Raw genomic sequence first — 72089 nt, 5'->3', positions numbered from 1 at the left:
TACCCAGTCTGGGTTGGAATCCCCTGGGACCCATTTTTCCTTGGGAGGAGTTCCCCCATCTCTGAAGGAGAAGATCCTTTTCCCAGGATCCTCTGAGGATCCCTCTCCCTCAAATTGGAAGACCTGTACCTCCTCCACAAAATGGGTCTGTTTTGGTCCTTTGTTTCTCCTACCTCCTCTCTGTTCCTTGGGTGGCAGACGTCCAGGGGTAGGAGATTTTGTTTCCGGTTCCTGGGTTTCCAGGGGCTGTTTACAAGTGGGGAAGGAAGCTTCCTCCAAGGCTTTACACCTCCCTTCCCTTTTGCCTCCTCCCTGGGAACCGGTGGGTTGTCGGGGTGCTGCCCCCGTCATTGTTCTGGAGCACCAGGCCCAGAGTTTGGGGCATTCTGCGGTGGCATGCTCATCTGAGGGTTCTGTTGAGCCCTCAGTATGTGACCCAGATCCCGTGCCATATTTTGAACCTGGCGCTCTAACTGTGAAACCCGCTCAGGCTGATACGGGGTTCTATTTTCTCCCCTAGGCTGATCCCGGGAAGGGTAGCTATCCCTTCTCTGGTAGTGCCCTGGGTTGGGAAGATTTGTGTACCCCTCCACCCTTGGCCTCCCCTCTCCCGGATTCGGTTGTCTGGGCTCAGGGAATTGGGGAAAGAAGGATGGTGTCACGACTTACTGGAACCGGCGTTCCCTGTGGCAACGCTGGAGATTGCGAGCACTCTCTGTTTCCCCCTCTTCCAAGATGGCTCCTCATCCTTTTGGTTACGGTGCAGTGTTTCCACGTTCGCATGGCAGACGTCCTCTGACGTCATCTCGTTCTCTCATGGATTCCAGATATGGCCCAGCAGAGCCGAAGCTCAGTGCGTCGCTACTCTCTACAGACGCTATGTGAGTTCGCATCTAGGGAATTTATTATTCTATACCTTATTCCTATGCTTATCATTCCTTCCTGCTCTTTCCTACAGCCTTGCCTTTCTGCCCAGCCTTCCCGTTCCGCTGCTCACGGGTCTACAGGAAACTCCGGTAGCCTCCCCTTCCAGACACGTTTGGTACATCACCAACCATTACATGATTCCTCTCGTACCTAGTTCCTTCACTCATCTCTTGTTTACTTATCTAGAATCCGGACTTCGCCGAGATTCTGTGACCAGATCCAGTGAATCCTGTAAACTGCCAGCGGATAAAGCAACCGATTCACCTCCACATCCGTTCTAGCAGGGTTTTTTCCCCCAGGAGGGTTTCCCTGGGATCCCTCGCACAACCCTTCGTTTCCCTCTCAGGGAGGAGGGAGGTGTTAGGGGCCTCAGGGGACTCTCCATTTGCCTCGTTGATTGCTGCACGAGTCAGGTTAGTGTTGAATCATTACAGCTAGCAACGCCATAAAAGAAAAAGGCTTAGATACACATCATGGCTACTTTACAGGCAGCCTTAGACCAAGTGCAGCAGTTAACGACGGCAGTACAAGGATTGTCCCATGAGATACAAGCCTTAAAGCATGAAAATGCAATCCTCAAACAGCAAATGTTAATTAAGGCCCCCACTAGTTCAGAGATTCCTCCTGGCCCTCTACCAGGCGGGAAATATGACGGAAACCCGCATTCTTTAAGGGAATTTTTGGATGCATGTACGGTGCAATTTGCTTTTAAGACATCCTTTTTTCCCTCGGACAGAGATAGAGTGGGATATATGATTACTCATCTCACAGGTCCCGCGCTAGCTTGGGCCACGCCGATTGTCACTTCCAACAATGCCATATTGGATTCTGTGCCCGCTTTTACGGCGAGCCTAAAAGCTATGTTTTCTTGGAGGGAATACAATGTCTCCTCTCAAGAGAAACTTCTAGATTTCAAGCAAGGGTCTTTAGGAATTTTAGTATTCATTTCCCGTTTTAAACAAATGGCCCTAGGCACATCATGGGCCGATGATGCGCTTATTACGTTGTTTAGGAGAGGGGTTAATGAGGAGTTGAAAGATGAACTAGCTCGAGTTCCGAGACCAAACACATTAGCTGAACTAATTTCGTTAACCATGCAGCTGGACTATCGGCTGCAAGAAAGGCAAACGGAGAGAAGAAAAGGGAGAAGTCATCGCTCTGCGCCAGAATTAGCATCCTTCCCTAAAACAGCTACTCCGGAAGAACCTATGCAGTTGGGCACTACACGGGGTCCTCTGACTCAAGAGGAACACGCCCGCAGAAGAAACCAGGGACTATGCATGTATTGCTGCTCTTCTGGCCATGCCTGCACGAGTGCCCAGTCGCTCCTCTCAGAAAAACATTTCGTTCGGGAAACGCCAGACCTCAACCGTAAGGGGACATACGGTCGGGGTAACAGATACAGGTTCCCAATCTCCTACAAGGTTGTCTCCCTCGCTGGACATGGTAGTCCTGCGTGTCACTTTTTCTCTGTCAGATGAAAACATTGTTACTGTCCCATCCTTGGTTCACTGTGGGGCAGCTGGTTTGTTCATGGACAATTTTTGGGCAAGAAAACTGAATATTCCCCGATCAACTAAAGCAATCGGTATACCTGTAGAAGGCGTAGATGGAACCCCACTAATATCGGGACCCATACGAGAACAGACTCACACTTTGAAGATGTTCATTGGATCACACAGGGAGGACGCCGTATTTGATATTATAAAAGCAGCTCACTACCCTGTCATTTTGGGCTTGCCATGGTTAAGACTACATAACCCTTACATAAATTGGACAGCCGGTTCCATTTTTTTAGGATCGGAATACTGTACCCAACACTGTCTTGCTGAAGGATCGGTCGGATTTTGTCCTCCTTCTTCGAATCCTGTTGCCCCTCAAAGGATAGTAGACTTGATTAGTCTTGTTCCTCCTCAGTAGGAAGAGTTTCAGGACATTTTCTCCTCTTCCAAATTTTCTGAACTTCCGCCTCATCGTAGAGACGATTGTTGCATTCGTCTAGACTCCTCTCAGCCACTCCCTTTTGGAAAGATGTACATCCTTTCCGAGAAGGAAAAATCAGTCCTACGACAGTATTTGGATACCCACCTTAGAAATGGTTTGATTGCGGAATTGACTTCCCCTGCAGGCGCATCGTTATCCTTCATAGCAAAGAAGGACACGGACGAGTTACGTCCCTGCATTGATTATAGGGGTCTTAACAAGATCACAAATGCCCTTAATACCAGACATCCTAGAAGCAGTAAAAAGGGGCAACAATTTACACAAAGTTGGACCTCAGAGGGGCTTATCACCTCATCAGAATCAAAGAAGGGGATGAGTGGAAGACCGCGTTTCGTACCCCCTTTGGTCATTTCGAATACCGGGTGATGCCCTTCGGACTCGCGAATGCACCTGCAGTTTTTCAAAGATTCATTGACCATATATTCTCAGACCTCCTTCTTCATACGGTAGTGGTGTATCTTGATGACATATTGGGGTTTTCCAGCAATCCTACAGAACATCACCAACATGTGTGTCAGGTATTACACCGATTACGAAGTAACCACCTCTATTGCAAGCCAGAAAAGTGCAGATTCCATCAGACTAATGTCACGTACCTGGGGTTCGTTCTGTCCCCTACTGGAATTTCCATGGATCCCCGCAAGGTGACCGCTATTCTGGAATGGTCCTCTCCTAGTTCTATCAAGGAACTACAGAGATTTCTGGGATTTTCGAATTTCTATAGGAAATTTATAGCGGGATTTTCCTCAATCGTTCTGCCCCTTACAAGTTTACTCAAGAAGGGAAAGCCTTTTAACTGGACAGAAGACGCCCAGTCAGCCTTTGATACTTTGAAGACTCTTTTTACTTCCGCTCCACTCTTGCGAACCCCAGATCAGAGCTTACCGTTTATTGTTGAAACTGATGCCTCCCATTTTGCTTAGGGTGCGGTACTTAAACAAGCTTTTGCCCAAGGAACAGAATACCCTGTGGCTTTTCTGTCCAAGACTTTTTCTCCCTCTGAGATCAATTACACGGTGTTAGAGAAAGAGTTGCTGGCTATAAAACGGGCCTTTCAAGAATGGAGACATCTCCTTTTGGGCTCCCAACATCCCATTGAGGTCCGCACCGACCATCAGAATCTCAAGAGTTTACAATACGCTGAAACTCGCAACAGCCGGCAAGCAAGATGGGCCCATTTTTTCTCTCCCTACAATATCACTTTCACTATCATTCCAGGTAAAATCAATCTTCAAGCAGACGCTCTATCTCGAAGAGATCCCGATTGCAAATCTGGTTTTCAGACCGAAAGACTGCTTCCTCATGCTACATTTATATCTAAAGTACAGGACTTCCTTCACTCTGTAGCAGCCCAAACTCATGTCTTAATGGACTCCATTAGATTTCAGGCGGATAAATGGGGACTAAGTCTCGAAGACGGATGTTTCTACCGGGGTCATCAGGTGTACATTCCCTCACTCCAGCTTCGAACTGAAGTAATGCACATGTGTCACGATTCTAGTGTAGCTGGTCATCGTGGAATAGCCAGCACCCAGGAGCTCATACTGAGACATTTCTGGTGGGAAACATTAAGAAGGGACGTGACTGATTACGTCTCTTCCTGTGTGATCTGTCTGCAAGTCAAAGCACCTCGCAGTAAACCATTGGGAAAGCTGTCTGTAGTCCAGATACCTACTCGTCCTTGGCAATTGATTTCTACAGATTTTATTGTTGACTTACCTAAGTCTAAAGATCATACCACCATTATGGTAACAGTGGATTATTTCACCAATTTGGCTCATTTCCAGGCTCTGCCCTCAGTACCGACAGCTCCACAGATGGCCAGACATTTCATAGACTCCATCTTTTCCCGGCATGGTCTCCCTGACAGCATAGTGTCGGATCGGGGTTCTCAATATATTTCCCGATATTGGCAACAAGTGTGCTCTGCCTTAGGCATAAAGAGAGCCTTGAGTTCGGGTTACCATCCTCAAACGAATGGGCAGACTGAACGTTTAAATCAGACTCTGGAAACGTATTTGCGCTGTTTTGTATCAGTGGCACAGGACAACTGGAAGGATTTGTTACCTTTGGCAGAATTTGCCTACAATAACGCTCCTCATGCTTCTATCAAAACTAGTCCCTTTCATTGTACCTATGGGTACGATCCTTCCTGCTATTCATCTTCTCTTCTCAGATCTTCGGCCTTTCCAGATATGGACGCCCTAATGGGCGACATTCAACAAGGACATCTTTTGGCCAGAACCGCATTACTGGAAGCTCAAGAGCATGCTAAACGTTATGCTGACTTGCATCGTTCACCATCTCCAGTGATTGTTCCGGGGGATTTGGTCTGGCTCTCAGCAAAGTTTCTGCCCAGACATCTGGTTCCTTCTAAATTGTCTCCGAAATATTTTGGACCTTTCACGGTATTGAGAGCAAAAGGTTCCTTGGCTTTTGAGTTACGGCTTCCACCTTCTTGGTCCAGAATCTACCCAGTTTTTCACGTTTCACAACTCAAGCTTCACGTATCGGATCGTTTTGGTTGATCTACTAAGGCCTACCCGCCTCCAGTAGCTACTACTGAGGGTCCGGAGTTCGAAGTCTCGGGCATTTGTGATTCCCGTTATCATCGCGGTAGACTGCAGTATTTGATCCATTGGAAGGGTTACTCTGTGGCCGACCGTACATGGGAACCAGCTTCAGCAGTCCACGCCCCCGTACTTGTTCGCCATTTTCACAGGTGTCATCCGGGAAAGCCAGCGGGTGTTACCCTCGGAAGGAGGCATACTGTCACGACTTACTGGCACCGGCGTTCCCTGTGGCAATTCTGGAGATTGCGAGCACTCTCCGTTTCCCCCTCTTCCAAGATGGCTCCTCATCCTTTGGGTTACAGTGCAGTGTTTCCACGTTCGCATGGCAGACGTCCTCTGACGTCATCTCGTTCTCTCATGGATTCCGGATATGGCCCAGCAGAGCCGAAGCTCAGTGCGTCGCTACTCTCTACAGACGCTACGTGAGTTCGCATCTAGGGAATTTATTATTCTATGCCTTATTCCTATGCTTATCTTTCCTTCCTGCTCTTTCCTACAGCCTTGCCTTTCTGCCCAGCCTTCCCGTTCCGCTGCTCACGGGTCTACAGGAAACTCCGGTAGCCTCCCCTTCCAGACACGTTTGGTACATCACCAACCATTACATGATTCCTCTCGTACCTAGTTCCTTCACTCATCTCTTGTTTACTTATCTAGAATCCGGACTTCGCCGAGATTCTGTGACCAGATCCAGTGAATCCTGTAAACTGCCAGCGGATAAAGCAACCGATTCACCTCCACATCCGTTCCAGCAGGGTTTTTTCCCCCAGGAGGGTTTCCCTGGGGTCCCTCGCACAACCCTTCGTTTCCCTCTCAGGGAGGAGGGAGGTGTTAGGGGCCTCAGGGGACTCTCCATTTGCCTCGTTGATTGCTGCACGAGTCAGGTTAGTGTTGAATCATTACAGATGGACGATTTTGGGGCTGGCTGTTGGGTGGATACCTGGGGAACAAGTTCTGCCCAGGATTTAGTGTGGAGGGAAGTTCCCTGGGTTGGGCGCTTGGTTGGATCCCCCCCTTTGGCCGGAGGAGTCCACACATAACCAAGGATTGGACTGTTTCCCTTATAGCGGGGACCTACATAGTCAGGGGTGCGAGGGACCCCATTTGTGGGACTACCTCCTTGACTCCATGCCTATGACTGGCCCGAGGGCCTTCTGGGCTTAGAATTATTCGGTGCAGGCAGGTTTTTAGGCCCCCCCATCTCCAAATCTAAAACGGGGGCAACCTTTACCTCTGCCACCTTGGCAGCAGCAGGGGTGCTGTTGGTTTTGGGGTTTTTGGGCTGATTCTTATTTTCCACTGGTTTCTGCACCTCATAGATGCGGGTGGCTTGCTCAATGACCCAGTCTAAAGACCTTTTCTCGTGAAAGTCTCTCACAAGATGGGTCATTATATATTTGGGTAAGGCATGGAAAAACGTATTAACAAATTCTTTACTGTCCGTGCGTACCCTTTTTGTAGTCTGCGCAAAAGCACGCTTTAACTCCTGCACAAATTCTTGTGGGGCCTGATCCTCCCCACATTGCAAATTGTAGGCTGCCTTGCGAGCCTCTTGGGGATTTGTTTCAAGATGGCCGCCCTGTAGGTGGACCATCTTGAATGATTTTGGTCCTCCAGCCCCGCAAAGAATCTGGAGTATTCTGGAGAGAATGTCCATTTTACATACTGAATGCAGCTACTGCTGTCTTTCAAATGGAAAGTCTCTATAATTTGCTCATAAAGCTCCAAGTGTTCCCAAACAGAATACTTGGCGTTCTTGTGATAAGGGGTGATGACACTGCTTATTGCCTTGATCTGCTTTAAGGGGTCCTTAAGCAAGGCCCTTTTTGCCTTATTGGCCTTTTTGGTTCGGGTAACCCTGGTCCACTCATCCTCTGACTCAGAGGCACTGCTTCCAGAGGTGCCCGTCTGATCTTCCAGGTTTTCCCAGAATCTGCGAGCCTGGGAATGGCTGGCAGAATGTGGGGACCTAGTCTCCTGTGTCCTGGGCCGCTTAGAGGAGTCTTCAGATCCCTCCTTGCTGCCAGGATTTGATGGGTACCCCCCCCCCACTGACCTAACTGGGCAGAGGTTTTTAGGATGCCCTTAGTGGGCCTACTTTCCTGGGGTTCCCCACTAAATTGCACTGTGCTTGGGTGCCCATACCCAGAAGCCCGCCCATCCATTCCTGGGAGGCACTGGCCTATGAACCCCATACTTTTGGCTGGATAGTAATTTGCCATCCCTGTGCTCATGTGCGCCGGGGGACATGGGGGTAGCAGAGTCCAAGGACTGGGAGAGATGAAGGCCTCTGGCACTAGGGCTCCTGAGGTTATGCTCAGGTGTTTCCCTTTCCCAGCGAACTTCATCTCTGTCAGCCCCTGCTCCCTGCTGCAATGCAAGAGCCTGCGCTTTCAGTTCCTCAGTTAAGGCCTTACTAGACTCTATCAGTCTCTCCTGCATGGCTACCTGTTGCTGGAGCCTATCACTGTGCTGACAGAGAGCCTCATTTTCTCTCAGCGCTTCCTGGTTGGTCCTGGAATACTGGGCCAGTCTTTGCTGCAGGAGGGTTACCTCCTGAGTCCCATCCCTACTGGCCTGTTCCTTTCTTGCCAGAGCATCTTCCACCCTCCTGGAGTGCTTTAACAAGTTCTGGTGCTCTTTGTGGAGGTCACCCAGTCCCTGGAGGGCCAAGTGATTTTCTTCAATTTTTTCTTTTAATTGGCAGACTTCCTGGCCTAAGGTGTCTCTTTCCTGACTAAGAGCCTGCATCTGTGCCACCAGGTCGTCCCTCTGCCTTTGAAAGGCACCAGCTTTCTGGCGTTCTTGATCAAACTCTGCCTGGGTATCCAGGTCTTTCAAAATCAGTTTATTGCTCTCTGTCTTCTCCCTATCTAGGTGGCTTTGCAGGGTGAGTACCTGCTCTGTGCATGCCCTATTGAAGACCAGTTGTTGCCCAGCTTTTTCTGGCTCTGCCGTAGGGCGTCCAAACCTTCTTGGTACTCCTTCTGCAAGGCCAGAAATCTGTTACCCTGGTCAGACTTTTCCTGTTGCAGGATATCCATAGCCTCCTTTATTTTAATAATATACTGCCTATTATCATTTTCTGACTCCTGGCTCCACTGCAGCCTCTGCTCAGAAGAGACCAGGTCAGATTGGGCCTTCTCTAATGTCATCAGTTGCCTATTTACCAGATCTTGGCCTTCAGCACATTTGTCCTGTATGGCTCCCATACATATATATAAATATGCTGCTACCCTGGCAATCTTGTTGTGCTCATCCTTGGTCTTAGGGGCCATATATAGTTCACTCAGGGCCAAATGTAAGGGACCCTGATCTCTCCATATATCTGACCCTGTTTCAGTGATCTGGGGTGCGATTGCCTGCAACCAGACCGCCTGGTCCTGATGAGCCCACTCACCTCTCACAAATAGCTTATGTAAGAGGTGTTGTCTGGCTATTTTGATATCCACCAAGGTCGTCATTATGGAATTTGATTTCCTTCCTGACTTACAGAAGTTTGTATTTTATTTTGCAAAACAGACCGTTTCCTTAGATCGTTCCTTTGAGGGGTGTTTTTACAGTGTAAAACGGCGTGGTGATCCAACAGAATGTATATATCCTGTCAGTTAGCACACTGAATTAATCTGCACAAGTGATAGATCTAATCCAGAATCCCCGGCTTGAGCCCCCAATCTGTTAAGTGACTTCAATTCAGCAATCCCACTAAGTCAGTGCCTCGTCTGGGACGACCAAGGGAAGCCCTTATTTATATATTTTTATGACAAGTTATACTCTGGATTATAACCCTTATATAACGCCCCTCTCTTTGAATCCCCCTGACCTCACTGAGCTAAGAAGTAGGTTTGTTTTGCAATTTAAAAGATTTATTGGAAAAATTAATATATCACACTTTTATAATAAATTAATATTTGATATCACATTTAAGAATATGACGGTGATCAACAATAGATAATCTGACACTAGCACACTGATTTAATTACTGAAAAGTTAGTAGAGGAAGGATAAGGTAGCAGAAAATACTTTTATGGTTTCAAGGAAAAGCAATGAGGGAAAAATGCAGCACAGAAATAAACTTGATATGATTTCAACAAAAGATAATATGATCACTTTTTCTTTGACAATTCCCTCCCCTCCTATGCAAGATAAGGAGATGGAAGGAGAGCACACAATTCTCAGGAATACAAAATGCAATACAAATTTCCAGTTCCCCCCAGCGAGTTTAGAGGAAAACAGGTATGATTTTAAAGCAGGCAAGATCCTTTTAAATGTGGTGGCAATGACGTGAAAAATATGCTGAAAATGCTTTTAATTCCCTCTTGAGGTTCAGGGTGAGTGAGAGATACTTTAAATCAGTTCAGGTCAGCCCTACCAATGATTCAGGGATGGTTATCAGGTTGAAAACGGGATTCAGTAATGGAAGCAAAAGACAGAAATTTTTACACTTGGTTGAAATGAAGCAAACTGTCAATTCGCTGCACTTTTTTCCAAGTGCGTCGATCGCGATTACGGAGGAACTATAAGGAGTAGCTATGCTAGTTGGAAAGCTTAGAATCTTAGCTTTAAGATGAAAGTTAAACCACTTTCCTAGCACACGCGGTTCAAAAGATACGGACGATTTAATGGAGGTAGATTCTCAAAATAAAAGTAAAGCTCAGAATGACAGATGACAGTTTTGCAGAATGGACACACGATTTCTTATGATGCAGTTCTAAATAGGTTAAAATAGTTTGAATTAGATTATTTTAAACTAAGAGATTGGTTTTGCACAGTTCTGGCTGAGTACTCACACTATGAATTTGAAATAGGCCGTCAAGGTCTGGTCAGCAGGTTTGGACTGGACTCCTGGGGGTGGTTCTGAAGTCACAGCTCTCTGGGTCAGCTCTGCTCTGCACTTCACAGCGGTCTGGTCTGGGTCTCTCTGGTTCTGGTCTCTCTGGATACAGCACTGCTTTCTGGGTCTGCTATCAGTTCTGGCAAAAGTTATTGGCAAACAATCCAACAGCTTGCCCGGCTGTAGAATAGTTTGGTTGGATTGCTGGATTCTGAAGGCCTGCTGAGAAGAGTTCTCAGCTTGTGGGTTAGGCCTTTGCTTTAAGTTCTGTAGTCTATCTGGAGTCTAAGTTCTGGCTGTTCCTTCTAGATGTTGTGTGGTCCGGCAAAATGCTCTGCAAGAAAATGGAAAATGAATGTCTTGCCTGTCCAAGCAGTCTCTTTTTATGTGTTTTGAAAATGGGTCTGTGCGTGGGCATAACTAAGCCTGCCCCTCACAACTTATCATTGGCCAAGCTCTCCTATCTCCCTTAATTGGGGGAAGGAATGGAGTGTCATCAGGCATTAATTTTATGGCATACAGAAAGAACAATCCCCTTGTCAATTTGCCCACAAATCTATTTTTGGTCCAAATACATATTTATCTATGTACCATTTTCCTAATATTATATGTCCAGTTAACATATTTTCTGTTGCACCAAACCATCCGATCCCTGTCTTTGTAAGATGTCGTGTCCACCTATGACAGAATTCTGCCCTTTTCATCAAGAACACAACCTCTAAACTTTTCCAGAATTTACACAAACATGCACAAGGAATATGGGCATCAGATGATAAAGTGTCAGATTTTTAACATACAGACATTCGGAGTAACACCTTATTTTCTGCTACTACCCCCTAGAACATACCACAGAGTCCTAACACCTCTTAAAATGTGCACAGAAAAATCACAAGAACAATGATATTAATTGTATAATTTTGACAGGTCCGTACTATGAATTATCCATCTTTTTAAAATTATGCTCTGGCCCAGAGGGGTGTGGTTTCCAAAAGCACATGGTGGAATTTCTGGTGTGTCCACTTCCTCCAACTCCAGTTGCTCACAGAGGCTCTGCCCCCTCCCAGTTTCTGTCAAGAGGAAGCCATTTTCGACCCCCCCTAATTTAATATTTGCCTGAGCCAAGGAAAACTCATTGTTCTGTTTCCCTGCTCCCAGGTGCTCCTCCCCTGATTCAATCAGAGAGGTGTAACCTCCTTTTGGTGGGAACAGCAGAAGGTAGCCAGGCCTGAGAATGCAGTGGCTGGGCAAGTTTCAACTCCTGTCGGGGCTAGTTGCCGGTCAGAATTCAATCTCTTCAAGCCAGGCTTCAGCCAAATGTCACTTTTGTTCCCAGTTTTTCTTCATTCAAACAAACTCACCATTTTTACACATGCAGCTAGAACGCTGATTCTAAGTTCAAAACTATGACATTTAAACAGTTGCAACCTATGTGACACTCAAAGTAGGTCACTCATTTATATTAAACATTTCAATTTTAGTGGTTTTAAATCCAATTTCAGTTAAGCTGCTGACATCCACAAAGCCAGTTTGGGAATAGTTTCTTACCTGTAACTCCATTTCTCCAGCATTGGTATCTTTCATGGATTCACATGCTTAGAATATTCCCCGTCGTCAGACTGGGACCCCTCGGTACACATATATAGCCTTTTCCTATAGGAAAACATCCGACACTTTTGTGTCCTATCTATGTCCTTTTAGGGCCCGTCTACGCATGCTCTGTAGGCCGTCACGGTATAAGAGGCCCGCCCCCGCGACTCCCCTTCAGATTTCGGCCCCTCCAAAGTAGGAAGGGTCAAACATATCAAGCATATACATTGCATTCCGGGGAGGTTGGCGGGCACATGTGAATCCATGAAAGATACCAATGCTGGAGAAATGGAGTTACAGGTAAGAAACTATTCCCTTCTCCAGCATTGGATCTTTCATGGTTCACATGCTTAGAATAGATTGTATAGCAGTAAGCCTGAAGACGGCGGTGAGAATGTAATGCAATATACCCTCACCACAATACACAATGCATAGGTACACCAGAAATAAGTTTACCCATATAACTGTACCTCCATAAAGCATATGGTCACCAACAGGTAGAAAAACTCTCCACAGTGTAGAGCTTACCTTATTGAAACAGATGGCGCAGGACTGCTCTTCCCATCTGCACCTCGTCTGCATGCTGCCTGGCAAGGCAGTAGTGGCGGGTAAACGTATGGGGCACTGACCATGCCGCAGACTGGCATATGTCCGTTAGCAGAACTCCTGCCCATAATGCTGCTGAGGAGGACGTTGATCTTGTAGAATGGGCTCTAGGATGCCCTTGCAGCGGCCTTCCGGCCTTGGAGTGGCAAAACGCAATCGTCGACGAGACCCATCGAGCCAATCCTTGCTTAGAAATTGCCTTTCCTCTCGCCGACGGACCATACGCGATGAACAGTTGTCGAGTAGACCTGACTTCTTGTGTACGATGTAGGTAAAATTTTAGGGCCCTCTTAACATCCAAGGTATGAAGAGCTTTTTCTGGTGCCGATGATGGGGTCGCGAAGAAAGTAGGGAGAACAATGGACGAGTGTTTGTGATACACTGTAGGAACTTTCGGAACGAAAGTAGGATTAGTTGCCAGAACCACCTTGTCTTTAAAGAATCTTAGGTATGGAAGGTCTACGACCAATGCTTGCAGTTCCGAGATTCTCCTAGCTGACGTGATAGCAATTAAGAATGCCAACTTCCACAATATGAATTTCATGTCCGACGTGACCATAGGCTCAAAGGGTGGTTTCATTAAGCCTGCCAACACTATGTTGAGACTCCATGTTGGTGGGAAACGTTTTACTGGGGGAAAAGTATGAAATAAGCCCCTCATGAAGTGTTTCACAAGTCTGTCGCTGAATAGAGGAGACGACTGTCTCTTCCTCGTGAACCTTGAGATGGCGGCCAGGTGCACCTTTATCGATGTGAAAGATAAACCCCCCTCTGCCAAGTGAAGCAGGTAAGGTAGAACTTGCTCTGGAGTCACCTTCAACGGATGTAGACCTTGTTGTCCTCGACACCACTCACAGAACCTTCGCCACTTATAGGTGTAAGATTTGTTGGTAGAAGGGGCCTGAGCCGCTTGTAGAATTTTCTGACAATCCTCCGAAACGTCTAAGGTACCAAATTCCGAAAAGTCCGGAGCCAGGCTGTGAGGTTGAGACTGTCCGGGTCGTGATGCCACACCGTACCTTTGTCCCGGGACAGTAGGTTCGGGACTCTCGGAAACGCTATTGGATGTTCCAGGGACAAGTGAAGCGGGTCGGAAAACCACGGTTGCCGCGGCCAGTACGGTGCCACTAGAATTACCCGGCAACTGTACCTGCGTATCCACTGCACTGTCCTCTGTATGAGGGGAAATGGAGGAAAAGCATAAAGGAACTTGTCCATCCATGGGAAGGAGAACGCCTCCCCCATGGAACCCTCCTGAGGCCATCTGCTTGCGAATTGTTCGCATTTCTTGTTTTCCTTCGTTGCGAAAACGTCCAGTGGGGGGGTGACCCCATTTCTCGAAAACTTTCATCAGCTGAACTGTGTCCATTTCCCATTCGTGTATCCTTCTGCTGAGGGAATCTGCTTGCGAATTCCTCACTCCCGGGAGATGGTGAGCCACGATGGAAATCTCGTGCTTTAATGCCCAATACCATACTTTCTGGGCCTCCATGGAAAGAGTCCTGGATCGCGTCCCTCCTTGTTTTCTCAAATAAAACATTGCCGTCGTATTGTTCGTCAGCACTCGTACTCTCGATCCTTTGATGTGTGGTAGGAACGCCTTCAAGGCCGTTGATGTGCAGGAGGGACTCCGTTTGAGACCAACGACCTTGCGTTTGAAGAGTGCCCATGTGAGCTCCCCATCCAGTTAGAGACGCATCCGTGACTACGGTTCGCTGGAACTCCGGTTCCTGTAGGGGTACACCGTTGTTCACCGTTGTTCAGATTGTGGAAACTCTGCCACCACTGAAGGGTCCGAAGCAGTTTGTCGCTGTCGATGATTATCTTGTCTGACCACGATCCTTGGGCCTGTGTCCACCGGTCCGCGAGGAACTCCTGAACTGGCCTCATGAATAGGCGACAGTTTGCCACCAGATGGATGCAGGATGCCATGGCCCCTTGGACCGAAACGTATTTCCTCACTGAGAGCTTGGTGTTTCGCCGTAGTCGGCTCGCCAGTTGCTTGAGTTTTGAGGTTCTGTCGAGGGAAGGCTTCACTAGCCCCGACTGGGTCTCGAACTGTGCCCCCATGAACACCAACGTTCTCGATGGCCGCAGAGAGGATTTTTCGAAGTTTATGGCAAATCCCAGCTGTTGTAGAAGTTGCATGGTGGCTTGCAAACTTGTGTTGGTCGACGCTGAGGAGGATCCCCTTACCAGCCAGTCGTCGAGGTATGGGTATACATGGTGGCCTTGCCTCCTTAGCCAGGCCGCTACTGGGGCCAGGCATTTCGTGAACGTTCTGGGGGAGGTTTTGAGCCCAAAGGGAAGAACCGTGAACTGGTAGTGAGTCCGCCCTATCACAAACCTCAGAAACTTCCTGTGTTTCCGACACATTCGAATATGGAAGTACGCGACCTGCAAATCCAGGGACGCTAGAAAATCCCCTTCTTGAACGGCTCTGATCACTTCTTGCAGCCTGAGCATTTTGAATTTTAGGCTCTTTAAGGACTTGTTGAGATTGCGTAAGTCTAGAATGGGACGCCATTTTTCGTTCGGCTTTTTTACGACGAAGTATCTTGAGTAGACTCCTTGACCTTTCTGTGATGTTGGAACTAAGTCTATCACGCCCTTTGCTAACATGAGTGTTACCTCTTGTTGCAGTACCCTCAGATGGGAATTAGCGGTGAACGCAGGTGGAATGTGCGGAGGGCTGTGCTTGAATTGTAGAGAATGCCCATTCCTTATTGTGTCCAGCACCCATTGATCTGTCGTTATTTGTTCCCATTCGTCGACATAGGCTGATACTCTTCCCCCCAGAAAGGTGTGTTGCTCGTCATTGCTGATCTTTATTTTGCTTTTCTCTCGAAGACGACGGATAGGATGGTCTCTTCCTGGAAGTCTGGAAGTTCTGGCGTCGGTTTGCAGTTTGGGAAGCACGCCTGTATCCCTGGGAGTGGTAAGCCGACCTACCAAAGGATCTGTCTCCTGACACAGAGAATCTGGAATTACCTGAAGCCCCTCTAAAGGGACGAAAAGACTTGTAGCTTCGGCCACTCTGGAGGGCACCCAATGAACGTGCCTTGTCCGAGTCCTCTTTCATTCCCTTTAGGGCCTCATCTACTTTCTCTCCGAATAGAAGGTCTCCCTCAAAGGGCATACCTAATACTTTGTATTGTACCTCCGGCCTGAAGTAGGTACACTTAAGCCATGACTGTCGTCGTAACACGACCCCATTATTGACTTGCTTGAAGCCCGATTCAGCGAGGTCAACCGCAATGCTTATTGCGTGATTGGAGGCTTCCTCACCCTCTCGGACAAGTAACATCGCTGCCTTCATATGTTCTTCCGGAAGATGATCCAGCAAAGGAGCCAGCCTGTGCCACATTTCTCTGTCGTATCTGGCTACAATAGCCAGAGAGTTAGCAGCCTTTACTGTAGTTGCTCCCACGGATAGCACTTTTTTGCCGAAGGCATCCTGACGTCTTGCCTCGTTTTTAGGCGGAGTCGTGCACTTTTGCTGGGCCTTCGCTTTCCTCGCCGCCGCCGCCGACACCACCGATTCAGGCGTTGGTTGGGAGGATAAGCACTTGGGGGTAGACTCTGGAGCCTTACATTTTTTCTCAAGGCGTCCTTTTTACCGCCGGCTCCGAAAAGGGGTGACGCATTGTCTGTAAACCCTCCTTCCACACGTGATCTAGTATGGGTATTGAGAACACTGACCTCCTTCTCTTACCCATGTGGTCGAACAAAAAACAGTCCCTTTTTCTGTTCTTCCTGGGACAAACCAAATTCCTTACACGCCTTCTCCATCATAGAATGGAATGATGCAATATCGTCTGGGGGGGACGAGTGAGCCGGGCTTCTTGGGGTTTCTAACTCCACCTCTGACTCCCAGGTTGGATCCCTGGAGGGGGATGATGAGATATCCGACATGGCTCCTCTGTCAGACTCCGAATCTGGCAGCTCACCTTCCTCTTGGGGTGCCTGTGGTGCTGAGACTGGCGTGCGTAAGTGAGTCGGTGGACAGGACGGGCCCGGCTCGTCGACGGGTGACTGTGGCAGGTTTACCTGAGGTAGCCTCTGGTCCAACGACTGTACTAAAGACTGAAGCGTGGACAGAATCTCCAATGACAAAACAGATTGAGGATTGAGAAGAGGGGCAGACACCGGAATTCCGGATCCCCTCGTCGACGACTTGTCAACCACTCGTAGCCCGAGGACGGCCGGGCCAGCTATTCTCCCGCTCTCGTCCTCCCCCGAGGACAGCAACACTGCCTGTTCCTGCAGTAAAGTATCCGGAGGGATCGGATCAAAAACTTCAGGCCTCCAGGCTTCCTGAAGAACCTCCATTGACGAGGCCACCGTCGCAGTCGTTGTCGGTGGGACGGTGGATACCACATGCGTCAGTGGTAGGGTGGAGGCCGATGCCTGGACCGCCGTCGACGACGGTGGCTTAGCAGGTGGTTTTGGCGGTCCCGCCTTTTCCACACTTGGCCTGCTTTTACTCGACTCTCGACTCGTGGTCGATCTATGGTGATCGCCCGAGGAGGATTTCGGCCTTTCCTTGTCATGCTTTTTTGACGAAGATGACGATTTTCTCGATGAAGATTCTCTAGCTGAATGACTCCGAGATGACTCTTTTTCCGTCGGTCGAGATTTCTTCGCCGGTGGTTCCGATGACACAGCGCGGTGTGATGTTTTCGCCGATTGTGTGGAGCCTACCTCCGAAAGGGGGTATGCTCCCTCTCCATCATTCAACCATGCCACCAGCCTTCGATTTCGGTCTTTGAGGGTCTTTTGAGAAAACCCTTTGCATATGTCACAGTTATCAGCCAAATGATGAGGGTGGAGACAGTATATACAATCCATAGGTCCGTCCCCCTCGTAAACTTTTTTCAAGCCGCACGTCGCGCAGGGACGGAACAGCGCCTTTCCTGACATGAAGGAAAAATTCACCAAACTCCAACTCCAAGTACACATGCTTGTACAAAATAGTAAGACGACGCGAGGAGATCCCACTACTTTGGAGACGGTTGAAATCTGAAGGGGAGGCGCGGGGGCGGGCCTCTTATACTGTGACGGCCTACGGAGCATGCGTAGGCGGGCCCTAAAAGGACGTAGATAGGACACAAAACTGTCGGAAGTTTTCCTATAGGGAAAGGCTATATATGTGTACCGAGGGGTCCCAGTCTGACGACGGGGAATATTCTAAGCATGTGAATCCATGAAAGATCCAATGCTGGAGAATGTTATAAACATTGTTTTGGTCTCTTCATCTTTCCAGATTTTGTATGCACACAAGACTACATTCTGCCAAATGTCTGCTGGTGTTCAGTGAGATTTTTGAATATCTTGCAATGTTTAATATAGGCATTTTTGAGAAACAAAGGTGATTTCAAAGCGCCTTTTGAGCTAACCGGCACTGTTTTACCTTTTGCACCACGTTTCACTAATAGCGCTTCTGGCCCACCCCGCTCGCACTGGTGGGTGGCAGGTTAGGCGACCATTTTGGTGTGCGCAAACTACGCGGTTTTCCTGGATTCTGGCGCAAATGTGGGCTTTTCGGCCATCTTGGATTTTCTGAGCCCACAGCACCAAATGTTGCAGCATAATAACTTGAACATGGGTCAAAACCCCTGACAAGGTCTCATTGGTTCTACTAACTATAGGACCCTAGATTACACAGTCCACTATGGTTGGGTTGGCATCAACCGCACTCATACTTTCCCACTTGCGCTTAGAAGTGTGCAGAATAGCCAGCCAGGTACAGGGAGTTTGCCTGCACCCCTAGCTTCCCTCCAATTATTGCAACAATCAATCATCGCTTCAGTGGTCGTGTGTCAATTATTTCTTTGTGGTTGGCCTCAAGTCTGCTTCTTGCCCTGAGAAAGTCAAGGCGTCTGTGCAGGACGAAGGTCCATGCATAGGTGTGAAAGTTTCATCCCTTCATGCTCGTCTGGTCACGTGATCCCGACACTGTGAAATCGTCTTTTTTTCCTGCAATTTCATGCATTTCATTCCATTCTGCCAGTTGTCTACCATCTGTGGCTTATCTTGACCTTTCTGAATAGGATACTCTGTTCTTCTTTCTCTTAATTGTATCCACTGTCGGCCTATTCCAGCTGGTACGACCTTGGCTTCTTGGCATGGTTATCTTCGTCTGAGTTTCTCTCCGTCTTATTACTAAGCATAAGCAAGACTCACGATTTCTGTGCTTCTTGTGGTTCCTTGCATATGTACACGTTTAAACTAACTGAATATCTTCATCATGCATATGGCATACATTTCTGACATCTTGACATCAATGGTTTCACTTTAGGCTCCGGATGTCACTTATCCATGGTATTTTGTCTCTTTTTGTCATAATTCTCAGGTCATCATATCTTCGATATGTGAGTCAGTCTGGGTTCTTATGATGTCACCATTCGTCTTCCTTCAGTATCTTCTTAGCTTCTTCAGGTATTCCATTCTGACAATCGTCATTCTGTCTCACTTGTCAACATGGTTTTCTCAGTGGGTAACTTACTGTCTAGGTTTTCTTTGGTGTCTGTACTTCAACAGGTGCTGTGATCCTGATAGGTACTGGACAGAGCCCAACTGCAGCTCTCTGCTGGTTTATTTGCTCATCATACGTCTCATATTTCAGCGTGAACGTTCCTGGTACTTCAAAATGGGCGGTTGGAGTGCGAATCGTGCTTGACACCTCCTCCACAAAACTGAAACTGTTTTTTTTTTTCTTTACAGAGGATTCCCAGCCTGACAACGGGGAATATTCATGAGCATGTGAATCCATGCCAGACCCCATGCTGGAGAAAGATACTCATTTGTGAATATCAGAAATACTAAACAGAGTTGTTTTCTTATAGCGACAGGCACCTAAGCAAGTAGGATCCATGAACATTTACCAATTTGATTTTTCTGTTGACCTACCTAAATCACAGATTAAATCCTTTGCATGAAAACTTGAAAATCTTTGTGTACCTTATCAGTGCAAGAATAATGGGGTCCACCACTTCCATGTTAATACAAGAGGTGTTGGCAACAACTTAAACAAACCATATACCTAATGACCCAGTGCTGCGCAATTTGATTCTGCCTCTAGTGCCCGCTTTCGTCTTGACTTTTTTGCCGTAAGGCAATTTCAAAAACATTTGTTTGGGCCGATTTTGCCGATTTTTTTTTTTACCACAATTGGAAGGGGGTGACCTCATCCTCCCACTCAACCCCTTTCCATCCCCCATGCCCTCTCTACATACTGTATCCCAACTTACTATCTGCATGTTTGTGGTTCAAAAAATAGCAAAAGAAAACCGTCAAAAATAAATTTGGTGAACTTGCTACTTCCCAAAAGTGGCTAATACCAGAAACCAACAGATCAATAATAAGAACTATTTAATTACTTCTCAGTAACATTCTTTTTGAAGGATTAGTCCTTCCTCCCAGAGTCCTCATCTTAGATATTCCATTTCCAGCAAAAGTGGTCCTCTGAAACTTTTTCAACCACCAGGGTTTTTTTTGTGGGGGGGACACAGCACAGCTCTGCCTACGTTCTGTCTGGTGCTGTTGCATGCCCATATGACTAACATCATGCCTGACTTGATGTTGGGCCAGTATACATCGAGTCACTAAATGATCGCTGTTACGCCTTTTCTATAGCACTCAGCAGCTGAGGTACAGCAAAGAAGATCAGATATATGAGCCATCTGCCAAAGGGAGAAGGTTTGGAGGGCGATGAGGAATCTGTGGGCCTTTCTCGCACCAATTCCTCAGCTTACATAGACTACCATAGTGATACAGAAATCTAATGGGGAGGAAAGCAAAAACCCCTCACACATCGGAAAACTGGTGGACCGCCAAGCCAAAGCATAATGTTTGGCAAACGTATCCAGTGAAGCCCACATAGCCGCAAGACAGATGTCCAAGACTGGGACCTCCCCCACCCCCATCTGCAAGGCAGAGTTGGTAGCTATACCTATAGTGGAATGAGTCCTACGGCCATCGGGCACATTTTTCCTAGCCTGATTGTAACATTCAGAGATGCAGAGAATTATCCACATGGACAGGTCTGTTTAGTAAGAATCTAGATGATTTTGTCGTAATTTTATTTGCTGAATCAGGTTTGATTGAATCGTTTTAATATGTTCTTTTCATTGCATATATATATATACACGGGGAGACCCCCCCTGCACACCCTCCTCATACCTGCTCGCTATTACCCTAACCCACCCCCAAACCCCACTTATATACACGGATGAAATTTGATGGAAACAATTTGATCAAATTGAATTCAGCAAAAAAGGCTACTGAGTAAACTACCTATACCTTTGGTAACAGCCTTGCCCGCACAAGCACCAGCAAAACCTACTAACATGTTTTCTGATGGCCTCGTCCGAGAGACATACTAGCTGATTGCCCGCACAGAGTACATCTGATGAAACCTCATTCTTAAATGCTGGAAGATGGATCTTGGGAGCATGGTGAAATTATGAAAAAACCTTGGGCAGGAAGGTTGGTCTCACTTTCAAAGTCACCTTCTCCATGCAGAACACAAAGTATGGAGGTTTAACTGACAGAGCCTGGTGTTCACCCATCCATCTTGTGAAAGTTATGGCCACCAGAAAAATCACCTTAAGGGTGTGCAGTCTTCAAAAACATGAATGGAGGGGTTCAAATGGAGCTCCCATAAGCAAAGTCAAAACTAAATTCAAATCTCACGCAGAAACAACAAACTGCCGTGGGAGAACCTGGTTATTTGATAGGCTATTTATAACGTGCTTAATACCCAGAGGTTTCTAAGCACAGACCCAGGGATCAAACCTGTGTTGCTCCATGTCATCTTGCTTCCAAGGCGAGCATGTTGCCGCTGAGCTATCCTCCCATGCAGGCATGGATAGACTTGGTGTCAAGGAGAACATTAACAATTATTTTTGACACGCCCTACTCCTTATACCTCAGCTTCTCAGCAGCCAAGCATGTATGTTCAGGTGGCTCAGGCTGGGATTGAGGACCCAGCCTCACTACATGGGCGCGCAGGTCCACGCTCATTGATGGATTCCAAGGAGGGCAGACATGTTCAGAAGTTCAACACGTTCTCTGGGCTTACTTATTATATTGGGGGCCGTTTATTAAAATGTTCCACGCCTAGCTGGGTGCCTGCAGCCAGTGGAACCATGTGTCATCCAAGTATAAGGGGGTTCTAATGTAGAATCCCCTTGTACAATGTTTATGGTCAAGATCAGGAGAGTGTTCCAGACAGAGACAGCTAATGATATGAAGGGGCTATGTCTGGAGGTGAAGGTGGTTGGGGGACCATTTACCCATGAACTTTGGTGTAGCTGTGTAGCTGTACTTGTAATAAAGGAACTTACTTTGGCATTGTCGGGTGCTAAAATATAGGACTTGTCTGTAGGGACCAGATTGAACACTGGCCTGAATTTCTGTAGTCTGCTGAGAACTGCAGAATTAGGAACTGGTTGTGGGTGTCGTCAAGCACATGCATCAAGTTCTTCCTGAGCATGAAATGAATCAGCAAATAAAAGTAGGCATCCTGGAGATTCAGGGCCACTAATCATGTTGTATCTCGAGGACTTGAGGAATCTGGGCCATGGTAAGCATCTTCAACTTCTCCTTGAACATGTACCAGTCAAGAGCCTCAAATTCATGATGGGATGTTGGACTGCGTCCTTCCTCTGGATTAGAAGGTAAAGGGAGAAGCAGTCCTTTCTGTGTTCCGAATAGGGTACCAATTGAATTACCCCCTTCTGCAGAATCTGATATACTCCCCCATAGGCAATGCGTCTGAAACCAGTGAAGGGCCAGAAGGAGGGTAGTTAGCTGGGCATTGAAAAAAAGAGAGACAGTAAGTCAGAGTCTGGAAGGCCCAAAAATAGGCAATGGTGCAATGCCACTTTGGCAGCGACAGCCTCTCTCCCACCAGAGTCAAACGGACGAAGTCCTGTGCATAGTGGATTAGTGGGTTCCTGTGTGGTCAGCAGAGGTAGCAGAGCCTCCTAACTAGGTCACTCTGTCCCTGCCTTGGCATGGAGGACAGCACTGTAGCTGCTTTGCCTGAGTGCACCTAGTTCCTGTCATGGTGGGAAAAGGAGCTAAAGGGTTAAAAAATAAAAATCAGAACTGAGGTAGAGAGATGCTGCGCAGAATATTACCTGGAAGGTTTGTAATTTACATAGAGATGTCAGCCTTAGCACAAAACAGGTTATTCCCATCAAAGGACATATCCAAACGCTTCCACTGGACATCAGGTGTGGGCCCGACGTCCTCATCCATGATTCACAGGCAACACAATCACCCTTGTACAGGCCCGACTGCAACATCTGGCACACAGCCTTCTTCCCATCGCTTGCCAGATCATTCACGAGCTGATCGAGCCAGCAGGCATGTCGCTAAGATCCAAAAAGGAACTGCTGCCGGCTACATCAAGTGTGGTGGATTCTATGTCACTTCCCACGCCAGAGCTGAAGGCACCAGGGCCTTGGCAAAAATGTCAAGCATATGGTGCATTAAATTCTCCTACTTGCCTAGCAGAGAGGGTTGTGCAGGGTACCTGCAACGTAGGGACTGGGCCCTCTGAAGTGGGAGTGATGATTCTGCTTCTTGGAGGAAGTAGAATAGTGTCTAGAGGAGTTGATGGGGGGACAAACCTCTTCCAATACTTTTTCTTGTCCTCTCAGACTGCAGAAGGTTCCTCCGGAGGCTCACCAACCACAGCTTTCTTCGACTCCTCACTAGGGTATTTGTAGGGCATCCTCTTACCACTCTTGTGGTAGTAGGCGAAGAGCTTTGTGACATGCTCTCCAAGGACCTTTGATTGCATAGGTTGGCAGAAACCATAATCATACATATTGATGCCCTCTCGGAGGCAGCAGACATACTCTCTGAAGGTCTGACAGACATTTGCCTCCTACAGCATGAGCAGGGCTTGGAGACTGAGGTCTTCTGAGGTTTATGCATGATGCAGGTAAAGAGCAACGTTAATGGTGTTCCAGGAGCATACAGAACGTGCAGAAAAAGGGCAATTATTTAATATACTAGACTTAAGCATCACGTCTGGCATCTGAGCTGCACAAAATACAGTCACAATACGCCATCCGTTCTGAAGGAAAATTTAAGATGCGGAAAGAATCCATGATCAATATACAAGTGATAATGCTGCACACCACGTATGTGCATGGCCAACATCATTGCAATTAATCCCTTTGATTTCCACCTGTTTATTAGAGTTCTAAGCAGGTGTGAATCCATAAGTTTCTCCTTCAGCATGCAAATTAGATGTGGGCAGTGACAGTGTTGAAATTTCTTCATAGTGCAGGGAAACATGCAGATTGCATTTTAAAATTGCATTGTTTTTATGATCTGTGTTATTCGCTGCCTGTTTTAAAATGATACCCCAAGTTGTTAAATAGGTGCCATTAGGTGTGCCCTTAAAACAAAGAATTGTAATGTAAGAAACTTCCTTAGTATCTCATAACCGTTCTGTTGATCTTTTTTAGATAACATCCTGGGCCTGCCTGCTCAGCTGCCATTACTTGGACAGCCAAGTCCTTCAACTTTAAAAGTGGCTGTGGCACTGCACGAACATTTCCTGTGGCAGTTACGTGGTTAAACGCCATTGTGTTTATTTGATATAGAAGTCGGGGCCTGCGCGCATAATAAAAAATGCACGTCCAGCGTATTCATGGAATTTACTGTGTAAAGTAACTGTACACACAAGTCGCGCCTGTGACGCCCCTAACATGCCCCCAAGCAAAGCAGGAACAGCCACCTTTGCGTCCACCCCCGAGCGTGAATAGATGCACATTTCAAATAGTGTGTGGTCCCCCGCAAGTGGGTCTGCATCTCAGGGTCCCTGCCCGGTGTCCCTCGTAACTGTTGACAGCACCCCAACTACATGCATACGATGTATCGCAACTCAGGTAAAACTCTGCAAATCTATGTGCGAACCCCCATAAACCATTCCTGCTCCACACTAGACTGCGTACACGCACCGCTAAGTCTGATCGGATACCAGTTGCATACACGGCCCATAAATCTGACATGCAACCCCACCTCTGTGCTGTGATTCCTATGCTCAAGTGTGCGTACGCTAGCCTTCGGGTGGCACAGAGAAGGAGGGATTTGAGTGGGCATTTCGCAGGCAAGAGATTGCAGTGGCATCCATGAATACGCTTTGTCGTGCACATTTGTGGGCGTGCCATGGACTGCCTGCGGCCCCATCCCTCGTAATGCCCATCTTTTCTGTTGTTCTGCCCCATTTTCCGATTTCCGAAACTGTACTTTCAAAAAGAAAATATTTTGTCCTGTTTATTGAATGAAAATAACATTATCAGTGTGCTATATGTACGTATGTTGACTATTGGGCAGGGTGCAAGAATCCATGGAACACTGACATGAACCTCTCCCTTCCCAAGTAATGTACGTGGGACATGCCTGCAGAGTTGTTTTCTGTATTACAGCCACACACAAATTAAGGTTGCACCAGTGCAATTGAAACACTGATGCATAATTTCTCTCTATAAAAGAACAGGCCATTTTCTGAAAAAGCAACAGTTGGTGAACGTGATACATACACACATGTCGATTCCAGAATGCATAATCTTGGTCTCAGATCTTTCAAAAGTAATTATCAAGGTAAATTAAGCAAATCTGTCACCTACTGATTCTTTTATAATAATAAATCACTCTAAGTGTTTCTCTAAAGGATATTGGAATAACAGTTGGATTATACAAAATGTAATGATTGGTAAGCGGCGTATACTAAAGATAATTACATTTTAAGAATTTCTGATTGATGTGTCACTGCAGGAAAGACAAATCTAGAGGTAATTTGCTAACGTTTTCTACAAATCATCTTCAGGGGAGTTTATCATCAATGCTTCCATATTTACACTGTGTGCTCAGTTGTATTTCAGCAATTTTGCCTTGGCTGTGTTATACACTTTCTGAACTTTTGTCATAACACATACATCTTTAAAAACAGCTCAGATTGTTTGGGCACTTTGACCGGTTAAGGATTCATAGTAATACAGCCGAGTTTCTGGATTATTTCGAAAGCTGCTGAAATTGTTTATGCCGGTTATTCAAATGTGTAAAATGTTTAAAAAAAGGGTTTGTATTTAAGCGGATTGTTGTTACATATTTGTTTTTTCTATGAAAGTTACTTATCTTTGTGCCTTCAGGATATTTTTAAACCCATTAAGGTCAGAGAAAAATGACATGGAAACGGTGTGAAAGGTTCTTGTTTTTTGAAACACATGGAACCAAAAAGGGAAAATGTAATTCTGTTTGTATGAATATCTTAAGATAGTAAAAACTTCAAAAGCTTTCCATGCATCCAAAGGTTTTTTTAGAGAAATGCTAAACTAAGCTTAGGAAATAGGAAGCTGCTAATTCATACATTTTTGCCTAGAAAACAAACATTTACAAAATGCTATAGAACCTTACAAAATACAGAAGAGACAGCAGATTGGGGATACTTGAATAACGAGTAATAACATGCATAACCGAGTGAAATCTTTGAGGTTCCTGCCAAAGAATAGTCCAGTGTCAAAGTGATTGTCATTAAATGATCACACACCAGAATATCAAGAAAATATGTTTTAATTCTTCAAGACAGACAGGTATGGAGTCATGGAAATTGTGTACATACACAGGCCCCCATGATGGAAGCTACACACAGCCGCTACAAATTATTGAACTGGATGCGACTGAACCTGTAACAATAGTGAACCATAATACCAACAAGCTGATAGCGGTTATTGAAATTTCTGTAGTCACGAAGAATACTTGTCAACAGGTGTGCCCAACGGTTCTTTCCATAAAGATTAACCATTCTGAAATCCCTGTATCACTTTTTCAAAACTGGGTTTAGAGGTGAATGCATGAAGGTGTTCTTTTAGGTGGGTTAGTAGTAAACATGTTTTTCTCCCAGTCAAAAATATATGTTGAAACTTTTTCTGTATTCATATTTGGACAATCCAATATAACAGTGGCATTGGAAAGCAGAAAACAAGATTGTAGGTTTCAAAAGCAAATTTTCAAGGCCAATCAAGGTTTGGTGTATCTGCACCAGTAAAATGATTAAGTCGAAGGGGCCTGATTTACAAAGTGTTTTTCAATGGGATTGTGTCATTGTAAAACACTTTTGTAAATAAGGCCAATAATGTGGCAACATTGGAACAAGTAGGCTAGCTCATGAGGCATGCTTCCATGTCTAAGCATGTGTGCCTGCAGTCAAATTTCTACAGTTAGAAATGTAGGAATGTTGCCCCTTGGATCCCCCAACACATTAAAAGTTATATATATGCTAATTGAAAGCTCCTTGTAATGCTCCTCACTTCAATGTAGAGATATTGGGTGGGATAGAAAGGTTTTCAAAAAATGGCATTAACATATATGATTTATTAATAGAAAAACCCTACAATGGTATAGGGCGTGTTTATAAAATATACAAATTCAACAAATCGCAAGTTAGTTAGAAATATCCCCTCTACCTAGATTCAGTATCTTTGAATAGGTTTTCATTGTTAATTCTCTCACATGCAAGAGTGGTACAGTAGATTTGTAGGGCATGTTTATTGCATTTTATTTTCAAGCAAATTGCTTAACCCTGGAATTCCTCCTGCCATAAATCCTTATGTACCATATCCCAAATGCACATAGATGAAAACACATCTGATGACAAGTATTGCAATGTGATTTACTGGTCTAAAATCTACTGTATGATTTGTCCGAAAACACACGCACAACTTTAGTTTCCTTGTGAAGCAGTTCTTATAGTTAGCTACATGAATTCCATTTTTGACTACACCGTAATAGACAGAAGAACATGGTTTACACAGATAACAACAGTTAAAGAGTACCAAAGTTACATGCTGGAATTCATCAGAAAAAACCTAAAAAGAAATTCTTGAGAACCAGAATTTTAAAGAGATGCACCACCCCACAAAGAAAAGGATCAGTTGAATGAATAATTAATGTGTAGTAGAGGCTGTTGAAAGGAACATTGTTTTCGGAGCCCCTCAAAATCCACTTGTTTTTATTTATTTTTTGCACCAAAGTGGCATTTTCTGCTGGGTATGAAGAGTGCAACAGTTTACTGCATCTTTACAACAATCTCTTTTCACCTGTGCTTTAGACAAATCAAAAATGTCTTCCGTCCTGCAGAGTACAACACAAGTTAAAAAACATAAATTGATATAAAAAAGGACAATTTCAAGATGTAGAGAAACATTTTTCAAACGAATAAGTCAATATACCTCAGATAGAGGGTATATGTAAAAACAAAAGTGCAAGTAACCATTTTAAAGGGGCAGTGTCATTGTTGAATCTGTAACAGAAGCTCCTGAAGCTAAGGTTTCTCAAACAAACATAAATGCTGTTTTAATGTCAAGCAAAGCTGGACCATGATTGTAGCAGCCATTACAAACTAGGAAAGCCAAACAAGCAAATGCCATCATGTCGCACCCCCCATATGTGGCTGCTACAAAAGGCAAAACAAAGAGAGCCTGATTCTCAAAGTGTTGTTCGATGAGAGTATTCCACTGAAAAACACTGTGAATCTTCTCGATTTTTGAGGAAGGCTTAAATAGAATGAAAACCTGAAAGACCTGGGAACGTACATCCGATGTCACCCTTCCTTTCCGAGTTAAGTGCACATTGGATACAGGCAAGCAAAAGAATGCCAAATGAAAAACAAAATACAAATTCCTTTTTCCATATCTATGTTTTAAGTAAACAAATGAAACATGTTGGAAGAAATAGATCTACTTTGATATTTATGAAAAACAATACAAGGTATTGTTCAAATGCAAAAGCAGTGGCCAAACTGCATTGCCCAGGGATGCTTAGAACTGAGGAATATTTATTTTAAAAAACATAGAACAAAAAGACATTCTTACAAAACCTTAAGGACAAAAAAGACGGGGTAAGGAGAAATTCAAGTGTCACTGAGGATACCATCAGCTAAAGAGAACATAATTCGACGAGGTAGCCAAGCAAACTGGTTTACAACCGCACACCCCTCTACGAAGGAGAAAGTCTCAATTGTTGGGGGCTAAGATATACATACAGGCCATGTGTTGTCCAATGACACTGTTGTTCGCTGAAAGCTGTTAAGCAGCTAATAGCTTGTAGAAGGAAGCAGCTGGGAGGGATCGTTTTTAACCCCCTTGACTGCTGAAGATAGACTACCACATTATAGCTGTAAAAAATGTAATACACCTCAGTTCATCCCAACACAAGGGGCAGAATCTATCAATTAGACCACTGCAGGAACACTGATTGAGTAGTTTGTCATTCGAGGTACTTGGGGCATTGTTCATAATTAAATGGTTTAATATAAATGCATTTTGCAAACACCTTTCAGTAAGCAGCTTAGCATGGATACAGCTTGGGTGATAAAAAGGCACAAAATGTCAATCACAAGATATCCCGTTTCATTCACCACTTCGATTTGAATATGGCTGCAGTGCCCAAAAACAGCTCAGTCATCACTGGAGAGCCCAGCCAGACCATGTATGCATTCTAAATTGAATGAATCAAGAACAAGTACAGATTAAGGATAGAAGGGGCTAAAAACAATTCGAAGCAAGTTTTGATTGCAGTTGAAAATAATGTCTGGACAGGATTTTAAGGGCAGTCTTTGCATTTTTTAAGGCAATCTGTGTTGTTTCTCCAAATGGAGGGAGTGACAGAGGCCAGCATGCTTTCTTTCAATGTGATATAAGCACCCAGGGTATTCCAGTGTGTTGAGAGGAAAATGTTGGTAGTATGCAATTTGGGGCACCTTAATTCAAGTCAGCAGCACCAGTTGCTAAGTTGACTAATCAACCATAACAAGTTAGTGAGAAATATTATAATTTTGCTGAAGGAGTACATTGTAAAACATAGTCAGACTCCATTAACTTAGTTCATATAGATTGGCTAAAGATAATGACCTCTGCTTCATTCAACCATTTCAAGGCTGTCCTTGGAATATGCAGTTGACCTCATCTTGGCTGAATGAAAATACAACAAAAGATTGTTTTAAATCCATCAGAAATAAGAATCTAAGGCGGTTTTAAAACGTATGCTACATTCATAAAAAGCAGCATATCTTAATTCATCCTTGGAATTTTAAGGAAACCAAGCTTATTGCCTTGCTGCTTTACAATTAATTACTCCCAGCAACTCAATAGAGGATTAGAAGCATCTGATGTTGGTCACTGTGCAAACACATACAAAATTACTCTTTATTTAGATCTGTTTTGTCCACATCACTTGGCAACACCACATCAGGCCTTCTGCAAAATATTACAAGCATCAAATAATTTGAAATATAGTTTTTATGATCATATACCTGGTTATAGATCAATTACCAATCATGCGGAGGAAATGCACAGATTCACCTTCCTTAATCTAGGATTTGTAATAGTGCAGAGCCAGCAACATTGGCATCAAAACACGTGTATTCACCCAAAGTAGATGTATATCTGGCTACACAGAAACTTTTAAAATTGGCCAAGATGGTTCACTTTCCATTATGATACTATGTTTATCTCGAAAGCTGCAAGAGATGTTGGTGTATTTAAAATCAAGTTGTGTGATTTACCTATTTGGATTAACAATACAAATCAAGTTAATTTTGGCAGACACTGGCATGACCAATGCACAGCAGCCATTTGATAGACTTAGGGCCTAATTCACAAAAGCATTTTATAATGGCAAACCCTCATTGGAAAATGCTGTGTGAATCAGGGCCATATACATTAATAGCCAATCATCTGGTGTATTAAAGGATTTGTCATGCCGCTTTTTTGCCCTTTCAGTATCTCAGGCATCTATCTACATTTGGATCAAGGTTTAGTGTATTGAAGGAATGACCCTTACAACCTTGAATAGAAACTGCCACTGAAAATTGGGTGTTTGCTCTGCAACTGAACTGCAACTCTTTCTATTCCAAATCCTCAGCTCAAGTCACAATACTTTTTAGTGTGAATTGACCATGAGAGATTGTTTTTGACCATTGACAAGCAATCATTAAGCCCAGTAAGATTTTCCCTGAAATGTCTGCGACGGTTGCATTAGCAAATTAGAAAAAGTTATAGGAAAAGGTTTAAAGGAAAAAGTATCTCCCTCTTTAACAAAACAGGTTCTATTTGTGTTTTGAAAAAAAGAAAACACCTTAGAACACCACTTTAAAAAACACACACATTGGCAACATTTCAGAAAGCCTCACATTTAAAAAACTATATCCACAATTGCAAAAGACACATTCCGACAATTACATTTTCAAGTACATGACAAGGGGCTTTGAAAATATTATTTTCTAACACAACACTAATCTGGCGATACTGCCCCTTTAAAAAGTCACTGTAGGTTGCGCTTCTGGACAGGCCTCTGTCCACATTTGCAGAGCGAGCAAGCATACAGGGACTCAATACTTCATTCCCTTGCAACGAAAGCAACAGAAATGCCTAAATCAACTTCTACAGTCTCATGTGTCGCCTTTAAAATGCAGCGACCACACGTTGTGATTACGATTTAACAAGCTTCACTTCAGTTCATTGGAGCCCCAAAAAACATCCGATACTTAACTAAAAGTAATCGAATCATAAAGTGGATGTTGGGAAATAACAATCTTTTGTTCTATATTAACAGGAAAAGGGTGCTATGTAGTTTGATCAAATGCATCTGCACTCTCACACTGAAATGTTAAGATGCCACAATTTGTATCTATAGATGGAAGGCCCAATGTAAAGCATTCTCAGACTACTCGATGGTCTTTTCTGCCTATACACCACTATTGGGCTTAAAAAGTGCACAAAGAAATAATAGTTTGTACATTTAAATGAAATGGTATGTATACACAATGGCCAATTGATCAAAATGGTCGATTATATTTTTGCAACTTCTTTCTGTGGAGAGCTGCCATACACAAACTTTTTGTAAATTGTGGCCATAATTAACATCAGTAACACGACGTCCATACTAATGGGAAAACAAATAACAATAAAAGAATGATTATATGTTAGTGATCTCCATTACACTATTACATTTTGCAGAACTGACACCTTTTTCGCTCAATTTAAACAAAAACAGCTTTATCAAAAGGAGTCTACTAATTCAACAAACACTGGTGGTGTAGACAACTAACCAGTAACTTCCACTAACTGGCCACTGAAATACTGGCCACAAAAGTACTGGAGAATACATGAAGTGGGCCAAAGTGAGACTGCGGGAGTAGATTTAGCTTATTCTGCTTTGCACAGAAAACAAAGTAATACTGACTTGCTCCCTGAAGTATAGCTTGAAACTGGAAAGAAGAAATGTGCATTTCAAGTGACGCTCATCTCCATCAGTCACAAAAGCTTTTTTTGTAGGCAAGTCGACAAAGATTTATATAACACGAGTCGCCAAGAAATGGTAACTCCAGCTACAGTCAGATAAACATCTGCTCATATAAAGTGACAAAATCATTGCTGTTCTGACCCGTGGAATCAGATTTCGTTTTCGCATTCATTCGGTGCACACTCTGCAACCATGGCGCTTCGCATTCATATTTTGCATGCTCTGTTTTGCATTTATCTTAGGCTTATTTACAGCTGGTTTATTTGTACTACTAGTGCATTTACTCCGACCAGCTTTCCGCCTATTGCCTTCCACCCATTTCACCCCTCTGGTCGGATGAGTGCAAAAAAACGTGTGCAATGGCCAGAGAGTGCAAAATGGGCTGCTCGGATCTTAAACCAAAACCAAGTGCAATTAAATTTCAAAGCAAAACAGAAGCAGTTGGGAACAGAATAGTTTCCCCAAATGTTTTTCCAAGTCATACAAATCAAACACTGCAGTATATAAATGCTTCTAGATGGCTTCATGTTAATCCAGTTAAAAACATCAAAAAGATGGACTCTGCTAAATTTAAGCGGCCATCCTTCACAGTCGGATTCAGTGGCTATTCTGACATGTGCTGTTTTGTTTGCCAGTGCAGGAGAAAGCAGTCCGATGCACTCACATTCACCCTTGCTGCTGAACACTTGAAAGTCCTTCTCAATTATTCTAATACTTTATCTGAAGACTTTGCTGCATGATATGGAATTTACAACCTCACCGTTTGATGGGTCCAGCGATTGGGATTGCATTACGCTTTAGAGAATAGCCAGATCCCTAAACATCTTAATCAGGAAGGCACGGAAGAGGACAGTGCTAGTATGTCCACCTACTGCTCCCAACCACTCAATTTTATAAGCCAAAAAGAAGAGTCAGATGGACTCATGCATAAAATCCTACCAGAGCAAGCAATTTCCCGTTTAAGTAATTACCATCCCTCTGAGCAAGTAAATTGGATTGTACCAGTCTGCTGTACATTCCAAAATTGCACTCTCAGATAGAGGCTCTTTTAAACTAATTCCCAAAACACCAGGAAAGACCATATAAGAAAGTGACCACTGGTTGTGGCAGATGCGTGTATATATTTACTCTGCTCTGAGCATTAATAATATGTGATTAGCATCTTTCAAACACATGTGACTTTGTATCCCATTGATGATCTCAGCAGCCACTTACAGGTCAGGTAAGAGATATACACTTCTCTCTCTCTCTCAGATGTTAATATAGTTTACATTGTGAAGTTAATTGCTGTCCTTACATACAATTTCAATGAAAGGAGTGTCAGACGTGAGTTTACAAATAACCAATATTATGTTTAAAGATATGTTTAAACTTGGTTGCAGGATATATCTGGCTTAATACATAATCTTCTGAAGATTAATCAATAAAGTAAACAAAAAGCCAAAGCAACTCACCCGTCAGAGTAGTCATGATTAATACAAAAGAATATTTGTTTACAGCTAAATTAACTTTTGAGGAAACCTGCTGAGTCCAAGTGTCCCAATCACTTCCTGCCCCAAACCAGTCCCAAACCAGTATGTGGCTAAATTGTATCCAAGTGAAAAGTTAATTTCACTGTATTTTCGCTACGTGGTCAGTGAATAATCATGGAAACCCTTGGTGAACGCCAACCTGGATCCCACAGAAATTAGAGGTTATTTTCAGGGCAAATCAAGAAATTGTGGTTTGGAACAAGCTCTGATTTACTTACTCAGAATTGAGAAGAGCATTATATAGATTAGAAAACGTTTGTATCTGACCTGTTTGGTGTGTCTTTCAACATTTGTAAAACTTCAAGCTAGAGTTAACTTTACCATGGGAGTAGTGAAGCAGTTCCTCTTATAATTAATTAAGCCATAACCTCATTGGAGCCAAAATCATTGCTTTCATAGAGATGGTCACACATGGCCATTAATCTGTTCAATGAGTATCCCAAATGTTTAACCAAATCCAATGGTGGTTCAGAACCAGTGTATTTAATATTGTTGTGGGAACAAAGCTCATGTACAGATCTAACAGGACAGCCCCCAGTTGATGAAACTCTTGAATTCATTAAGATCTAATGGACTGCTTTCGAACTCATGGCCTCGTCGATATAAATGGAAGAACAGTGAACAAATAATTGTTCTTGAAAACAGCATTTATAAAAAACGTATGTATTTAATTTCTTTTTTTTGGTTTAACAAGCCATCTAGAAGCATTGGATTGCACCTTTTTTGGACATTTAATACAAAGTGACACCGGTTTCAACATATCTATTTCATTTCCATATGGTCAAGAAACTCATTAGCGCACCTGCTTAATTTCGGTTTACATTCCAAAGTCAAATGTCTATATGCAAAATCAACTTTGGAAAAATGGCGTTTAAATTAAACCAATAGAAAAAACAAGAGGTTGTTGAACTGACAGATTAGTGTTGATTTCAAAACACACACGTTTCAGTTTCTTTTTTATTTCTTTCAAGTTTTGGTGTAGAAATATGTGCAGATAGGAACGCAACCTTTTTCTCATAAGTGCTTAGTCCAGCAACGAACAAAGTTTTGGTGAATTCAATTTGGTTAAAAAAAACAATATTCCTTTATGCGACGATTCATAGTGCTGTTGAAACCAAACTGCCGTCTACTATTGGAAAAATAAAAATCCATTTCATAAGGAGGCTGCCTCCGTCCAAATAAAAAAAACATTGAAGCTTTCCCATGTTTCCTTTGGTCGTCCTCGTCACCAAATCCTGTGCCAATGCACATCACACACGCACACACAAGTCCTTGTTTGGAAGTTCTGCTGAATTTCAGTGAAGATGCTAAACTTAGCGAGAAATGTCTGCGGCATAGTTTTTTTTTGTTTACTTTCAGTTTTGTGGAGTTTAAGACTCAGACAATGTTATGGACACCTCCTAGAGAAGCTTCGAACTGTCTACAAGAGTCGGGATGACCCCATCCCAAATATTTCAGAGCTTTGTTGTAGGAGCTCCTCGGAAATGTCTTCACAAAAAAAGGACATATGCTTCCAGTTTTGTTTTCATTTCCCGACAAGGAAACACAACCGTCAGTGTAAGAGCACGGTGGACTGATAGGTAGCACCAGGACACCTACACCCAACTTGTCGTCTTGTTGCTGCTAGGCCTCTTAAGATTCACATTCACAATATCACGTCTTGTGCAAAAGAAGCAGTCTAAGTAGAAAGAATGCCCTCAGTTCTATTAAAAACTGTAGAAAAGGTTAGCCAACACAATTTTGCCATCCAAAATTTATCTGCAGTGCGAGGGCATCTGTGCGTAGACAGGATAGGCAAGCCTGACATTTAAGGAATCATTGTGTTGGACAAGTGACGTATGCTGGTAATGCAGGACCAATTCCTTAAGTGTGCTGTACAGGTTGTATGGTTCGGCAAATCCAAATCCATTTGCAGTGCTGTAGATGACACAGTGCTTCACTTCACCATCAGCTCTGTAAATATGAAATGCAGAATAAGTAACAGTTAACTGTATCGTCTTTTAACTCAACTCTTAAAACAGTTCTAGCTAGATCTCTCTTAGAGAAAATAGTTTCTGATCAAGAAATGCAAATAGTTAATGTACTGATCTACTGCTTTAAAGCACCTGGTTGGAAAACAGTTATTGGTTGCCAATAAAAATGGGTCTGCTGTCTAAGTTACAATAGAAAAGGCCACTTAAGCACATCACCGATCATAAGAACTGTGTTTTACAAGCTAGTGGATGAAACAATCTTCAAGAAGAAGAGAGACAACTAAGAGCCTCTGTACGCTCTTAAATGCATTTGTTTCATTTGAATCTGTTTCTTTATTAAAGAAAATGGGGCTATGAATCCAAAATGAGATGGTACAGGGAGCAAGTTGGTATTTAAGCCTCCGATAAAGTTGATAACGAGGATCGACGCTTGAGTACTGAGCTCAGGGAAAGGCTGGTAAATCCACAATAAATATAATATTTTGGAGAGGATCACCAATGCGCATAAGGCTAGCAATGTTTTCCTGGATTACAATGCTTTTTATTAGGCTGCAAATTTGGGCTGGAATTTTTAAAGCATTTCACTGGAAGGAATCATCCAGTAACAGTGTCAAAAAGGTGTTAATTATGGGAGTAACACACCCTTTAAAACATGGATACCTTGGCTCAAACAGTCACATGATCACGGGTCTGGTTTACAGATGAAGGACATAGCCTGTCATCTGAGGTTGCCATTTGAGATGAAGGATACATAATTTAAACTAATATCCGACCTTGAAACTTCTAGTTTACATCAGGGAAGACATACGAAATGACGATGTGTAAGCATCCTCCATGCTATCAACTGTTTTTACCCAAGGTATTGCTCTTTCACAAGCACAATGGTAAATTGTATGTCAAGTCACACATTGCACATGTCTGAAGACACACAGATCAAACAGGATTGGATAAGGTCCTAATCTCTTTGATAAACATAAGAGTCAATAAAAAATAAAGGCAAAGTATGATATAAACTTACACCACAGAGCAGGCGTAACACCCTTTTTTACTACTTTCTCGTATTAAAAACGATCCATCTGGTTTTCCCTGAAGCAAATCTTTTGCTTGTGTACGGTTGATGTCGCCAACAAACCAGGTTTTCTCATCGTAATGTGGGAGGTTTTCTTCTTCCTCATTTATAAAATAAGTGCTGAAAAAAACATTACTTTTGATCAGTTTAAAAGAATTGCCCCTTACATTACACACAATACTTTTAGTTAAAACCCACAACAAGAGTACTGAGAACTCGTGTAGCTAAATATCCAGCTACCTTAAATGCTCTACCTTCTAACAAGAATCATGCAAACCGCAGGCTAAAATGCTCTGTTGTGCTTACTGAAAGCCGCACAACATTTGTCACAATGATTGGAGTAATAAAATAAAAATATAACTACCTAGTAATCTTACACAGTAATGGCCTTGCCCTGTGACAGATGAATGAATGCAATGAAAGAGCCCAACGTTTAAGGAGAGAGTTTCAACATCAGCATTGTCTGTGAGTGCAACCATAATAACTAGTAGCAATACAGGGCCACCACAAAATTTGACGGAAGGTTTGCTTCATGGAAATAGGCCAGTGCTTTACGAACACCAATCAATGGGTGGTTAAAAATAAATGACAAATTACAGCCCGAAGTCAGAGGTATCAAGTGAAAAACCACTGAATGTCATTCCCCGTTTGCAAAACACACACACACACACACACACACACACACACACACACACACACACTGATTTAAGACAGTAAAATTAGTTCACTTCATATTACAAAATAGTAATATCTTCAAATGTAAAAGAAATTTGGTGAATGAAGCAGCAATTAAAGCAGCAAAGAGACACAGTCGTTGGTAACAAAAACACACAATTAACGCATTTACAAACACCTATATATATCACAATATTAAAAAAATATCTAGACAATTCAATTGGTTTAACTTTTTAAAAGAACCATCACTGTTCAGGTGTATGTGTTCCTTTCCCACACGTCATAAGGCGAAGTGGGCAAAATAGCTTATGTACACGACTGATTACATTATTGATTTGTTTCAGAAAATCCCTAAAATGGGGTTGCACTACCAATGGATGACAATACATAGGGTTCCATAGGGTCTAGAGGTGATCACAGACTTGCACTTTCTGTTTTAGACGCAATTAATATCTACTATGTCTTCCATTCAGTTGAATGCCTGAATTACAAAAAGCAGAATTGATAGCGTGCTGTCGATTTATCATCGCCAGAGGTTAAATAGCAAGTTTTCCATTTTCACAGCTAAATAGAATAGGCATTCTCCCACCACCGTGAAGATGTTTGGGGAAAGAGAAGCCATGCAAAGAATTTGATGGAGTCACCGTGTAGGGAGAGCTGGTACAAAATCCGTCGAACAGGGTACACACAACTCAGGTGCCTGTTAAAGCTAAATAAATAAAACAGCATGCATTGACAGTGTAGTGAGGAGCTTGCCCAGTGCTTTAAATGCAGAAAAGAAGGGCAAACACTCACGTGCCGAGGCTTTAAGTGGCCAGGGGTTTAGCATGAATGTTTGCTCCCACGCAGGAGCCCGGATGAAGCTCATTGACCCAACTCGATTAATCTCACATGGTGTATCCCACTCCATTTCCATAGCTCTCCATTGTCTTGCTCTTTGTGTCTCCTTCTCTATTTGTGTCCATTTCTATCTTTCTCCCTCCCCTCACTCCCACTTCAGTGACGGCCTCACACACTCTTTTACTCTAAGTCTGTATTTTTTTCTAAGCCTGGCCTTGGGAGCATGCTGTGCTGAAACATCAGTGGTTTCAATCAAAGTCTCAATATAATGATTTACTACTAAATCATAAACTTTAAAACCGATTATTTCAGCCTACTGCAACAATCTCTCAAAAATGTTCATCATTCACAGACTGCTTTTGGCCCGTTTTGTCACCAGTACTGTGATTTAGAAAAGATTAGCTGATATACCTGGCGTGGTCCGGGACTTTCATTCCCTCGTAGGTACAAGAAACTACGCAATATCTGGTGCAAGTGGTAAAACGGTGTGGAATTGTATAATGAACAACTCTTTGCCAAGCCACAAACCCACACATTTTGGCTTTTGCTGAAATCCAGGGAAAGGGGTGGGGTGTCCAAATGGTACAAAACCAGTAATGTCCGGAGGGTCCTAACAGGTGACTGTGCGAAATGAAGTGCAGATTGGAACATACGCGAAGCAACAAACCCACAAGCAAATTTCCACTTTTGCTGAAATCCAGGTAAAGGGGTGGGGTGTCTGAATGTCATGTATCTAGTAATGTCTGTTGGGTCCCAACAGGTGAATGTGCAGAATTTGATGCAGATTGGTGAAACAGTGCGGTCCTCCTTTCCCCTCTTTCTCTTACAACACCTAACAAGGTTTCTAGACAAGCCTGATCTATGAAAGGGTCATCCAAACAGGTGCTCCCCTGCTGCTCTGGAACCATCAAGGGCCACATTGACACCCTTGCTCCAGCCTTGCCCGATTTCTGTAATCACTCTTTACCCACTGCCAGCTGTACTTCCTCAAAGGTACTCTTCCCTTTCTCACCTTTCCCCAGAAGCTCACTGTATCCAGAGGTCTGGTTCTCTCTAGACTGGACTACAGCCCCTCTCATACTTGAGCCGTACCACCTGAAGTTCCAGAAGCAGCTGAAAACGTTCTTCTCCTCTTCTTTTTCTCTCTCTCTCTCTCTCTCTCTCTCTCTCTCTCTCTCTCTCTCTCTCTCTCTCTCTCTCTCTCTCTCTCCCTCCCTCCCTCCCTCCCTCCGTCCGTCCGTCCATCCCTCCCTCCCTCCCTCCCTCGCTCCCTCCCCTGCTGACCTACCAGTCTGCTGTCCTGACTGGTTGACTGGCTTGCTTCAGATTCTCCCTGGGTTTCGGGCTCTTGCCTGCCCAGCCACCCCTGCACTGCCTCCAGGCCTACCGCTCACTAAGGGGCTGTAACTGTTACCTCTACAGTCCATTGCCTCCTTGAACTTACCCAGAGCCGCGCTGCCCTGGCTGCACTTACTCAGAGCAATGCTGCCCTTTTTTCCTCTTCCCTCTCCCTGGCAACCCCCCATTCCACTTGCATGTCTCGCTCTTGCACAATCTGAATGACAAGACCTAGTAAAATAGTTTGTCTTGTCCTCTCTCTGTCTTCCCTCCCTTGTCTTGTCGGGCCTAGAAACACCTTTGTACAGGCGCGTTATAAATGACATATCATAAAGGGATCATGCGCGGCCACAACCCCACACATTTTTACTTTTGCTGAAATCCAGGGTAAGGGGTGGCATGTCCAGGTGTAATGTATGCAGTGTCCTAACAGGTGACTCTGCAAAATGTGGTGCAGATTGGTGAAACCGTGTGGAATTGTATATGGAACATAAGCGAAGCCACAAACCCACAAAGGTTCACTTCTATATAGATATATAGATGGTAGGTTTTGGGAACTCTTCATTTTGCAGGCAATTCAATGAGATGAAATTATTTGCCAAGCATCACACACCTTGGTTAAGCAGTAAATCAGGGATTCTTCAACACAAACTTCGATTCTTGTTATTCGTTGTGTTAAGACATTTTGAATATTCAAATAAAAAGGACTTTCTTTTAGCGTGTCAAACTAGCAGACGTCATAGATGTCAATGAAGCTCTAAAATGGGTATTTTATTATTGCTTGCTTTCATCATCTACTAATGAGGAATTTGGTAACTGGAGTTATGTGTCGGTTTTCAGTCGCAAGTGTTTCCTCACTATTCGAATTATTTAAACATTTACATATTAGAAGAAACTGCTAATAAAAAGTTAAAATGTTTTTTAAGTAATTGCCAAGGCTTTACATATCAATCCGTACTCCATATGAACACTCTCAAGGTGCCCTCATGGGTAATAGGTAAAGCCCAACTAGAAAAATTGCTCTGAGCCTGCATTTTTCGCTATCCTTTTGTTATGAGGGGTGGGCTATGAAGGAGACTTTGGGTCTGATTTACAATACGTCTTTGGATAGGATTTTCCCATTGAAAAACTTTTTTTTTTAAATCAGGCCCTTAAGGAAACTGAGGATGTGGGGGAGGGGAGAGAGGCAAAGGCATTCCACAGCAAAGGCTGCAAGAGCTTAGTGCTTCATTGCGATACAGTTAAATGAAATACTTTCTTTTGTGTTTGAGAAGTTCAGATACTCATTCTCAAAAACAGGGAGTGCAGGCACCGAGAGTCGGGTAGGACTGGCCCATTTAAAGCAAAGAGCATGCATTTTCAACTAGGAACTGGAAACACAACAATACACCAAAGCGAGTTTGCACGCACAATTGCCATGAGCTACAAGGGTGGGGCCGTTTAGTTGAGAAAGGCATTAAAATAGCAAAGTTTACATACAGTCCATGGCGACTCGGATATTTTAGGTTTCATGTCAGACTGACTCCAAACACTGGGAGCAGCTGCGCCCTTGCAGAGGGAATGGAAAGGGGGTTTTGACGCGGTTAAAAATAAAAGCAATTCCGAGATGGGCCTGTGCAACTCCTCAGTGCTGACGGTGCTGCAGAATCTACACGGAGGGAGGAAAACGTGCGATTGGACGTCCACTTGTGTTTCAGAACATTATTGCAGCAAGACTTGGTTTGAGATTACGTTTCCATGGCATGTAAACGGCGCCACAATAAAACCGTATCTACACTTACATCCGATTAGGAATATAGTAGCATAAATGGTGGTTGAGGAGACTCACCGAGTGAAGGATGCAATCTAGGTCATTAACAAGCATCGTTTGGCTAAAAGGAGTAATACTGTCTGGAGTCGTCCTCGGAGCTGCTCTTCGGAGTGAGGCACACGAGCGTTATGTGCGAGAACGTGTCATTCTAATCATTATTTTATTGGGCAGTTTCTGGATCCACCACGGGATAGTATAATAGCACTTGTTAAGATTTCGAAGAAGAGTGATTTTTAGTACATTTTAAACAGCTGAACAAGTGACATTATTTCCACACTCTACAGAGCATTGATAGAGCTTCATAAATAAGCCCACACAAATAAAAAGAGCACAACTGAGAACCAATATAGCTTTTTAAGGATTATTATGTGGAAACAGGCAGGTTTACATACTGTTCGACTGCAAGGCAATAAGGTCCTACATACACATTGTGCAATAACCTTACTATTTATGTTGGGATATCCGGTGGTCATAATGAACAAACTGAAGCTCGGCTACTTGAGAATTTACAAGAGTAAAGGCACTCACTCATCAATAGCTTCATTGTTGATCCCCAGCCAGTCATTTATTCGTTTCTGCCTCACTCCCTTGTGATTAAGCCATCTGCCAAGAGAAAAAGAAAATATATGTATTCCTTTAAGTATCTATAAACAGCTTGGCATGTGATTTCTTGCTAGCATGGCTGCATGACCCTACAAAGGAATGGTGCTACACTGTCCCTAAAACTGCATCATTAGTACACTTTGATTTGAACAAACCTAAGGAATGATATTGTGTAAAAAATAGATGCAACATTGGCTAAGGAGCTCTGTTGGCCACAAGTTATTCAAAAATGATTTTTTACAAGAGGCGACTTGGTAACTAAACAGATTTTTTTCAAAATATAGAAAGTGACACATTATTAAAAATTACATTAAATCTGTTCGCATTTTTAAAATCATGCAATGATACGCACCCAAGTTGCATTTAGACACACTCCAATCCAACATTTGCCCTCAAGCAAAATGCTATCAGTACATCTCTCTCTCTCTCTCCTCGACATCTATATTATTGATGTCCAAACTATTATCAAAGAACTTGACAAGTAACACAGTGATTAACACTGTGCAAAAGAGTTTGAACTCATTCCAACACCTTTACAAGAATAAACCAAGTTATCTTGCTGGTAGTGGAATCCCATGACCCAGTGACCCACTCCTAAACTGATGCATTTACCTACAGTGCTCCTCACTTGTATGTGCACAAACTTTACTTACACCAGGTACTGGTCCCGTATCTTGCGCAGCTGAATGAGGTCAGGCTTGATACTGTTCATTTTTTTGTCAATTTCCCGGTTGTCCAATGCCTGTTTCTTTAAGTCCAGCTCCAGTCGCATTTTACTATCATGGATCTCACCAAGTCGGGACTTCAGCTTCTCAAAATTGATCATAATTCTAAAAAGAGATTTAAAAAACGGTGTTCAGAAAAGAAAGAAGTACTGAATGTGGTGCTCTGGGTGCTTGTAGCTTTTGGCTTTCAAGGTGTTATTGACTCCAACTCCCATCAGCCCAAGACATCGTAGTCAATGGTGAGGGAGAGTGTGGAAGCCACTGTCACAAAAAGCAGGAGACGGTGGGAACCTTATGCCATGCCAAGACTTAGGTTCTGTGTTTTGAGGCTGTAGACTTAAGTTTAGTGGTTTGATAAAGGGTCAGAGCTTGACTAGGGGCTGAGGATTTCAAATGTCAGCTCCAGGCGGTGAACAGACCATGGAATATCAACATTTGCTGCCAAAATATAATGCAGCTTGAGCAGCATCAGACCTGGGTGAAAAAGCAAACCAATAAGAATGGCTCACCAGGGAGAGGATGTTCTACAGACTCAAATTAACAGGGAAGCACAATATGTGAGAGAGCGAACTTCACAACACAGATTTTAGGCACTACAGCAATGGTCTCCTGCACAAGAGCTGTTTGGACAAAAGACGGTCCTTTCGCATAGCGAACAGAACAAAAAAACCTACTCATTTGCTATTTCATAACACGGGAAATTATAGACTTTTTTCTGGAGGATTTATGTTTGTAACTAGTTCTATTTCTTTGCGAAACATTGTCTTTGTAACAAAAGATGATTGAGTGAGAATCAACTTGTTTTTGTTACACTTTTAAAGAAGTTATTTATTTTTACCCATTGACAGTCAGTGCCCAGTAAATACAAATGTGACTGCTGTCGATCAGAACTTTTCATAAACAATGCAATCTGCCAACAAGTCAAATGGCCTATTCCTGCGCAGAGTTCAGTGAGGGCCTTCAGTGAGGGGAAAATGACATCTGTAGTGTGCTCAGACATTCCTTATTAAAGAAAAGAGTCACTAAAACACAATAAATTAGACTTTAATAAAAACACCTCTTTTAAAGGAAGCACCCAAAATATCAAGGATTAAGGGAGAGAACCATCCGTTACAGGGCAATTATTACCATGAAAAGTTCTTGTACACAAAATATTCCTACCTGAAAGACAGAGGGAATATGATATCTAACGTTATCCACTGAATATGTTGCCAGCAAAAATTTAGTCAGTGAAAATGTCATGGTGAAAATACCTCTGCAGTGAAAAAGTTGCCATGCAAAATGTAGTCAAAATGCAGCTGAAAATGTGCCGAAAATGTAGTGCTGCTAGGGTAATTGTTAGGGAGTGTTTTGTGGGCTTGCAATAGCTTGGGTTAAGGATAGGAGTTAGGATAGGGGTTAGAGTAAAGTGTTTAGTTAGAATTAGGTTAATAGTTAGGGTTAGGGTGGTTGCTGCAGACCAGTGATGTTGGGGTTTGGTTAGTTGTTAGGGTAGATTAAGTATCAGGGTAAGTGTTAGGGTAGGGGTTGTGGTAAGGCTAGGACTAATAGAGAATGTCTGGGTAAGTGTAAAATAAATACATTGAGAACTTGTGTAGGGCTGGTGATGTTGGTGTAGGACAGGTGTTAGGATAAGCCTTGTGATTAAAGCAAAGTAAGCATTAAGGTAAGTGTCAGAGTTTGCAGTTATGGTAAGACTATGGTTAGAATTAGAGCAAGGGTTTGGGTTAGGGCAAGGGCAATGTCATTTGTGGTGAGGTGGTAATGAGGTTTGAATTAGATTACCTTTTCATTTACCATTGATTTTGTATTGAGTAACGTGCACATACAATGCTGTACTGCTGAAGGTTACTGTTAGGGCGATTGAAGAGGTTTTATTAAAGGTTTGGGTCATTGTTAGGGTTACAGCCTTGAATTTTAGTGTATTTAAAAATAACTTTCTTGGAGATCCTATTACTGGCACATTTTAACACTTAGAATTGATTTTAGTAAATGACTACATTTTTTTAAAACACATATTTGCTGGGGACATTTACACATAGAACCTTTCCAACTACACTTATGCTTAACAATGGGCAATATCAGATTCTACAGAGCCTGATCAATTATTTTTAATTAAATTTTAGGATTCCTTCAAGAGGGGTTAATGTGTCAAAAAAGAAGCTACAAAGATAATATATTTCTACCTACCGCTCAATTTCGTTTTCGGTGCCCTCTCTGTTCGTTCGTTCTGTGTACTCCTTGCTGTATCGTTCCTGGGTGTTACACTGCTCCTCAAATATTTTAATTGTTTCATTAAAGGCTTCGATTGCCGTCCTCTTCATCTGAATTTCCTAAAAGGAGACACAAAAACTTCTATTAAAGTAAATACTTACATGAAGAGTGTTCCACATTGACCAACATAAATAAAGGAACTCGTACACTGTACTGATGGGGCTGGAAAGAACACTGAATGATTCTGTTCATCAAAAAAGGTATGGACGAAACAGCACATGGGCGTCTATGGATGCCGCTGGACCCACCCCCTATCATCGAGTCTTAAATATGCACCTCTGTTATTTCTGTCACTCGATTACACATCCCTGCATTACCATATACCAGACAATAAAAGCTTATAATTGGAGATGGCCTTGGATTAAGACTAATTTCCTGAAATCTGATGTCTTTCCATTTCCCCAAATTGTGTGTTCACTTAACAATTTGTTTCTGCAACAGAAACAAATTGTTAAGTGAACAGGCTGCACAGGGGGCAGCTGCTCCAATTGTATGTCAATCTCGGGATTAAAGCCAGGATGTGGCAACCATACAGATTCCCCTGTCTGCAACAAGGCTGGGTAATAGAATGCGATAAAGGAGAATAGTAACCTGGCTAGAAGAGCATTCGTATATGGGTCGATACATTTCTGAAGTTAACTTAAAATCTGAGAGAAGCTTATATAAAATGGGAGCAGTACAAGAGTGAATAATAGAAAAGACACTATGCTAATCTTCCCGTACAGTAATGTATTCTGCTATAAAGGTTGAGACGTCACCATTCACTGACCTGTGATGTTCTGGTGTACTCCTCATAGAGTCCATCATAGTTTTTGCTCTTCTCCTGATATTGGCAATGATATTCATGCAGCCTTTTACCAACTGCATCTATGTTATCTTCTTTCACAATCTGATCCTACACACAGAAATAAAAGTAATTTGAGCACAAATATAATATGAAAATAATAGAGAGCTGTTACAGACAATTCTAACCGATTTGAAATGGAGTTCATGCACCGGAATGTGAGATGGAGCATAAGCATATGAAAGCTGCTCTATGAGTTTCCAATGTCCCATTACAAACAACCACTAGGAGCTTCATTTGATTGGTGAACAGAATTGTGCAAAGCGACTCGCTGGTGGCTTCTACCTGCCTAAAGCATACATTATAGCTACAAGCTGCTTAATGGGAAACATTGATGACGAGACAGGTCACAAAATAATGACAATTTAAATTTGGTTGCAAGGGAGTAATTGTGTGTGCCTGAAGTGAGTGTAACTTGCACAAAATACAGGTTACTCTGCACCAGTATTTGCACAAAACAAGCACTGGCAATGCCAATAGTTTGGGCTTTGTGCATGCATGGGAAAAGAACTTGCCAGGCACTGCCGCAGTGGTATTAACTGGCCATTGGTGGTAGCAGGTGCAAATACCTGGGCATCTAATAGCAGTTCCTGGTAAATTCCTAAAATGCGTACACAAGCTAAATATATTCCCGTAGCTTATAAATAGAGTGGCTGAAAGCAGCGATAGTTAAGACATTTTTATTACACCAGTAGTGTACCAATAACTCAAATTACATTCAATTCTCAGAAGACTCCTTTGAAGAAAAAAAAAACTGGCAGCCACTACGAGTGCTTCATTAAAGCAAGCTCAAAAAGTTCCTAGGTAGAGGTGTTTTGGACAGGAACTGGGTGGGAATGGCCATAGGGATTAGCATGGCCATGGTCAGTCAATGGGTGGGGAAATAACTAAACAACAACTTCAAGCTTTGTGTCCTTTCTCACATGCATTTCTGCCTATCTATACTCTAATGTAATAGTTTCGGCTTCAAGGGTGGCGCTGCCACGCAATAGCCCAAACTCAAAAGTGCACAGGACCAGTTTGACAATGCACACCAAGCACCAGAGAGCCTAATGAGCGCGGGTAGCACAAACAAGAACCCATAGCTTCCCTGATGACCTTTACTTGACAGTACACAGGTTTATCCCTAAATTAGACCATTGAAAGAGAAAAATCCCAATCGAGTTGAAGGTCCCGGGTCCCAGCGCGTTTTTCAATGGAATGACCTCATTGAAAAACGAATTGTGAATCATGCCCCTAGTCTGCAATTTAGAAAGCAATATGTTCTGTCGTAAAATGAGCAGAACGTCAGTGGCTCCACAGCCATAAACCAAACTGTTGCAGGTTGGTTATTTTATGTATCTGGATACTGCACGGGCAGACACGTCGGTGAGCTCTTTCCATGGAAGGCACTAGTAAGTTAAAGTCAGAAAAAGGGCAGATCACTGCTCAGCACGTGTCTGCAGGGTCCAGTCCTACCCCTTCAAAACATAGCACCGCCCCCTGCTGTAAATGGGACTTGCGTGTATTTGTGGGTGGTCCTCAAAATTGTCGCAAAAATTATATGCTGGTATAATACTTGGCTCTCTGCGCACAAGAGAAGTGATGTGAATGACTACAATAGACCTCCCAGCTCCTACCTTCAACCACAACTTGCCTTTCTTAAGTCACTATCAATTGCAATTTGATAAATCTTTACTGTATCCCCTACCAGAGAATGAATAACATTTTAAGATCAGCACTGCTGTAAAGTGACCTTGCACTTCTCACATAAACCCTGATTTATGGAACTGTGCAAAGTCATTTTTACTGCAAAAATGACCATTTGAACTGACTTTGCACTGCAAAAATACACTATGCACAGTTCCATGAATCGGGCTTTGTGTCAGCAGTGCAAAGTCACTTTTCAGCAATACAAAGTCACTTTGAACCGTGCAAGAATTCCACGAGTCGCACCCAAAGCGTTTTTCGGTGGGACTGTACACTGAAATTGCAAACCAAACCCTATGACACCAACTTTTTCCAATTTTAGCATTAATGAGCTACCAAAAGGGTTCCTAAAAAACAGTACTCAAGAGAAGCGCATGTTATTTCAGTTTAAACTAAAAATAAATTAAAACGTATTCATTCCGATTACATTAGTAGCAGCACCATTTGAAAAAGATCTCAATTACTCTTGCAGATTGGCTTAAAGATGAATTTAAAGTCAATAAAGCAGACATGTTGTATCTACAAAGAAGGGCAGGGGTGGGATGAGCTCAGATAATAAAACACGACTTTGCATACTCACAAAGAAAGATCAATGTGTACTCTTTTGGCCTGATTTACAACGCGTTTTTCAATGGGATTGCACCATTGTAAAACGCTTTTCTATACCGGGCCTTTGTCTCCCAAACGTAGGGAGAACAAACACAGGCCCTTGCCAAATTCCTGACCGCAGTTGTTTCAAGGCACAGTACAAATCGCACATATCCGGAATCAGTGGGAGTCAGAAGGACCACCATTTGGCAAGTAGTTTGCTCATCAAGTAACATATTTATGGCTCTTATGTCACACATTATGCTTTCAACTCCATACTGAAAAATCGGGAAGCACCTTTGAAAGCTCACCTGTTGGAATCTGGATACTGGGTACGTCAGCTTCAAATCCAGCTTAGGGTTGTACTGGGAAAGGGACTCATGACGGTAGTGGTTAATCAGCTCCACAACAGAATTAAATGTCAGTGGGTCCGAAAAGCCGAATTTGCCATCTCGATGATAAATCTTGATGAGTTTATTATTGCCACCCTTCCTACAAAATAAAAATGGACTTTACAACTGTCTCTACATTTCATGAAGTGCAATTACTTATAACATAGGCTCTGAGGTTGTGCACTATATTATTTCTAAGAAACTGCTAGATTTGTATAGCTGGCGATCATCAGGGTTTTAAATGACCAAGATATGCAAACCTGGCAACGAAGATTAGATTTTTGGATTTTGCAGCATTAAACTTGCAAACAATTTCTGCCCCAGAGCAGGTATGTAACATGGCAACTGTGACCCTCCATCTTTAGTTGGGTTATAGAAAGCCCTTCATAAGCTCACACATGATTCACAACATTACACAAGCAAAAGCTGGAAAAAATATGCTGCCTCTAAACTGTAAATTCTGGAGACATTTACGATGTTCTCGGCTTGAAAACTGTTCACTTTTTATCATTGGCTCCCTCTTTATTCTCTGATCCCAAACATGTACTAACTTCTATAAAACTGTTTTATTTGATATAATTGTACATAGTTCAAAAAGAACTTTTACAATCAACATTACAAAAAGAAAGACATAAAATATACTTTAGTATCATAGATCTATAAAATCTATAAAATATCATTACTCACAATAAAACACAAATCAGACAAAATTTGTGAACAGGGTTTGCTTCCTGATCCTGTTCCTTCATTTCCATACAGCAGCTCATCAAAACCATTCACAGTACAGTGTTATATTGGTCTAACACACCAAGGTTTGCCCGTATATGGTGCGCCCATGATACTTATAACAAATTTGCTTACCATGAGTCATATGTCTCCTGACCCTATAGAGTGCTAAGAGAACTTTCATAGACTCTGTATGTATTTGTTCAAAAACATCTTTTTTTACATAAGCTATGGGTGTCGTGTTGCAGTCTAGTCCATCAGGGGTTTATCTAGAACATATAAGTTTTACTTTAATGTGTTCAGGTGCATTCATGGAGAGCTGATGAGATGCTTTATGGTGTCCAAGGCACCGTACCATTTTGGAGCCGTCCTAACTTACAACAGGGTAAAATCTGAGGTTATTTAGGCCAAAATATCACCTCCTGGGGTCTGTGTTCTGCCGTCCACTCCCCTGCCCCGAACACTGATTAGAAATGCTTTATTGTGGCACCAACATGCTATTGCTACACACCATCATCCTGCTGTCAACCATGTTAACACTGTTCTCTTCAACTGTGATTCTCCTTCCCTACCATGCATTTCATTACACTTCTGACATCACTCTTTTGCTCATTTTCCCCAATGGTTGTTCCTTCAGCCTAGGGTCTTGCAACAGAAACTACAAGATCATGTCAAAAAAGGGGGGTTTCCCTATTAGCCAGCGTCTGCCTCAATAAGGAAAAATTGAGCCTGCAATACCGACTTTGAATTGAAACATTTTCCACGTTACATTTCCTTAAAGGCCGAGTGCCTGATCTACAAAGTGTGTTTCAATGAGATTTTCCCATTGAAAGGTGCTTTTGTAAATTAGGCCCATGGCTCTATAACAACCTGTCACATTGGTATAGCACGTTTCAGAAGGTTCTAGGCTCAGGTGAGCTTCAAAAATCTCAGAAAAAACACAGGTAAGCCCTCTCCAAGTCCATACCTCAAGGTGAGTGTATAGTCTCCGTGGATCTTTGTGGAGGCATCTCGCACCAGGAAGGTTCCATCGGGCATGTCCCGTAATTTATCATTCACCTCTTCCCTGAATGAAGCAGAGGGGAAACAGCCGATTAGATGGATAGGACGACAATCGCAATCCAGAGCAGATTCACTCCAAAAATATTATTTCCAAGTACAAAAGTCTCATTTGCCAAATACCAGTCAATGGAAAGGAAACAATCATCTCATTTTAGGGTTCTGTGCTCAGACGAAGTTGGTGTGGTGGAGTAGGGGCGGTGGCACTATTTCTATTGAGGCACTGTGGTTTGGGCAGGTTTGAACTTATTCAGTTTAGAAAAAGCAAAGCTGCACTTGACCACTATTTAGAAAATTAGGCTTTTTTAGGGAACAGACGCAGCTGTGTGATCAGAGTAACCATGGAGTGCACAACCTTTCAGTGTTGGGTTTAGGTTTGAGTAAGGCCAAGCAGCCTTAATTAGGACACATCAGACTCTCTGAACGAACAGACATACTGCAGTATATTGCTTCAGTATACATTGTAAGATAACTGTTTGCGCCTTCACCTGCACTAGCCCAATTCTTATTTTACAGAGATAAAAAACGAATGTGTTGCGTCAAGTTAAAAATATTCCATTTCAATGAACACATTGTCACATTGTTATGAGGTCATAATACAGATCAAGATGTGCCTGGTTACATACAATCGGCTGCCCACAAGTTGTCCAATAGCTAGCTGCACTTACCCAAGACTCCAACATAGAGATGACACCAAGGGCCCGATTCATGGAATTTCTTGCACAGTTCAAAGTGACTTTGCACTGCCGACACAAACCCTGATTCATGAATCTGTGAAAAGTGTATTTTAGCAGTGCAAAGTTCATCTTGTACTGCAAAAATGGCGTTGCACCGACCTTGCACTGCAAACATACACTTTGCACAGTTCCATGAATCGGGTTTGTGTGAGCAGTGCAAAGTCACTTTGAACTGTGCAAATATTTCCATTAAATCTAGCCCTAAATGTATATTTCCGGTATTCTCGTAAGGGAAATGGTGGACAAATCAAAGTTCACAAGTTACAGTGGAATTCGAGTATTTGCACGGACAGTAATGGCTTATTAGCGAACGTGCATGAATTTATTGGGTGATGGCGGAGGATGGGACTCAACCGTGAAAGCCATGGTGCAAATTAGTAACCTCTATCTCGGACAGAAACACCAGACCTTGCTGAAAAATAGTAATGCACATTGGAAAAGAAATATGTCCGGCCTAAAAAAAATGTTTTTGAGGTGGGAGGTTCTCAGTAGTCATTAGTTTTTCAAACAGTATTTCTTTGGTCTTTAATAAAATCCATTTCAGATATTGCACACTGGTAGTTAATCATGGAGAGTATCAGTAGTTTAAGGGATAGTCCTGTAATGGCAGTTACCTTGAAATATCCCCCCAGTACCACTCGGCCTCTTGCAACAAACTGGTGCCGTCCTTTATTTCAGTCGTGCTTGCTGGCATCGTTGGTTTAGAAGGTTTTGGAGGAAGTGCTGCAAGTCAGAAAAACACAAAATGATCTAACAACTCAATAATCTAAGTGTAATCCAACTATATGCATGGGATTCAAATGTGCAAGAGATTTCTATTTGTGCACAGCCAACTTTCCTTTAACACAACATTGATGAAACACAAACAAGGTTTTCAGTGTTCCCAATAACCATACTATCATTCTACGGTGCACGTACGTCATTGAAACCCGCTTCTGTAAAATTAATTGAATTAACCCAATCAACGTTGAAGGCGTTGATGGGTGAGGAGTAGGGAGGAAAACCCTAAACATGTCTGCTAGTATTTCTGCACTGGCATGAGCACTATACATTTTTCAAACGTCTCGTACATTAAAACAGACAATATATCAATGACTGTTTCCCAAACTCCCCAGAAAAATCAAGTGAATTTGTACACATACTACTCATGCAGGATTGGCATGCATTTCTGGACCCCCCTCATCTCATATTTTCTTTGGCAAGTGCAGAAATATTTTCTTAGGCCAAATTTAAACGAGAGACTTTGTTTTGTTGCACCCCGCCCCTAGAAACTTGAAAACTGGCTGAATAGAGCATGCAATGTGTAAACGGAACTCATCTAGGCACACACTCAGGTATTCATCTGGAGAATCAATGACCCATCGACCCCACTTGCTCTCCAGCTTTGCTTTTATTTAAGCAATAATACCCGATCAGGTGAGGCATTAAGGGTCAGGTAAAGAAGCAGGGCGTAAGTTAGAAACCGTTAACGTCAACACCTGGGAAATTACCTGTCTGGTAATGTCCACCCTGCAAGGGGTATATTGCAATTCAGGTAGAGAAAAAGCTACAATTCAAGATGGCAGCCATGGATTGGCCAGAAGGAAACTACATGAAGCCCCTTCTCCTTTTCCGTGGCGCCTATTGCCGTGGCAGGAACGCGTCAGGATCTGTTCCTGGTGCCGGCAAGGGACATGGCGCAAAGATGGATGGGTAGGGAATGCGGCAGAGCGCACTTACCAGATTCCTGGAGGAGAGATGGCCGCCTCGAACTTTGAGGAATCTCGGAGCAGGGTTTTTTCACTGTGTGGTAAAGCCCCCGTTCTGAGCCTCTTGGTTGACTAGGAGGCTGCCATGCCCCCCTCGTCGGGTACTAATTTTCAATATTGTGCCGCCTTGTTTCTGATGACACAAGCCCTTTTTGATAAGTCGACTGTTATTAAGCTACATGGCTCTTCATTGAAGTTCGAGTGTTCATAGTACCTGCCCAATTGAGTACTTTCTTTGCTAGGACAATGCTAGTTCCCATCACGTACACATAGTAGGAATTGTTGGGTATTCTCACAAAGCCTGTTAGAACAACAACTCCTGAAGGCTGTATTTAGCAGCAACTTCTAGTTGGTTATGCATTCGAGACTAGATATGGGTATAGTCATGAACAGTCATATTGTGACATTTTCGAAATAAACTGCACCATGTTCAACCTCCACCCTTACCATGCATTGTGAAAGAATAGATGTGTGCAAAATGGCGGTGCTCCCTAGGGAAAGCTTTGTAAAAGCATGCAAGCCTGTGACATTATACTTTTGCAAAACTAAGAACGTTTTGAGCAGGAACATACTATCAATGCAAAATATTTTGGATTTCCCTTCAGTGGTTCTTTTGCAGATATTTTGAGTGGAATTGTTGAAAGTAGATTCTGATTAGGGTTCCGTTTTTTACCCCTTCTTAAATAATTACATCACATCGAATTCCACAGACCTATCTGAACCTGCATAATGAGCCGAGTTCTAAGCAGAAGGTACAAGGTCGAGCTGGGGAAAAAAGGGGCCAATTTTAGGGATTTATAATTTACTAGGTTTGGCAGCAAATTGATCAATTTCAACCCGGGTGAATTTAGGGCAACGATGTGAGAAACAGTGCTTTTTAAAGTAACATTAGTCAAATTTACAAGCAGCACAGAAAGGGCCCAATTTACTTTTTACAATAGTGGAATCTCATTGAAAAACGCTTTGTTAATCAGGACGTATGTGTTCAAAGTGGTCCACATTTGACCCCAAATCTGGCCCACGCAAGTTTGTCAATGTGGATAATCAGGCATTGCATTGTAGGCCAGTCCGAACCTACAAGTCTGACCTTCACAGTAAGCCTGTTATTTCGTAAAAGAATGCACTCGAACGCACTGTGGGATATGTATGCTACAAGTAGCTAACTATATGCAAGTCTGTAAATTTTCCCCTAACTAAGAATAATGTGCTTATTTTATGTGGCGCCGACAGTTAAACGTAGCTTCTCTTACCTAACTAAATTGTATGAATGTACTGTAAAGTGCTATTGCATGGACATCTATCGGCTGCCTCATTGTGAGGAATAAAATTAGTGATTAGGCTAAATGTCATGAGTTAAGCCCAACCAGGAACTAAACTTGTAACCTTTAAAGCACACACAGGTTTTCTTTCCCATATCATTGTTTAACCAACGGTAAGTTAACTGTGTAACTGCGTAAATCAGAATAGAGAAGAGAAAATCAGACTGTCAGAAAATCTATTAGCTAAACGTTCAGGTCTGTAAGCCAGTTACAATGAAGGGTTACTGCATCTGCAAATGACAGGAAACAAGAAGGGGAGACTAGGGACGTCAGACAATGTCTTTCATCAATCAAAATGTGCTTAAATGTGTGCCGCTGAGCTGGTTGTTTATTTATTTTTGATTCTTAGGCGCCGCTGGCAAATAGGTTGCTTCAGGGAGCTGATTTCAGTGGGATATGGCGTGTTACAGTCATGCTTACACAAATAGCAGGCGGTTTGATACTGCCTCAAAGACGTACCCAAAGATGTTGCAGTTTTACTTAAAAAAAGGGCCTTAAGAAAGGCGTGTCGTTGAACAGTAATCTCTACTATTTAGGCCGTTCCCTCGTGCTTTTTTATCTAGCCGCCATGAATATTTCCAAATGTAATATCACTCTGCAAGGATGAAAGGCCTTGTCTGGGACAAGTCAGGATTCAACCGTGACTTGGTGCACAGGTCTCAGCTGTGCTAGCCCGGCAGGCTTTCGAGCTATCTATCCATTGAATTTTCGGATGCTGTTGGAGCGAGAAATTAAATCTTTTCCTAGCATTTTTGGTAGAGTAGTGAAAGAGTTTGCGCAGAGGCATCCGCGCTGAGAACTTGTCTAACGTCGCTGGTGCGGCCGCAGGGACTCCGCGCATGAGCAGTCGCGAGCATGCAGTTTGCTCGTTAGTAACCTCGCTCGCCCCGCCCCGCTCCTCCCCCAACCTGCTCTCTGAGCTAAACCCCGTTCCCAAATCAGATGTCGCTGGCAAAACTAATCTCTGAATGGAGACAGGCGGGCGGCCAATCAGCGCGCGCCGCTCGCATGGCATGTTCCTGACGCGGCGCTCGAGCCGTGCAGTTACCGCAGGTAGAGATGAGGCGGGCGGGACCTGCCTACTCTGTCCTCCCACGGACTGGAACCGGCGACAGCTTAGCACGGGGGCCTGCCGAGGCCACAGTCGCAAGCTGCACACCTAAAGGTAGAAAAGCCTCGGGCCCCGCTGGAGATATGTGGGGCCCGTTTCCATGCTGGGAAGGGGAGGGGCTTCTTAGAGCGAAAGCAGCCTGAGGCACGCTGGGTGTTGGGTGCAGACATTACAATGGCGGCAACGATAAGGTTAATAGCCGCCGATTATCACAATAGCCCAGCGGATAGCTTATACACTAAATGCCCATTGAATAGCTCTAAACCCTTCTTTGACAGCAAGTGGCTCATATTGGGGAAGCAGTGTTTGAAGGCAATGATATATTCCATGAGAAGTGAAAATACAGCTTGCAATGCAAGTGCACATTTAAGCACCAGAACGAAAATAGAGAAATAATATATTGCTGGTTTCCAAGACTACGGACTGGCAAAATGGTGGCAGTTGCTGCCATCCCCACCCCCAGGCTTGAGGCTTCTTTGATCTGAAAAGATTAAAAGACCCGAACGCGGATGAGTCCTCTGGGAGCAGAGCTCCCAAACATTCTCACCCACTCCCATGGGCAGGAATCCATGTCCATTGGGTACAGAACCACTAGCTGCACTCCCGCGGGCAACAACTGCAGGAATTTAGGCAAAGGGTCGTAGTCCAGAGATACATGGAGCAGTCTGACAGGCAGCACCTACATTAATTCCACCCCAGCAGCTATAGAGCTATAGCAGCTCTCTGCTTCAAGGAGCACTTCTGTTGACAATAGTAGTAGTAGTGCGTCATCTGTATAGTGCCTTTCACCATTGGTATGGTCACAACAGCAGCTACAGTAGCTTGGCCTATCGAGTACTGGGTTCAGCTTCAAGCACACAATTTGCCACAAGGAGGACTCTTACATGCCAGTGCCCCGGCCTACCACCCAGACCACAAGGTGGACACCTAGGGGCAGCAGCTAAAGGAATGCAAACACACAGTCCATTCTCACCACCAAACAGCCTCGGAAAGCAGGGAACATTGGTTGGTTACAACGCTCAGACCCACTTCTCTGCCACATGGTTCATTATTATAGACAGCAGCCTAGGCCCATATGGTACAGAGTCTAGGAGCCCTACCAGACACCACAGGCACTGCGACGGGCATAATCCAGAGTCCAGCACTTCTGCTAAAATGTAAACTGCTTACACTACTGCGGCCTATACTGTACAAGACTCAAGACTCTATGCCACAACTGGACCTCTACAGACGGACCCATGCTCGCCACCCATGAACTTGGGCACATTGGGTCAGAGCACAGTAATCATACAAACCCTGGTACTATGTAAGAAGGAATGGCGTAAGATTATGGACCCTTGAATCTTTTAAAGCATCTTTCAAAAGAAGATACAAAGAGGAGATGCATCTGGGATGAGGTAAATACGAAAGTATCTGCAAAGGGCTTTTTTAAATTCATTTAGGCTCCAAGCAGAGGGGAGCACTTGACAGAGCATTTCTTTTATGTGGCAGGTGCAATTTAAGCATGTGGTTCCGGCATTGTGTGTGAGAGTCTGGTTACGACCAGATTACAGAAACCAGCATCTGAAACGGGTGGGAAGAATACGATTCGGGACCATGGCAGATGAAATTCAGGAAGGGTGCCACAACAACGCAATTCAAGGTTCCATTACTTCGAAGTAATTCCTTCGAAAAAACGAATCGAACTTATTTTTGTCCTTTAGGGGGATGGCCCCCAAACCTCCCCTTTTCCTAAATTAGTAAGCCTACCACAAACCCCTGCCCACCCTTGTTAACCCCCTAACCCCACCCCCCAGATAATTCAAAGGAATTACTTTTAAGTAATTCCTGTCTGTGAAACAGGATACCCAATTTAATGTGGCTGCTGGGGGTGCCACTAGTAGAGAGGAACTATGGGATGACATTGTATCGCTAAAAACAATTTTAACCTCACCTTAAGGAAGAGGATGCCAAAATGGAAGTTCAAATTGGACAAAATGTACCCCTGATATAAAAGCTTTTATCAAAAACCAGGTTGGGAATTTAGACCGCATCTGCCTAACATTTACAGTCATGGGCTGACAGCTTCGAGTAGTCGAACTATGAAAGACAGCTAAACAATATAAACTGTTGCCAGCACAAAGAAGTCATTGACTAATTCCGAACCAATCAAAATCCTCAGAAAACAAACACCATCATGATAACGATCCCTCCCTCGATCTTTAAGGCTTAAAAAGTAGTCATCACAGCAAGATCGGGTAGGTTGTTGCATTATTGCGGGCGGTATGGCACTTGGATTCTTTTTTTGAAGCCCAGAGGACCACAGCAGATACTGCCAGATGTCTGGGAAATCCAATGCATGTGTACCATTCCAATTGGCTATCCACCTCGATGTATACAACTTGAAGAATTTGATAGGATTGATCTACAGCAAGGATTGGAAGATGACAATAACCCGTCTTCCACATTTGCACTGGACACTTCATTTGCAATGACGTAATGTCTTAGTGGCTGCGCGGATAATGTTAGCATGAGCAAGAGCGATGTGGAGATGCATCAAGCTCAACATCTTACAGTTATGCATTAGTTTGCTGTAATTCAACACTCAACTTTAATGAAAAAATACAACGTATTTCCAAATACAAAAACAAACTCTAGTATATGCCATTATAACATACCCAGTCAATTGCTCCATACTATTCATACACAACAAGTTATGACGGAGGCAAAAAAAAATCAGTGATATGAACATCACAGCTGGGCTATAAAGAGCTACTTATCCGGGCAAAAGAAAGTATTATGCAATGACTCACCAACTCAAACATTCCCCCGCATAAAGATTGTGCTGGAGATTGTGAACGGAGCCCTTTGTAGTGGCAGACTGCACACAAGAAGCCACAGACTGTAAAACGACAAGACACCCCCATTGTGCGATGATGGACGGCACATAAGGGACTGTAAATGTCTGCAGTGATGCTATTAAGGGCTATGAAAGGGGATTTTTACTAGTGTTAAGTTCATGAGTGCACCAGTTTCTGGTCTACATAACATTCAAGTTGCCATCTACATCGGCAGCTGTTACTGGGTGGCACAGACCCTTGCTGCTTAGTGGTACAGGCAAATGTCACCCAATCACATAGGGAAGCGCAGCTCCGTGGAGCAACGTGATGTTGCATATAGGTCTAAGACGTGCCCAGTGGTCTGTTGCTTCCAAGCAAGGTTTACCCAATAAATATATTATAATAATAGTCATTTAGATTCCTGCTCGAAAATAGGTGTGTTGCACAAAGGGTGGAACCTATCAGAAGGCGAGAATACAATATGTAGTGCACGCTATTCATTATGTCAAAAAGATTCCATCTCATTGGATGGAATTTAGAACGGGAGCAGCGTCTACTGTTGCAGGAAACCTAAATGTGGCACGGTGGTGACAACATCCACTGAAAACAATCGCAGGACAGCTGAAACGTGGATGAAGGATTGCAGTCCTGCAACAGCTCCATGAGCAAGCACGGTGCTGTGTATATGTATGAATATTTGCCAGAAACATGCGGAATCTACTGTTTCTCAGCCTTGTGCACACTTGATGAGATGTTTAAGATATTCATTTCCCATGCTAACCACATTGGTGCACAAGACCCTTGCAACAAAGAACGGCTTGATGAGGTCTTAAAGTAGTGGTGCATTAGAAACAATTCCTAAATGTAACCCTACCCATACGACCAGCGGACATGGGCACATCTTCAGTTCACAGGAACGTGGATGTTAAACTACTCCTCCAAGTGGCACAAACAACGCACGTGTTAATATTATCCAGCAAAAAAGACACACTAGACACGTCTTAACTTTCACTTGAGCAAATCTAGAAAGTAAGAAAAACACTGAAATAACTTCAGCTTTTGTAGATTTTCGGAATATTTCAGTCAGTTGAGATTCTGGATCTCCCTTATATACTCCGAATTGACAGATAACCAGCAACCCTTCATTAGAAGTCAGTGGGTTGCCATGACTTAAAAGATATGCACAAGCCTACAGACAATGTGGACTTCTCTGCAGTGCTTCGCACAAGAACAGCCATAGCTATGGTTAAAGCAAACATGGCATTGCATGGTTGCCGTGGAAACTTAAAAAGGCCACTATAAATACAAGACCAGTTAAATTGCATCTGGTTAAACTAGCAAGCTTTTTAACTTGGAATATTATTAAAACGACAAACGGTGCCCGCTGTGCTACACCCTTTTAGGGCAGAGGTGGGGGTCAGATATCCCAATACACCATAACTATCTAGGATTATTTAAAGTTAACTAATCCCTTATTTTAGAGTTGTTCTGTTTGGAGTATTATCTGAGACGATGGCCCATCAGTCCATACATTAATCAGCAACTCCAAATTCAAGCTGAGGAAGACAGAAAAGAGCAGTTCACGTTATGAATACAAACATCTAGGCTGTTGAGGCTTCCAGCAGAAGTGCCTGGTTAGGTTTGCCTGTGGCTAGACATAAAGCAGCCTAAAGCAGCCTTCTCCTCGGGCTTCCCAAAGTGCTGGGGGCAGGCAATAGACAGCCACTTTGCAATAGTTGTGGAGTGGGTGACTAGCTAAAGAAAGACTGCAACAAAGTTATGATTTAGCAATCCTCAGTAGGCCCGCCCCCCAACCAGTGCAACCAGTACACAGAAGGCATAAAAATGTGGGCCGATACATGGAGCACCGCGCTAAAAATGTCATGAATCGGGCCCTTCGAGTGTAATACTGTACACTCATTATTATCTTATTATCATATATGGTGCAATACAAACCTAACATATAACCCACAGACAACTAGATAGGTTATAGTGCGTATTTACCATTCCATTTTAAAGAAGTCGTTGGAAAAGGCACGCAATCACAAATTAACATTGGATGGTGACGTACACTAGTTTACCCAAATAAACTAGCTTTCCTGAACGTTGCAAAGAATGCTACATGTGTCCCAGAAATGCCTGAAAGTAGCATAAAAGTAGGCATCTGCATATCCAGCTGCCATTAACTTCAGGAGAAAGGGCCGGCCTCGCCAGCCAGCTGTAAAGTCTTTGTGCCGGAGGTTGGCTCCCTTTGATGGCTGGCATGTGCCCGCGCCAGCTCTGCCTTCATACTCGGGGCATTATTGCCCCTTTCCTGTGCCTGCTGTGTCCACACACTGGCCGATTCAGGAGCAGTCTCGAGCGCGCGGTGCCAACAGGAAAGGCAATGTTTGCTCACCTGCACCGGGTCCCATTTCTAGGAGGAGAGAGGGCAGCTCTGAACTTTTCAGGTCATACAAACAAGGGCCCAAAAACAGCTCAGACATCAGTAGCGTGCCCAATATGAAAGGAAGTCAAGTTATGCGGGTTCACTCGGGCGCAGAGACGGACACATTAAGATTTAACACACGCCAAAGAAACAAAAAAAACATCATATCTAGTTGCACTAACATGCAGATACAATGAACCATTTAATACAACATATAACAGGTGAAAATATATGAACCATCACACGAGGCACTACATGGACAACTAGCCAGCACAACTCACTAAGCTTTAATCCTGATAAACAAAAACGTGAAATATATCCCCCGAACCTATCGAGAAAAGGCGTCATCTCTTGGCAGATTCTAAGAGCACCCAGGCAGGTTGCTATGATCTAGGTGGGCATTCTTACCATTCACCGGTGCATCTCAGGAGCTGCCCGAGCCTGCAGGAACGGGGAGTGCGAGAGCAGTGCTGGCAAGAGATAGATGGGAGAGGACCCCCCGATGATGCATGCACACACTAAAGAACCACTGGCACCCAACACCTACACCTAGTCGATCCTTCCTCTCCACAAAAAAAGAGGGAGGGAGGGGGGCAAGAGCTTACATCGGTATAAATCTCCAGCGCCCCCTCCCCCCACCGCAATTTCTGGCGAGAGGCTGGAAAGGTGACATCATTCCGAGGGACTGCGAGCGCGCACAGTGCGTGCATGCATGCAACGCAGGAACAGGTGGACAGATCCGCAGGCAGAAGGCGCAGGACAGGTCCACAGCCAGAGATAGGATGCAGGCAGAAGGCGCAGGACAGGTCCACAGCCAGAGATAGGATGCAGGCAGAAGGCGCAGGACAGGTCCACAGCCAGAGATAGGATGCAGGCAGAAGGCGCAGGACAGGTCCACAGCCAGAGATAGGATGCAGGCAGAAGGCGCAGGACAGGTCCACAGCCAGAGATAGGATGCAGGCAGGAGGCGCAGGACAGGTCCACAGCCAGAGATAGGATGCAGGCAGAAGGCGCAGGACAGGTCCACAGCCAGAGATAGGATGCAGGCAGAAGGCGCGGGATGGATACACAAGCGCGCACTTCAGATGGTGCCCCCATTTCTGCACTCAACCCCATGCATTTGGCATAAAAATAACCATGCAAAACTATATCCGCGGGCACGTACGTACACACAGCAAGTATACCCGGGTCAGACTGGGGATCGCCAAAGGCAGCGGCCAGGCACTAGATGCCAGTGCAGTGGCATAGCGCCTGTACCCACAATGATAGGATGGGAGCACCCCCACATTCTTAAGTCATAATTGGGGTAAAGCGTAGCTTTAAGAGAACAGGGAATAACCTGATACATTTGTATATTAATGCATTTATAAAAACAGACATAGAGCAGGTATTTCTTGGGCGCAGTGGGGGCTCAAAAAGTGTGGGGGGCGTTTACATGCAATCCCCTCTCAGCGTTTCTCATATTTTAGAGAGGGCACAGTGATGCCAGATACAATCAGCAGGGGATTGATTTTAACATCCTTGTTAAGTAGGCACGGTTGCATTTGTGGGGGTAGGAACAATTATTACTCAGCAGAAAGCGTGCCACCCGAGTTACAGTAAAATAAGTGGGGGTGGGGGCGAGACCGGTGGCATGTGGATTACCCCTCCTTTTGAGAACAATGCCAACGTTTTACACTAATGTAGTGATAGAAAACCCCGAAATGTTAAGTCCCCCACAACTTTGCATAGGGCATGCATGCATAAACATTGCAGCACCCGTGCCTATATATTCGCGAACAATTACACACGTTTGAGGGGCGGGGGGGGTTACAGTCAGAACTTGAATACCAAATAATCATATACTGCAGGTGGAAGTTTTTTTTTCTTCTTACATTTTTCTAAACCCACCATGAATATATGCATAGATAATGCCGGGCGCACACCCCCATATATGTGCAAAGTTTGCAGAAACCGGCGCCCCCGGCACGAAAGTAAAGCTATCGGGGAAGGAAAGGTGAGCAGAAGCTCCTGGGCTCCCCCGGCCCCCTTTTTTTGCGTACCTGGGGGGTCCATCTCGATGTAGAAGATGAGCTCGGTGGAGTAGGGCAGCATGAGCTCCCTCCAGTCGGCGTCCTCCTGCTCCATGCTCCACACCGTGTTGTACATGACCTGCCCGGCGGCCTGCCAGCCCTGCTCCCGCAGCCGCAGGCAGGAGAGCCCGTCCTCTGCCCGCACGACGTGTGGCATGTATCTCACCCCGGCCGCCGGCTTCCGTGTGCTTCCAACAAAAAATAATAATAATACAGAAACCTCTTCTCTTTCAAACAGTCTCGGGTTGGGAGAATCCTTTGCAAAAAAAACTTGCCTCGGAACTCCTCTTTTGTTCTTAAATATTTATATATATAATATATATAGGTGCGCTAAATTGTGTGGCAGCGAACAAGTGGCCACACAATAGATAGATATATATATATAATGGTCCAATAATTCCACGCAGAAAAGGAAGCGATTTCTTGAAGAATAAAAAAAAAAGTTTTCTCAAATAAATTCTGATCTAAAAAATGTAAATATTACAAAAAAAAAGTCCTGTCGCTGAAACACAGAAACAAACATACATACGTCTATGTATATATATATATATAGAGATAGATATATATATATGCGTGTGACTAACTTATTCTAGAAGGGCATTCTCTGTCAGCTGCAGGGTAGAAGCCAGCTCTACTACCTGCTCCCTTCTCCGGCCCTTTCCTAGCTAGAAGTCATTTTAAGAGGTCGATGAACCAACCGTCAAAACTCTTCGGGATAAACCATTCCGGCAGAAGGGGGGAGACAGTGCCTGGCCGTATTCCAAAGCCACCCCGCGATCTCAGCAGAAGCCACGTTCCTTATTTCCCGTCTGTTTGTAGTTCTATGGGATTTTCGAAGTCAATAACGTTCTTCACGAGGGTCCACGTAAAGGCAAAAGCAGTAACTTGGTTCCGTGTCCCCCCTCCAACAGTCAGGTAGAATGTGCTGATTGGTACGTTCCGAAGCTGCCTTTTTTTTTTATCCTCCTCTGCTTTGGGGCTCGTGCAGCACTCGTTGAAGCGTACGAGCGCAGGAGCCAGCTGGAAGGGGGAGGGAGGAGGAGGAATGAGGAGATTACTTCTCCAGTCTTTGTCTCCGTGCCGAGTCGGTGATTGGTTCAGGGGCTCGACCAATCCGAGGGTGCCAAAGACTACCGGCGTGATGCTCATTGGCCAGAGCGGTTACTAAGAGGGACAAAGGGAAGAAAGGGGGAAAAAAAGAAAATGGCGTATGCCAAAGGGAGGCGGAGACCGGTGGAGGGGAAGGCTGACTGAAAAAAAAGCAGTTTACTGACAGAAGGGGCCTCTCTTTCGCTGTAATTTTTTTTTCGCTCGATCATGACAAAGCCTGTCAGGAGAAGAAAAAAAAGCACAGATGCTTAAGGAGGTGATGCAATCACTGCTTGAATCCGGCAGAATAGAAAGAGACCGCTTTGCCAACTCGTGATTTTATCACGGGTTTTTTTTGCATGATTTTTTGCTAGACACTCACCGACTTGTTCGTAACATATCGCTTCTTTCGCGAGGTTTTCGCCTTAAGGCAGAGCGTTCACCTGTCAGAACATTGCCACCTATCCCTGCTTTCTGCGCGACAATTAAGTTTGAAAATTCAATGTAGCTCCTTTCTCTGCTCCACACATTCGAGTTCACCGCAGAGATGCGCCGCATCCTTCGTCCTCCCTCCTGCCTGACGATGTCCCATGTTCGCAGGTATGTGGCTGAAGTTTCCCTGACAGATTACGCTGGAACATGTATGGAGCATCCGAAAAAGGTGAAGGCGCTATGGAGGAATCCGGTTCGGTGCCTCGACGACCACGACCTCGTTACACACACTTTAACATTTTTCGAAATACCCTTTTAGATAAACCATAGCATAGACCCGCTTGAACGATATCAATTATCCGGTCAGCTCAGGTCTCATTTTATCGCTGTGGGGTTAGGTGACGGTTTGGGGTTACTGTTGGTATGTATTCTTGGGCTCATTTCACCATATATGCACGTAATACTAGTGCAATATATTACAAATGTGCTGGACGCGGACGGCAAAAGGTTCTGTGACCGAACTCCACCTATTTAGTTTAGCCTGCTTTCGCAGCCTGCTCTGTTGAGCTGTTGTGATATCTTTCAGACCTGTGCCCTATCGTATTTCGAAACCCAGAGCTGGGCTTTTTTATACTGTGCTTCTTGATGCGAATAATTCCAGTATGCTCGAAGCATTCGAAAATGTCCTGGCTCCAAATATCCATGCCTTTCAGCTTCATGATGTTGGAGGTGCGTGCATGAGCAGGACATTTAACATGTTTAGCATACACGTTCTTCTTTTACAGTCAACCTTACAAATGCACCGTCATTTTGCAACAGCAGCGCGCGGTTCGCCATCAGATATTCACTATGAAAGAGTCTGAGGCAGTGAAACTTTGTTGGCGTTAATAAACCCTTGGGGCTGGCAACTGGGGATTATAACCAAGGTCGATACATAAAGCACAGACATTAATTATTCACATCTAAACATGTAAATTCCCCAACATATACACATATTCGTAATGATTAGAGGTCTGGAATGGTCTGCTTCTGCGTTCTTCCCAACATTATTAAATCAATACACATCTCCAGAATTCCCCTCTGCTTTTGAGACATTTTAGTTCGCTTTTTTCCCCACTTTTTTTTGTTTCGAGGCTGTTCTGTTCAATGCGTTTAATGAGAAAGTTGGGACTTAAATCTAAAAATGAATCCGCATATGTTGAATTTTTTTAGTGTTTAATGTCAGATTTGTTTAGCCTCTAAGCGCTGTATTATGTGTTTTTCTTACCCAACTCAATTTATAGATGTCGGGGACCACAGCGTTCGTTATTTTGGGATTTATAGCAGTGATTGCACTTTGTGCACATATCTCTAAAGCAATCACTCAACTCACTAAAAAATCAGGTTTTCTCTTTAACATGGTGAAGTGTGATTTCCTGTTACAGAACGAGGGGGCTATAGCTCTGCAGACTGGACGGCAGGCGGTCAGCTGCCACCACACAGTTCTTAGTGGGTGTCTGCCGCTCTCCGACACACAGGTTCCCAGTACTGATTATTCAGCTGTACAAATGCCCGCCCCCAGACATACCCCTCCTCCCACTCTAGGAATATTCGACCAATGGGAGGGTATCAGCTATGCAGAGCCGCGGACGGCTTGATGCTGCTCAGACATGCCCCAGCTTGGCCTTTGAAGCAAAAGAGAGCCCGAACTGCCACTGCCAGGCAACAGGTCGGGCCTGTTCTTTAGTGCACCAAGACTGGAGGGTGTGGAAACGGCCTTATCGTAGGCAACAGCTCAGATTCTGGCTGCAGGGGAAGCGCAAGGAGGCACAGATGAAAGAAGGGGATGCGATATTGCCATGAAGCCATTTCGTCTGCTCGCGGCGCTGTATATACATCAAAACATAAATAAAAGATTGATGAGGCTTGACCTGGCAATGAGATAAAATAAGAGGTATGAGACATATACGGGCTTGGGTCACATGTTAGGAACGATACTGCAGGTTAAGAGACATAATGGAAGTCTGGTGCACTATACCACCAGACTCGAGCAAGTAGGGGCCATGAAGGACGATGCCTAGAAAACAATCAGATGCAAGACTATGCAAGAATAAGAACTAATAAATGACCACGTAACGCAGACTCTGCATCATTATCTTACTGAAAACAACAGCTAGCACCACACTAAAGGTTCTTTGCCGATTGTGTGCTGTAAAATGCATGAAGCCACCTGTGCTGCATATGGTTGGGGGCATCAGAATGAGCAAAGAAGTTCTGAAGTGTCACTGAACCGTCTGTCCTGATGAAGGTGGTAAAAGCTTATATTTTCCACTGACACCGTTTGACTAGTGTGGATATGCAAAACGGAATCGCACCCCCCAGAATGAATACATACATACTTGTACTCCGGAGACCCCCGGCCAGCCCATAGAACCGAGGTTTACTCCGAAGTACTTTAAGACTAGATAGCTGCACCTTTGAGTGGATGGGGTTGCAGATTTATTACTCCAACACCAATCAATAAGGACAACTCAATGGTTTGGCAAAGGGAGACTGTTTAATGACAAGTACAAAAAACGGGGAGTCATGGAAATCAGCAGTGATGCGATAGTCCGTCTCGCTTCAACTCCAACGAACTTCATACAAGCAGTGACATTTATACTCAAAACTCGTCATAATTGATGTGTGCAATTTATTGGTTAGGAAAAGGTAACTTTAATATAGGTACTATATCTGTATATGGTAATGGAGTGAGGGGATTGGGTAAACACTGTCAGGTGGGCGTCTAAGCCCTTTCTTCATATATGACTACTTTAGACGTCACTGAAAGTACGACATCCCATTGGTTCTACTAACTATAGGACCCTAGATTATTTGGTCCATTATGATTGGGTTCGCACCAACCCCATGCATAAATTTCCACTTTGATTAGGAGCACGCAGAATGGTCAGCCAGGTGCAGGGTGCCCCCTAGTTACCCGGCCTTCTTCCAATTAAGGTTACAATAAATCATCGCTTCAGCAACTATGTGTCAATTATTTTACTGTGGTTGGCCTCGAAACTGCCTCTTCTGTCTAGAAAAGTTCTGATATCTCTGCCTGGGCGGATGCCAAGCGTTGGTGTGAACCCGTGCTCCTTCTCGCTCGGCTGGGCACGTGCTACTCACTCTGTGAATTTGTCTAGTTTCTCTCAATTTGTGCATTTAATTCTTATTCAGCTTACCACCTGTCTACGCCTCCTTATCTCGACCCTTCGAAGACAGAATATTCTGTTCTTAAGTTTCAATTATATGTAGCTACTGTTCGTTCCTTCTATTGGTATGACCTTGGCTCTCCTGGCACGAGTTTCATCTGCTGAGTTTCGATTCAGCCGTCTCTTCTCGTTTTGCTTAGAATATGAATCTTGTCTTGTTTGGCCTCTAGTAACCTGAGTTGATTCTGCTTTTCGTGCAAAGTGGAATTGCACTTATAACATTGTGCTTCGTTTTGAGGTAGATTATGTATAATGGCTCTTGCCGCGCTATTCTTCTACTTAACATAGCAAGCTGCACTGTTTTCTTAGCTTTCTTACGGTTACAAGCATATTTACTGGTGTTAGCTGGTTGAATGTCTCCATCCTGCTCACAGCTTAAGCTTCTTTTTATTTCAACATCGTTCTCTCCTTTTGGGCTCACGATATCTTTATTCATGGAGTTTCGTCTCTGTGTGTCATTTTTTGGTTGTCATTTCTTCCATCTGTGAGTCTGTCCGGGCCATCGTGACGTCACCATTCGTCTTCCATTAAGGCTTTTTTGGTTTCTTCCGGGACAGTACTTAAGCAATCTTCATCTCGTCTCATATGCTGGTAGGGTTTTCTTAATGGATACCTTACTGTCCATGGGTTTCTGGGTACTGGGACTTCAATATGCGTTGTTCTACTTATAGGTACTGGGCAGAGCCCTACTGTGGCTCTCTGCTGGTTTATTTGCTCATCATACGTCACAAATCTTGGTGTGAACGTTCCTGGTACTTCAAAAAGGGCTACTGGAGTGCAGGTTTTATTCAGGATCTCCTCTACACTCCCCCCTCTGGGTGATTCATCGACCAACTTCACCTCTGTCTTCGGATTCAACTTACTCGATTCTTCTGTGTTTATTCCTTTCAGGTTTCCTGCCGTTCTTACATAGTCGTCTTTATTCCATGTCATTAATTGATATTGTCCATTTGGGCTACAATAAACCCATCTTCCCACATAATTTCTGTGCTTCCTGGGATAGAGAAGCTTTATTCCTTCTGGTGCGTGAATGCTGGCCTTCACAAAGTCTCTTATTTCTTCATCAGTCAGGTCTTTGGTCTTCCATCCTGGCTTGACATCAGTCATGATCCTCACCCCTGTGGCTTTCTTCACAGTTTTCTGGCATTGGGAGATTATTATCTTAATAACACAAAATCCTAGTAATATAATCACTAGCAGGGCTCCTAAGAACTTGAATGCATCTGCCATCCATTGTGGAACCCATGAAAACAGTGATCCAAACCAGCTGTCATCATCAACTTCGTCGGTTTCATTGATCATCTGGTTCTGCCGGTTTGTCAGCATACATATAGCTTCTGTTAAAGTTCCATTTTCCTGATCGTGAGAAGATATAAATGTGCAACATGATTCTCCATTTTTTGCACAAACTCCTCCATCCATAGCTGTGATCATGTCAAGGACATATCTGTTCTGGAGAGTCATCAATCGGATGTTTCTTAAGTCTTCCTTAATCACATTGAATCCTTTTATGGTTGTGTTTATTGTCTGCAGTAACTCGCATCTGGTTATCTGCAACTATTTAGTATTTACTCCAACTTGGATTAACAATCGTTGTGAACACTGATGAGGTGAGGCTGAACAGCCTGTGCTCATATGGGATTGCATGAAATGTTTCTTCTGATTTAGCAGAGAAATAATTTTCTCTCTTCATTCGCGTCAGTAGTTCCACAGATCTTTTCTTCCTCAGGTGAGCATCTGCTTTCGGGAAACTGTCAATATTCAGGTCACTTTTTGGGGTCACCAATGCTGGAACATGAACATTCACTATCGTGCATATGCCTCCCCAGTCTCTTGGCAGTCTGATGTATGCCTTGGATCTGCATGCCCAATAATGATCCATAATTATTGCAGTTCCGTGCACCATCCCTGAGCATCAAAGACTCGTCCACAGTTCTGATTCTCTCCCATCTTACTTGTGCTGTTACTTCTGAAACAGAACTTTGGGCTTTCCAGTGGGACTATCTGCAAGGGTCCTCCTCTGTCTTCGACCCATGTTAGTAGTTTTGCAAGTTTTGGCCATAATGGCTTGCAGCCATTCTGCACAATATCAACAGTTTCTTTGTAGAGTCCAGTGATCACCCATGCTCTGCAAATCACCACTCATTTTTCCCATCCGTCTGGTGAAAGCACTGTTTCCTAAATCTGTTCTTCCACGTTCGAGCTTCCTTTGGAGTTTTTCCTTGGACATTTAGTCTCGGGTTCACTTCCCATCTTATTCGTGCTCCTTTAACTCCAGGATTCTCGTACCTGATCACGTGATTCCTAGTATGAGCTCTGTTTCTTGTCTTAATGTCTTGAACCTAATCATCTTCGTCGGGATAGGCTGTTTCAGTTCCCCATATTAGAGAAGTGTCACTTCCCATGAACTGGCCTCTAGTTTTGCACATGGCTACGTGTGGAAGACAGTGTGCTGTCTGGACATCAATTTCTACAGCTACAAAGATCTTGGATTTCCCCATGCTGTATGGTAGGAGTGCACAAACAAAGCATTCCCCTTCTGAATTCCGTCTTCCAACTTCTTTCATGTGCTGGTACCAAATGTTGTTTCCCAGATGTGCTGTGCTGTCCAGGTAGTCATTCAGTTCATTATCATCTCCATGCATGCTTCTCTTGATTCTTGGTGTTTCTCTGTAGTTGACTATGACTATATCCCTGAATGTATCTGTATGGCTCTTTCTTGCTGGAGGATTGTCAGGTATCCTGGTCCATGGTGCAGGCCTCCTCATCTGCGCCATTTGAGTTGACGAATTCTGGCAGCTCTCTCTTGTTCCTCATGTAGTTCGTTCTAGGAATGTTCGTATCCATACTGGCATTGGTCTAGTATATAGTTTTACTGTGGAACTGGTACCTGTCCCTTGTGTTGGAATATATATGCTTGGCAATACAGTCTCTGCGGTTTTGTTGTTTAGTTCCTCTTGTATTTTTCTTGCTCTGGCTATGAACGAAAATAATGAGTCTACTATCAGTTGTGTTCGTGCAGAGAGTTTCTTTGAGTTGGTTCTTAATTTCTGGAGGGTTTCAGATACACCTGCTTCTGTTGGCTTTCGTTTGAACTCTTCTTGTTTTCTCACATCTGCTGTGGAGTTTCTTATGGCAGGCAGTCTCTTCTTTTCTACTGTTTTGGTTTGTGGTTCTGCAGTCATTGACACTAGCCCTGTTTCGTGTGCATTCAGTGTTTGCGTGCGTGTGGTCTTCAAAAATCTTTCTCCATTCACTCCTTGCCGACTCTGTCTCCGGCTTTACTTTTTGTTTGTTACCACAAGTGTGTGTGTATCATTGCTAAGCACATCCATTTCAAGTTCATTCATCCCTCCATCAGATCTTCTAGGGACTGGAATGACTATATAAGTTCTAGGTGCTTTTGTGGATTTCATGCGTGCATCATTAGGTGTGTGCACTGGAATTGGAACTCTTTATGCACCAATGAAAATGCAGTTCTAATTGTTAATGACAATAAAACAATAATGCATATGATACACAGATATGTTATTCCCCTGTATGTCAGGCGGCAGCATTTACTTCCAGAGAAGCATGGTCGCCTCTACTCCTGCGGGAGGACTAGATAGCAGCTCTGGACCCCCACCTCGATCATTCGCCAAATGTCAAATTTATTGTATTCCCTTAACCAATATCGTCTTTCGAGTTCTGTGTTTAAGAGTGTCAGGTGCTCCACAAGTGGCCCCCCTCTTGCGGGTGATGGATTGTCTCTTATTTCAGGATACAGTTCCTTTGCTAGACTATGGAAAAAATCAAATTAAATAACACTTCCATAAGTCCTTTTACTGTGCATGTTCAAAGTATGTAAGCTCCCAGTCCACTCCTCTAATTTGCTTCATCCCTGAGGACATATTATGTGCTGATCAGTATGAAGAAATAAGGGCAAAATAATAACAAATGTAATAAGTGAAATTCTTGACACTGCTTCCTCGATCTTTCTCTCGGCTGAAAGTTTTTAGAATCTCCTCAGATAGCTCTGTTAATGGTTCGAGAGCTCTATCTGTAACATGATTCCATGCAGGAGCATGCCCATCTGTGCCACATTAGCTGGATCTCTGATGAATGTGAGGACGTCAACATAGATCGGTCTCCTCACTAGCTCTGGAAAGTCAGTAACTAGACGAAAAAAACATTGTGAGCCAATCTGCTGTCTTCTAGTGACAGGGACATCGGTCCTGTCTTGCTGAGGTTCTGAATTGTATGCTTTCTCTTTAATGTAAACAATGTCTGCATTGTCTGACTAGGATCACTATTTTATTTAAAAGTTGGCTCTGTATTTTCTGCGTCTCGAAGAAACGTGAGTGTATCTGTTGTTCTTCCGATAAGAGTTGGACAATCTTCGATTATACGAAAGAACAATGTGTTGATAAGCTCATTGATTTCCGACTGTGTTTGAGACATTTGGTTTCTCCTCACTGTACTCAGGAAGTAGGAGAAATTGTTCGGCAATGACAGTGAGCAGATGTCTTATTGTCGTTTCGTTTTCAGAATCTTGAAGAAAGTCAGTGACATTGGTGAGCCTCCCTACCAGTGACGGTATGATCTTAGCACTAGATCAAAATAGGTGACCACATCCTTGACAATGTTGCTACTGCGGGACACCCCAAGTGATTCCGAATAGGGTCTCGGTATGGAATGAGTCGGGATATTGTATTTGCTTCAAATGTACGTGTCCTCGGTCAAAACCTGGCATATTCTTTTCTCCTCAAGGCTTAAGTGGGCTCAGTCCAAAGTTCAGCAGTCAACAGACTGTGTTGTGGCTTTGTATGTGCAATTTTTCTTCTTCACCGTACAACTAGGATGCACAAGTGTCAGTGTTTATGTCCTTATCCCCTTTTTTGCTTAGAGGAAGTGTCAAATTTAAGCCACAACTTGCAAAAAGTTATTTGTCTAGCTGGTCATGCGTCCTTCTTCCTCGTCATGGATCTCGTCTGCACATGCTGTGGTTCTTCCCCATCGCTCATCGATTCCTCTCGGGGTGCAGGCAGGGGGCCTTCTCTGATGTAGGGTTTGATATCGCAGAGAAAAATCCACGCTCTCCTGACTTATAGTTTCACTGCGGATGGAGTGC

At 43.7% G+C, this 72089-nt stretch overlaps 1 protein-coding gene across 4 annotated transcripts; it reads right to left on the bottom strand.

Annotated features, from left to right (window-relative positions):
- Positions 1 to 26111: 26111 nt before the first annotated feature.
- Positions 26112 to 63284, bottom strand: LOC138548668 (phosphatidylinositol 3-kinase regulatory subunit gamma). 4 transcript variants are annotated; one of them, XM_069642292.1, is made up of 10 exons: positions 62927 to 63284; positions 51346 to 51454; positions 49903 to 50001; positions 48129 to 48309; positions 45466 to 45591; positions 44613 to 44755; positions 42351 to 42527; positions 41623 to 41697; positions 36381 to 36551; positions 26112 to 35342 (listed from the first exon to the last, which is right to left on the bottom strand). In XM_069642292.1, the coding sequence occupies exons 2-10, from the start codon at positions 51423 to 51425 to the stop codon at positions 35144 to 35146; spliced, it is 1251 nt and encodes a 416-aa protein (XP_069498393.1). In that variant the 5' UTR covers positions 51426 to 51454; positions 62927 to 63284; the 3' UTR covers positions 26112 to 35143. The 4 variants fall into 4 exon arrangements, with proteins under 4 accessions (XP_069498393.1, XP_069498390.1, XP_069498392.1 ...); XM_069642289.1 differs by lacking the exon at positions 62927 to 63284 and adding an exon at positions 62199 to 62903; XM_069642291.1 differs by lacking the exon at positions 62927 to 63284 and adding an exon at positions 62813 to 62895.
- Positions 63285 to 72089: the final 8805 nt, after the last annotated feature.

Source organism: Ambystoma mexicanum, chromosome 1q (genome assembly GCF_040938575.1).
Source record: "Ambystoma mexicanum isolate Mex_15411 chromosome 1q, UKY_AmexF1_1, whole genome shotgun sequence".
Lineage (NCBI taxonomy): Eukaryota > Metazoa > Chordata > Amphibia > Caudata > Ambystomatidae > Ambystoma > Ambystoma mexicanum.
The sequence above is the reverse complement of the archived record's forward strand: the minus strand, read 5'-3'. Positions and strand labels throughout refer to the sequence as shown.

Coding starts and splice junctions, on each gene's coding strand:
- LOC138548668 (XM_069642289.1), bottom strand. CDS start 62,385: ATGCCACACGTCGTGCGGGCAGAGGACGGGCTCTCCTGCCTGCGGCTG. Junction 50,002..51,345: donor TACTGGGGGGATATTTCAAG/GTAACTGCCATT, acceptor TGCTTCATTCAG/GGAAGAGGTGAATGATAAAT. Junction 41,698..42,350: donor ATACGGGACCAGTACCTGGT/GTAAGTAAAGTT, acceptor TTCTCTTGGCAG/ATGGCTTAATCACAAGGGAG.